Below are 71,400 nucleotides of genomic sequence, written 5' to 3'. Positions count from 1 at the left end.
GGGATGATGCGTTGAATTAATTTTTCATTTTAAAAGGAAAGTACATTTTTAGAGAAGCTTGAAAAGGCAAGCACTAGAAGTTCATACTTGAAAATGCAAATAAGACAGAGGTGAGGTAGTGGTATATTGGGTGTGCTAATCATTATTTTTAACACTTGGTGTTAGCAGCGTGGCAGTAATACACAAAGAGCACAAATGACATACTCACAATAGTAAAATTAATAGAGTCAAAATGCTCCTGTTGCAAAGGCATTAGACAAGCAAACATCTAATTACCATGTTTTAACAGTATGGAAACCCAGTTAATTTACCAGGGGTTGCATAATGTGTTTGCATATTCTGTTTACAAAGGAAGATGCTGCCATTCAAAGGCTGTGGGGTTGACGGTGGGGTTTTTTTACCCTGTTTATCAGGCCAGCCCCACGCTCCTCTGCACTCTGCCACAGACGAAGCTGGCAGCCTGGCACTCCTCCCCTCCTCCAAACAGCGCTGCTGAGACAAAATCTGCCTGCTCCCTACGGGCTGCACAGGGCAGCCCTCCAGGGAGCAAGAAAAGGGGCTGGCAAGGAGGAAACCTGGAGTTTCTTTTTCTGTTGTTGTTGATTCCATGGCTGGCTTGTTATGGCATGTGATGGCCTGCTAGCCCGTCTCTAAAACAGGGAAAATGAGTCATTATCCTGCCAATAACAATGCATATCTTTATTTAATTCTCCTCCCGGCGTGCTGGGTGCCAGCAGGTGATGCAGATGGCCCAGGTCGGGTGACAGGGAGTGACTGCTAAGGAGCTGGGGTGAGCGCCGGGTGCCAGGGGAAGGCGTACGTACACCACGCCGGCTACGTGACAGCACCCGAAAGCCACTTCACCCATGGGCCTTTTGGGGACGTGCTGGGGAGGGGATCACCACCCCAGGGAGCTGGGCACAGTGCGGTGCGCTGGGGAGAGGTGGAAAGCCCAGGGGCAGGGCTCCAGTCAGCAGCCAGATACCTCCCATTGTACTCACTTGCATGAATAAAATACAAAACTGTGGCAAAGTCCAGCCTGCAGCCAGATTTGTGAAGGGAGAGAGAGGAGACGAGACCCTCCTCCTCCCTCAGGGTGCCCCATCTGCATAGGGGCACCCTGAGACTGCACAGGAGGGAAAACCTTGTTGTTACCTTCCAATTAATTTGATAAATTCAGCCTTGAGGTAAGCAAGTCAAATTCCTCCCTTCAGTACCTTTACGCTCAGATCCATCCCACCTTGGTAGTTTATGAGTTTCCCAGTTTATCTGATGCTGGGGGGACGCACAGCACAGCTCCCCCGTGCCAGTGCCAGCCGCCGCTGTGCTGAGCTGAGCTCTGCCGAGGGTACCTGCGCGCTCCCGGCGCTGCCCGTATCTTGGCATCAGATCTCGCTGTGCTGGTGTGCTGCGTACAAACCATTACATGCAATAACAAGTAAAGCGCTGCTTGAACCTTAGCACAAAGAAGCAAAAAACCAAAACAATAAATGCATTTTCCACAAGGGCAGAGACAGCAGCCTTTGAATAGGAATTGCTGGATCGGCTTATGACTCAGCTGGCTGCTTGCAGAGCACTTCAGCACATGCTCAGCTTGGGACGGCAGCTGAGGCTCTGGTGGCTTTGTTGAATTCAAAGCAAAATGCACGCGGAGATGCGTGGTAAAAGGTGTGGGACACAGTCAAGGTCTGTAGCACTGGTAGAGCAGGGGGGATGTGTTGCCCACACACCCTCCCTCCGAGCGATTCGGTCACCTCGTTGCAGGCAGCCCCACAGGAGCAGCTTGGGTGCGAAATGGCGGGCGAAGGGCAGTCCATGCTGCACACGGGGCTTGGCATGGCGTGGGGTGCAACGTGTAGGGCTTGCAGGATGCGTTTCACCGCTCGGGTCAAGCCCTGCTTGTTGGAGTGGGAGGAGGGAAGCAGCCCAGGCGCCAAAATGTCTGTGACTCTGCTTAGATCATACTTATAATGTTTTTCTGCATACGGATCTACGTAAATAAAAAGAAACCATTCATCTCAGCTGGGAGGACTGGCAGCCTTTGGAGTCACTCTGTCCACTGATATCCAGCCACCTTATTTTTTGCCCGCTCTTTGATTGCTGCCCTCCTCCCCCCATCAGCGCTGTTCCCAGGGCATCGTCTTCATGAAACAGCCTTTTGTTCATAGGTGCCCGAAGCCGACCTGCCTCTTTGACTGGCTGCTTCGATTCACGCCGACACCCTTAACTGCTGGTTTCATCTTCCTGGTAGACATTGTCTCAGATGAAGTTTCAGTATCGCTGTTTCTCATCTGCGGCTTGAAAGTCCCATTTTCGCCAGCCACAAGCCAAAACCCTTGCACTTGCCTGACCTCTGCAATTACTGGCGGGACACTTGCTCCGCAGCGCTGCAGCCTCTGGCCATGGGGAAACTTTGGAGCAGGGGCCATACGCATAAGCCACGGAAGACCTAGAAATGGTGCAGAGTTTGTTTAAAATGTCTGGCTCTTGCTGCAGTTTCATTCAAATTCACTGCTGAGACCTCACTCGCTGTGAAGTACGGTTTTGATTGCGGCGTCATTTGTATGCTGCCTGTGATGGCAGAGAACCCATCCTCGCCTCTGGATGGTCTACTTGTTTTCTACTTTTTGGCTGCTTAATCTAAAATTCACTAGCCACGCTAGACTGCAAGTTACCTGTGGATCTTCATGGGCAAGAGGCATAACAGAAATGCAAAGGAAAGCATTAAACACAACTATTGGGGGATTTCTCACCTCCAGTGCATATTTATGCAAGAGCTTATGCAAGTCTCTTGATGCTGCTCAGAATATTCTGCTAGATGCATGTCACCTTTGGTTTTCATTATGCCGTGAACATCCGTCTAACTTCAGCCAGCAGCTTTTAATAGCTCTTCAGCAAACTCCACAAATTTGCCAATACCTTCAGTGGTGTAAGAAGGCTGCAGCATGCATTTCTACCATCCTCTTCAAACAAGAAGAGCAAAGCATGTTAATACTTCCGCAACAGATTGAGTGGAAAAAAAGGCAAGCCCGCCACATGCCTGTAATGCTGTTGCACTGAGTAGGTCCGGTTTTGATTTCAGCTATCATACTTCAGCTGCAGCGCATGGGAGTCTGGTCTGGAAAGCCCCGCCACACCACTGCCGCACTGTGGGTATGTTCAGGTCCAAATGTGAACTTTGCAGATCAATAGAGCACCCAAACGCCGGTATTCCGCTGCAGTGCCCGTGGAAAGCCTGGCATCAGAACAGATCACCTTATCTCCAAGCCCCCTGGAAATTCTGCAGCAATTAGGCAAGACATTTAAGTAATTCAGTGGCCCAGGACCTGCCTGCGTTCCTACGGGCTCTTCTCAAGCAGCTCTTTGTCCTCCTGGGATGGCACAGCAGCACCATGCAACGGGCTGGAGGCCCATGCTGCTGCTCACCAGCTCTGCTCAGGGGCTGGAAGCGGGACACCCATTCAGCCCAGCGCCAGGGAAGCTAACTGGCTCTGCTCAGGGACCAGCTCCAGCACATGACTGTTCTTTGTGTCAGTACAAGCTCTAGGAAACACAAGCTTGGAGGTCTGGGCACCATGCTCCAACGCAGGCTATGGCCATAGTTTATCCAAGGCAAGAAGTATTCGCCTCTTCTGATGACACACCAGCTTTCAGGGATGGGTGCAACCAAGGTGCTGAGGGGGAGGGAAAAATCTGCCACTCAGCTTTTCCCCTGCGCTAACCAGTGGCAGCTAATTAGATGGCTAATGTCCCACCAGGCCTTGTCGCTCTCCTAGGAAACCCTGCCTTGGCTAATCACCTTAGCATGAACTGCAGAAAAGTGTTGATAACAGAAGAAAATGAGATCACACTAAAACTATCACACTGCCTTTCTTGGTGAGAAGAATAACATTTATTTCCGTCCGTCACCCAGATAACTTCAGATACACTATGCATGATCTGTTGAGCTCTTCCCATTGATGCCATTATCAAGAGCTCAGCAGATACATCAGCTTTGTCTTCAGTTTGAGTATCTTCCTGTTCTACTTTCTCTGCAGCTTATCAGTAGACACTGTTCTTTGATAAATCCACAGATAACTGCTCTTTCTGGACTTTTATTTTCACCATTCAGCACCTTGCATGAGTGGATCTCCACGTACTTCAGGAAGCCTTGAAAAAGAGTATCAGGAGTCAGATGGGGTCCGATTCTCCAGTGTCTCATGTTGTCCTTAATAACTACATAAAGCTTTAACACCTCCAAAGCAATTCCAGGTGTGAGAAAGGAGAATCCAGTCTGACAGAATTGCAATTTCTGGCTGCTTTTCATGACAAAGCTGGATGCCGGTGAGCATCGTGTCTCTAGAGAATAATTCTCATGTTACAGAAGACACAAGAAGTCCACGGCAGCCCCAGAAGACAGCAGTCATCTGTCCCAGCTCCCAGCACCTTGTTTTAAGAGTGAGCCTCAGCACACAGAGGCAGTGGAGTCTAGGGCTTGGGTACTGGGCGGCTTGGGAAGGTGAAGGTATTTCTAGTGCTGAGGAGTTTCATTTCTGCCGAAATGCCCACCCAGGACAGCTGCCTCCACAGCAAATGGCCAGCACCCCTTCCCATTTCTTAACAATCTCTCGTGTCCGTCATCCCGATGGGCACAAGGAAAACATGCTGCAGAAAGGACATGCCTTGATTTTTTTTTTAACCGGACACCAGCATTTTTCAGATTAAATGTCAGCTTCTCTGCTTTGGGGCAGATAGCTACAGGTCTGCAAACTTGAAGATGTAGTTATTCACTTGTGCGCCTCTCTCCCGCCCATAGCCAAACAAGTTGGAAATGCTTTAACAACAGCTGCACGTGGTGGCTCAGAACACAACCGATGAAATTACCTGGCATGGTCGCAAGTTGTTCACCACACTGACAAACAGTTACCAGTCACTTTCTTCTGCCTCCCCTAGCTTAGTCATATTACAGATACTGCTTATAAACCACATCCTCCTGTTGCAGTATGACTTGTCCCCACCGCTTATGACACGTTTTCTGATTAAATGCATGCATCCCATGTTTTATCACGGAGAGAAGTCGCTGCGGAGGTTAGGAGGATCCCCAGTTTGCACAGAGGGTACTTCGCCCACCGGCTGCAGGAGCTTGCTCGAGGCACCAGGACCCCCTTTGCATTTAAACAAGCACTGCCCTCATCCCGTGGTGGGCTTCTCGGCACTCTTTCTGCAGCGCTTTTAGCTGACACGTTACTTGCATGTTAGCACATTGCTGCTACTTTACTCAAAGGGAAGCCAACTATCCTGCCAGGGAAGTAAGGGGAGAAATTCACTTTTCATAAACTGACTAAGAAGAGACAAATTCTCTTCCTACCAACAGGGACGTGCCTATGAATAGCCCCTGTGTAAACACAGATTACATATTGCAGAACGACATCAAGCATGGTTACTGCTAGCCATCTCTTCCTGAAATTCAATAGACGTTGATATTTATATCCAGCCTTTGAGGTTTAGCATGCTTCAGCACAAATATACATTTATTAATACTACAATACATCGGGTCTTATTGACTCTTATTGAGTCTCATTTCACTCACAGATACACTTTTTTCTCAGACTGTCATGCTTGAAATAAGTTAAGCCAAGAGTGAATGATCTTTCAACAGAACAAGTAATACGCTTAATGCTACATTCAGCATTATTTTCCTTACTTCAATTCACCGAAGTGATATTTAAAGAGAGGACTACATTCTGCTCAGCAGTACTTTAGTGTTAAAGATATGTGACTCCAGTGATTACAGCAGAGTGGCTCTGAACATGTATTGACAAAAGAGGGAGTGGGAATTTGGCCCAGCGTTCCCAAAATAAGAGTACTAGGACTAGGACTGGAGTTATGCCAGGGAAGCATTGGGCCCATACTGCTTCTGAAATGAGGGAACCAAATAATACAACAATGTAAGCTGATCTGTAGCCTGTTTACAAGAAAATCCATGATTTCCAGTGATTTATAGAACCCAGCTAGAGGAAGGTTAAGTTTCAAGAGCAATACAACATGATTAAAAGAAGTTATTTCTCCCTGTAAAAGGACATTTTAACAGAAATGAGGACGAATAAAATTCTTAAGACTTGACCTTGCTGTGGAAACACAATCCTTTTATGCTTTCCATGTCAGATCATGCTCCTGTGCTGTACAAAGGCATCAATCTGCCTATATACCAGTCATTTCTCTGCTTCTGCTGTCCAGCATTCTCCTGAGTCTTCATCAATATAAACGCTTCAGTGGCGATAATAAATAGTCAGGTCTGTGTGCCTGAGGTTCAGTTATACCAGACAGATCTGGCAGTTAGCAAAGCAAGATGCAATGACCTCCATTATTATTAATTTCTTTGCCCAAACAGGAGTCGCGATCTGCTGTTTCCAGCTCAGGGGCTCCAGCACTGAAGCTGTGACTGCCAGGGCTTCAGCAGCACAGCAAGATGCAGTGCTTACACCCTTTTTTTTCCCTTTCCAGACTGACCATCCCTTTCCCCTCTCCTGACATTATAAATAGAACTTGTGCCTACTGCAAAGCCAGGCTGGAACAGGTCAGAGAGTCTTCAAAGGAAAATCTACATGCAGGAGTCATGTATTTCCATCCGGCAGCAGGCAAACAGGCAGGCTAGAGGAGACGGGAGCAAAAAGGAGTTGACGGATGTTGGTCCAGGGAAGCTGCTGCTCCTTTTCTCTTGCTCTGCAGCACCAGATGGCTGGGCCTGTCCTGCTTGCTGTATTTTGGTACATCACAGTGGGCATCGCCCGGCCGTGCAGGAGGGAGGGAGGCAGAAGTGACAAGGCTAGCGGGTTGCATGGCTCCGTGCAGGCACACTGCGCTGCTGATTCAGTCAGCCGGCTCCCCTGCAGGTGTCTGTCTTTAAGGCTGAATCTCAAAATTTGGTACTTCTCCTGTCCAAGGATGTCCCTGGCATCCGGATGGCAATCAATGAAAGAAGAAACATGCCATGCAAACAAGCCTTCAGTGCTGAGCCTATTTTGCTGGGGAAGATCCCACGTGCTGACTGCCTTCACTCACACATGTAATTGCTTCTAAGTGCGATACCTTCTGAGAAAATCCCGCTTGCACTGACACTGTTTTTTCAGGATCTAACCATCAGAAAAATAATGAAACAGGGTAAAAACATTTTTAAAGCAAAATAAGCCAAGTCCATAACAGATGCAAATCTTTCAGCACTTCAGCTCTTCTTTGTCTAGAAACAAAGAATAAAACTCTGCCATAATTCAGCCTGATTTTCCAACATATTTATGTTTATATCTCGGGGGCTTCAGTGGGAAATGGACCTAAATTATGTGCCATATCCCAAAAGCTGCTGAGTTTTGTATTTGATTTTTGTATTTGTATTTTGTATTTGAAAATAATGAAAGTCATAACATTGCCAGTGAATACAGGAAGCTAATTTCACTGATCAGCTCCATCCTTAATGTGGCATCATGCTGTACCATGTGTTTCATTTGCAAAATACGAACAGACAAGTTCCGCTGCTTGAGAAATTTTAGGTTTTTTCAGCCGAAGACATTGACATTTGCATGCTTCGCACTGGCCGGGCACAGAACTGAGCCAAAGCAGTGGAAGGAAACAGGCAGCAAAACCCCAGGTTCCAGTTCACCTCCCCAGCCAGCAGGTATCTGAGCCAGCTGCCTCCTGCTTGCCCTCTTTTGGCTCCTTGGCTTTTGAACTCTTGGCCTCATGGTGTCCTGGCTGCAAAAGGAGGGCTCGAGGTGCTTTTACCCAGCCTGACCTACAGTGTCATGGTTAGGCTGTACTCTCCAGTGACGCGCAGCGTAGCTGGGAGCCGAGGCAGGAGCTCCCACTCCCCAGCCAATGGCCAGCAGCACTTCTCTGTCTTCTCAAGGAAATCTTGCCACCTGGACCCAGGCCCAAGGCACTGGTGGGCACTTGCATCTCACAGAGATGTCATAACCGCAGCTTTGATGCAGGCACCCATGTTTAGGAGAGGGATAAAACTCTGGGCGCATCCTTTCCAGTGCTGCGGCTGGCGCCTCGCATCGTGGTTGCGCAGCCAGTGCTGAGACCTAGACTTGTCCCTGCTCCGAGTGTACGACCCCAGGCATCCGTGTCCGCCCCATGAACTCCACCTCCAGTCCTGGAGGGGAGAGGCATTTCTGTCACCAAAGACAGTCCTGCTGCTGTCGTTAAACCTGCTCGGTAGGACTGTCTTCAATATTAATATGAATACATTACTTGTAATTCTCCTTTTGCAGGGAGTAAGACCAGGCTACCTTTGTCCTGCCTTTCAGATTTTTTTTCAATTAATGCATTTCCCCGCTGTGTCACTCCCAAAAATTGTACAGGCCAAAATACTTCCAAAGTTAACTCGAAGCATAACCTATTTTTTCCAGATGATCCCTATTTACAGGCTCGCAGCATTGGCCAGTGTGGTCTCAGAAGGCTGAACTGAAGTAAACAACATGTTGAAATATATTTAGCGAATTATCATGCAAACCACAGAAGAACATAAAGAGAGAGAGGAGAAGAGGTTTCTTGGTTGGGTAGTGATTTAATGCTTTTTAGAGTTATTTAACTGTCCAAAAAATTAGATATTAAAAAGGCTTAGTAGGTCAGTGAGCTCAGCTCTCCTGGGCCAGGCTGTAATTGTTTCTTACAATAAACATAATTTCAAGTGCTTTATCTAGTCAGGGTTTAAACGCTGCAAATGAAAAGGCGTGTACCCCCACCCTCGAGGAAGAATTCCACAAACTATCACTTCTTGCTGTCTCGCGTAATTATCTGAACACTCACTTTGCAAATTAGGACGGGAAGTCATTTTGTAGTGTCAAAGTGTGCATAACATCACTCAGGGCACAAACTTTATCTGCTGCCCTTCCTTCCCCTAACGATGTAATATAAATCCTGTGCAAGAGATATTAAAAAGGTGCAACAAAAATTATGATAATGAAGGCAGGACTATCACTCATTTGACATAATGGCAATGGGCTGGATTTTTGGCCTTGAGAAACCACGTCTATTTTCCTATGTATCCATGTTTGGTATGGCTTTATTGAATGATTCCTGGACTCATGAAATGTAAGGCACGTGACGTGTCAATCACCTCGCCTAACCACGCGCATAGCACTTTATTGTGGCAGTCAGACGGGGAAAGTGGGTAAGGCTCCAGAGCTGGGTGCTCAGGCATGCCCTCTTTTCCTGCTCCTGAGCAAAACTTGAGGATCTTTTAATTTCAGGAGGGATTTCTAGCCTTGCAGCAATCCAGCCAGAGCTATTGCGTGGCAGCTGCCCCCTCCCTTCCTCTCTCTCCAAGATGCTGGAGGTCTATGAAGCACTCGTACAGTAGTGCACATCTTGGGGAAGCATCGTGTGGACTCACTGAGCGCTCCTGTAGCACCTGCACAGCACACTGCAGCTAGGCTGACTTTTCCAGGACACGCAGCGCCGTCAATACTGTACAGTCGATCCACAGACGCTTATCGCTCTGTGCTTTCTCACAGGTTGGTTGTGCAGCAGATGGTTGTTGGGTGTGATGCTTTCTGGAAGGCAGTGGAGATGCACTGTGTCCAGCTCTCAACCTTCTCTTCAGGAAATTCCAGGCAGAAATAGCCCAGCCGCAGCAGGAGTTCAAAGCTGGTATCACACTGCTTAACTGTGCTGTAAGTGCTCATTCTGGGGGATGAAAGCATCTTGATGTGTGGATGTGTTATGTCTCTTAGCCGATCCATTTAAACCATGTTAGCTTGAAGTCTGCATAAGGCATTAGGAGAACTTTGACCTTCTAGCAAAGGCCAACACATCTCATCCAATCCTACAGCGAGGGCAGCGGTCCACACCTGGCTGCAACGTGCCTGCCAAAAATGCATCTGGTGATTTCAGGAGGCAGAGAAATCCCTGCTTCCTCTGGAAGTTTGTTCCTGCCTTGTTGTTTCACCATAGTGTTTGTTTTTTAATCTTTGCAAAAGTTACAGTCATTGATGATAAAAATCTGTTTAAACCAGTAACCACTTGCACAACTCTATCTCAGCAGGTCAGTAATCTCTCTGAAAGAGTGAGATGAGGGTCTCAAGTCAGTATGCTCCATATCATCAAGAAAAAAAAATCTCCACCCTTCCCACACATGGCAATAACTTGCAGCCTCTTTAGGTGACTTCAGCAGAGAGGACTGGTTGTGTTTACAGAACTGACGGCCGCCTTAAAATTTCCAGGCAGGTCAAGATGCCAGGCTGCTTGTCACTCAATTACCTCTTAATTTCACGTTTCTGCTTTCCTTGCCCAGTAACTGGGCAAAAACTGAAGGAAACCCACAGCAGCGGATGACAGGTGAGGCAGTTGGATCATAAAAACTGCCAAACAATTGTGAAGGAAGCCCTGAATATTTTTTGCAACACTTCTTTTGAAAAATAAGTTTACAAGGAGAACTTTCAAGAATGTGGATATGGTCACCAAGAAGCCAGCTTGTACAAAGAGAGGCTTTTACTCTGCAGAACTTACGCAAGTATTTAACTCGGAATGGAACAAGCTAAGAGCTTAAAATCAGGCACACATGCACAAGTCTTCGCAGGCAGCAGGACTCCACAGATGGCGTAAGCTGAGCACATACATGGCGTTTTACAGGATTGGTGCCACAGGGATCCCGACAGTTCATTTCCAAACCCTACATCTAGACAGAGCTCAGGTGCTTTGAAAATTCTGATATTGTCTCTAGTCTACACACTAATCTAATACTGATACTGGATAAGCACTGCATCCGGCCCTGTTAGGTACACTTCTGATCTCTATTAGGCATTAAAACTCTTCATAAAAAGAAAATGCAGAGGAAAAAATGAACTTCAGAAAAGATATCCAAGGGAATTTTTGTTGGGTGCAGGAAAGGATTTCAGGCAACTTCCATTTGCTGTACTGTTTCCAAAAGCAATGAAACACTTTCAAAGTTTATGCTTCTCTTGACATTTCTCAGATACTAAAGTGCTGAAAGGCAAGACTGGGAGCCACAAAGGTACTTAAGTGCTTATGGTTTAAGTGAGGGTTAGTCAACCAAATACTTCAAGCATCTGGGCATACATGTCCCGCCCCCTTTCACAAGAAGTATGTGGCAGAACAGAGACTAGATATCAAATTTCCCAAATTTTAAACTTCCGTACAAGCCAGCCTTTCACACTTGGCTAATGGAAAATTTTCCTGTTTTTAATGGGCTTTGCTAAAGGTCTGAAGTTGTCACTCAAGGTGGGAATAATTTCAGTGGAGAGGAATGGGACCCAACCACATTTCTGAGGATGTCCAGTCACGTGTACTTGCCACTGTGGAAAGAAAATAAATGGATGGATGCTATTATTTGAAATGTGAATACTTGCCAATGTTCCAGTGTTAAATATTAAGAGTAACTCAATCGAAATCGTTCTCTTCCCTGTGTTTCAAACTTGCCTGCTACCATCCTTGCCAATGGGTTTGAGTTTTGAACCAGGCACTTCGACAGCAAACGACTCAAAGTGGTCTTGAGCTGTAGAGTCAACTCCCCATCGCTTGTGGCTAGAGTAACTCTGAACCCCTTCTGCTTGCTTTAAAACTTCTCATTTCAGATAACATTATCATGGAGTTCAGCAATAAATAAAAAGCCATTTACCTCATTCATGTTGCTTGCTTACATTTTAGCATTACATTCAGATTAGACAGTGGAACTTAGCTGTTTGGCTTTCCTTTGTCACTTCAGTTGTAATAGCACCATGCTGTAGTATGTGGGATGCCGACACAGCACAGCAAGTACCTGCACTCCAGCAAACTGTTTTCTCACGTTGGGATGTCATTTTACTATACTACTTGGAAAAAAAGCCACTCTTCCATTTATTTCTGTCCAGGCATTTTGTATGGGCTGCCTGCGACTGTAACATTTGGAAGCATTCCACATTGACTTGACTGGCAATAGCAGAGTCCACAGTGTGCCCATCTGCTGAAGGCAGCTCCACCTCAGGAAAAGGTCCCTTTGGAAACGGGTGGAAGGGGAAGGATGGAGGAGGATGTTGCTGTGGATCTGGTTTTACTTACAGTGGTAAAGTCTGACCTGAGAAACTTTTCAGTAGTTCTCAAAGACAGTCAGATCTAAGTTCAATTAGTCTCCTTTAAGAGATGTAAATTACTAATTGCATTGTGCCCTTTTTAGCCAGCCAGTTGACTAAATTACACAACGCTTCATTTTGCAAAAATAGAAAGTATTCCCAGGCAAAGCAGATCACACTTCTCAAGCAGCTGATTTACAATTGTTTTGCCAGGAGAAACCTTGAAAACAATGTATGTAACATCCCAAATTATCTTGGAAATTTCATAGGGTTATAGCATCATGTTTCCATAACAAAATCAAATCTTCCTATGCCATCACCTTTCAAGATAGGAATTCTCTAAGGCTCGACATTTAATAAACAAACTTTTATTGATGTCGGTGGGACTACTCACGTTAAAGCCCATATATGCATATTTAAAATCTAAAGCTAAAGAGCGCACAAACAAGGAAAACTGCAATGATGCTCTGATGTAAAAAAGAGGTTTATACCCCAGCTATCTTAGGCTGCAGATTATAGATTTGTTTCTGTCCTAATTATACACTCCTTCTCTGTGCATTAGCATGGAGCCTAGAAAACCTGACTCATCACTTCTAACAATCCCGGTGACCCGAGGCAAACACACACACACTCGCATGCGTGCTCTAAACGTTCCCAACGTCCCCTAAAGCAAATACCTAATCCTATTCCGCCTGGCAGCATAGCAGTCTCGTCCCCACATGTGCCCGCTGCCACCTCAGAGCGGGCGCTTTTGCAGAAAGCAGTTTGCCCTCCGCACAGGCAGCCCCCCGCCCTGGACGCCTTCGGCCAGCAGCAGCGAGCACCCTCACCACGCTTAACGGACCCGCGGCTGTGGGGAGGGGATACCCCGGGAGGATGGCCTGGGCCTGGGCCTGGGCCTGGGCCTGGGCCTGGGCGGAGGCCTGGCCCCGGGGCCCGCAGACAGGCGGGGCGGGACGCTGAGGCCCGCACCTCACCGCACCGGTGACCCCTCGCCCTGCCCTGCTCCGCGCCCCCAAACTTGGGCCCCTCGGGGACCATGGGGAAGGGGAGCGCCCCCGAGCAGAGCCGGGGGGACCAGCCGGGGCGGCGGGGGGGAGCCGAGGCCCCCGAGGCCCGGCCGCCCCCCTCCCCCCGCCTGCCGCTCCCCCACACGCCCCGCCGGACCGCGGCCCCCCGCTCCGGGGGCGGGGCCTCTCGCGCCTCGTTTGCATAGCGCCCGTTGACCCACCCTATTGGCCAGGGGAAGGCACGCGCCGAAGCGCCGGCCCCGCCTCTCTCCCCAACGCTGCCCAGAGACGCGGCCGGCCACGCCCCTCCACGGCGGTGACCACGCCCCTTCCCCCGCCCCCTCTCGGAGGCTGCCTGGAGATGGGAGCCGGAGAAAGCTCTGCCCATTGGTTGGCGGCGGGCGGCCTCCGGGATTGGCGGGGCTCGGCGGCGGCGGGCGGGGCGGGCCGCGCGGATTGGCGGAGGGCGCAGGGGTGTGCGCATGGGGCAGCGGCCCGGAGCGGGGTGCTGGGGCCGCGGCTGGAGGATGGGGGCGGCCGGTGGCGCGGGCTGCTGAGCGGCGCGGAGCCACCCTGCCGCCTCCCCCCTTCCTCGCCCGGCCAGCGCCGCGCTCCCCGCCAGCATGAACCGGCTCGGCTCCGGCACTGTGGGCAGCGCCACAGCCGCCTCCGCCGCCGGCCAGTACCGGGTGTGCGGCAATTGCCGGAAGGTGCCGAGACAGGTACCGGCGGGGGAGGGGGGGTCTGTGAGGCGGGGGGAGCCGCGGGGGCTGCGGGAGGCGGTGGGGTAGAGACTTGGGGGGGTGGGGGTCGAGGGAGCGGGGCGGTGGGGCAGAGACGTGGGGGGGCAGTGCTGTGAGGAGAAATGGGCGATAGGGCAGCAGTGGGGCGGGGGGCTGAGGCGGGGGGCAGTGGGGGGCACTGGGCCGGTGGGGCGGGCGCTGTGGGGCACCTGAGTCGGTGTGGGGGTGTGGATGGGGCCTGCAGGGGGGAGAGTGCCTGGGGGGTGTTGGGTGGGAGGCAGCGGAGGGTTGCAGGGCGGTGGGGATGTGGCCCCAGGTGTGCCGGGGGTACAGAGGGGTGCCAGGTCCCGCACCCCCCTCGCCTCCCTCCCCCGGGACGGTTGTCACTTGCCCTTGCCCTAGGCTGCCCCCCGCTCCCCGAGGGGTTGGGGGCACCTGGCCTCCCCGATGGCGTGGGGGGATTGACCGGTGGCGCAGCCGTCCTTGGAAAGTTCGTCCACGTATCTCACCGGCAAAATTCATCAGCACGATCTCCATCAAGTCTTTGTGCGGGGGCATCGGAAATCGGAGCTTTAAAAATATAAAAAAAGCACCAAAAAAGCCCCTGCCCCCCCCCCCCCGCCCCAATCCGCTAAACCCCATCCTGCAGTTACCAGCCGCTCCCTTGCGCGGACCCTCTGTGCTTCAGGAGGAGTGTAATCTCTTCACCACCTCCTCTCGACATCTGCTTAACGGGGAGCATTAGTTGAGGTGCTTTTTGTTTGTCCAGTGCAAATGAATTAAAACTGCTGAGCTGTGCAAACGCGCCGAGTCCGAGCGCCCGAGATGAATGCGATGCCGTTTTTGGTTTTATTTTTATTCAGTCTCTCCCAATACACTTTTGCACCAGGTTGGTTCTTGAAAATGCTAAGAAAGCCTGTAAGTCAATGATCTCAAATATTTGCGCTCTTTGTCCAAAAACTGTTTTTCTTCCTCTGTGGGTCAGGCCAAGTGCCAATCAAAGTTGTTTTTCAAGCCTCTCTTCCCTGCAGTAGGACTGCTTTTTTCTTTCCTTTTTTTTTTTTTTCTTTTAAGGGTTTGGTTTTTGGAAAGGAGGTGTGTATTTAGGGGAGGGGGGAGGAGAAACGTTAAAAATCGGTCAGAGAGAGAAGCAGATCTTAAAAATCATGTTTCTTGAATATTTTAATGGAAACAAAATCTTATTAAATGTGCATGCTTGGTATGTGCAGTTATTTTTTCCATAAACTCTTGGATCATATTACAGTTGATACTTGGTGCTCAGCTCTTAGCTCAGCTTGCGAGAAATGTAATGGATCAGAGAAGCGCACATCAGCAGAGTCTGATTTTTAACCATTTCGTTGCAGGATTGAATCCCTTCTTGGCTTTAACTTGCTGCTGTTACTGCTTTAAGAGAAACAAGTACTTAAAAGAGAGAAGTTCTGCGGTGTTAAAGCCTGAAACAGCTTCAAACTTGACATATGTCTGAAGACATACAAATTAACCGGTGCCAAATATGTCTGCGGAGAAAGCAGGGAGGGAGCTTGCTTTGTTCTGCCAAATAATCAAAATGTTTTGTTGACAAATAAAGTGGTGCTTGGCAGCACTTGTAGATCTAAAATTAAATTTAAATTATTGCAATTTTTGAAGCTGTAGACTCATCCTACTGGGTAGGACTTTTTTTGTATACCTCTTTAATATCGGGGGGGGCAGGACTAAACGTTACTTTCCTGGTAACAGGAAACTTGCTGGATTAGACTTATTTTTTATTTTATTTTTATTATTGTTTTTTAAGTAATTTAGGGAGGATGATGGTAAAACATAGGTACCCAGTTGGGTCTGTTGAGGAAGGCAGCTCAGCGCTGTCCTGGTTTGTCTGTGGTCAGTTCAACTACTTTTGTTGCAAAATTGGGGAAAGAGAAAAAGAAACTGAGTGGCAGCCTCTGAAACCCTCTTGAAACATAGGTGTTTTATGCTTTCAGTGGTTGTGCTACGACATCCTTGCATCTGTGTTTTAGGCTAGACAATAAACATAGAAGTGGAAGGCTTCTGACTACATCTGTAATTATTTACAATAAAAATCACTGTAAATTTTAACCTTTTGCACTTCAATGGCACGCATGCAAGTAGAAAACAGGAAAAAAAAAAAAAGGGCTTGGTGGAAGTGAGATGCAAATTTGACCTGAGTCTCAGAGTAATAATCTTCAGATAAGTGCTGCCTCATCTGTTCTTTTGATGGTGTTGGGGTTTTTTTTTAATGCTCATGTGATAATATACTGGAAAAATGATTGGCCTTAAAACATGTTGAATCTCTTCTGCCCTCCTCAGTCTTAAGTCTTTATTTGAAGCCACTTGAACGCTTGCAGTTTAGGTAGTGCTGTTGTTAAGGGCAAAGCAAGCTTTCTACTCAGTGGCATATAATGAAATTTGAAATAGTCTAGCAGGTTTTGGATTCTCATGGGTGAAGGTAAGTTTCTCTTTCAGCAGGGAAACAGGAAAAGCTAGATGCAGCACTTTAGGTTTCAGCTAATTTCAAATTAATCAAAGTTATATTTTATTATGGAAAGTTCTATTAGGATAGCGTTAGAAACTTGCTGAGGATCCATGGGTTAAATTTGCCTATGAGGAAGGTTTTTCATATTAAAAAGGTGCAATTTCCGGTTGGGTTTATTGTTACGGGACACTTTAAATAACCAGATCTACTTGCAGAACAATTGCTGCTAATCAGAAGGGCTTAGACAGCCATAGATATGACAGCTACGTCATTATTTGATTTAGGAAAAAAAAAAGACAACCAGTAATAGGTGATGCTGGTTTGGGTTTGGCGAGTGACCTTGTTGAACAGACAACCGAGGCTAATGCTTTGACTCAGCTTAAAATGAATGGAAGAATGAGCAAAGCGAGATGAGTAGCTCGGGTTCGTGGGATTGATGGTCAGGCTTTGTAACAAAACTGGCATATCAGGAGGGAAAAGTGCTTAAAATGGCATACAAGTGCTGTAGCCAAGTCTTCCTAGAGGTGGCCGAGAGTTGCTGCCATTGCAGTAATCGGGACAGCCTCCAGCTCTCACGTTTGAAAATCCAACATCTGGGGGAGTCCCTGGGCAGGGGAGCTCCAGGGTGTAAATCTGGAGGGGGTCTGGAGCCTGATGGAAACCCGAGGTTCTCCTGCCTAAACAAAACCAATAGCCCAAGCAAGCAAGAAGAGAATACATAGGAAGGGCTCAGTATTTCTTTGGACAAATAACTGCTTCAGGAAGGCTTTTAGGAATAAGCAAAAAGTCTTCAGGGGATGGAAAAATCCCGATATGTCAGGAAATGTAGGACCAGGGAGAGTTTGCCAACTGTTCAAGCTTAGTTGCAAATTGCAGAGCATGTGAAGTAAAAGGTTCTTTTACATGTACGTACAAGTCAGTAGGATAGAAAAGAGAATGAGTATAAATGTGGTGCCAGGTATAAATATTTGTTTTGTGTTAGATTTCAGTGAGGGAGATACAAGGGCAATGGCAAAATGAGTGATGGGGGAGTGCAGTTTATAAGCATTCATCCCTGTTGGCAAGGTAGAAGTGAACCTGGCTTAGCTGACCCTCCTGGCTTGAGCCAGTCTCTGTGCTGGAGTCCTGGATAAAGGTATATGAAAGCCAGGATCTGTTCCTGTTTTTCATAGACCTACCCAATCAGGGTGATCCTGTGAGAGGAAAATGGCCATCAATATGATGGACATAATTTTCAGTGCTCCTCATCCCCTCCATGCCAGTCTCCTTCTTTAGCACGAGTCTCAATACTGTACAAGTTATTAAAGCAAATTTTGACAGAAGAGCATACAGATACATGAAGAAAATATGCATGACATGATACCACCAGAAGTAGGTCATGCTAGACTAATGTAGTAGTCTTTTGTTGATAAGATGTCTGTTAGAGCTTTGCATGGACTAAAACTAGACTTCATTCATTAAATATCTGAAGTAACGTCAAAGGTTGAACTCCTTGCTGCACTAGCAAGTCAGCTCAAGTTAAACTTTGGGATTTACTAAAACAAAATGTTCTAAATACCAAAAAGTTTAAGTGGGTTTGAAAAGTTTTGGGCAAATTCATAACAGAAAAATTCAACGAGACCTGTAAACAGGAAATAGCAACACTTTCCAGTATAGTTTCTGTATGCTTTCCTGGCTGTTACATGTCTGCTGTTGTCCCCAGCAGTGACAGGTTACTGGGCAATAGGAACCTTTGATTTGACACATTTTGTCTATTTTTCTGTTTCTGTTAATTATAGAGGAGTGATTGGGAACTGATGGGAGTGGGGATGGTGGTGGGTCATGCTGGAAGGAGAAGTCCCTGTGCTGAGAGGAGACTACCAGTGGGTTTTCCAAGGATCACTTGAAACTAACCTGATTTAACGCTGTCCCGAATCGCAGTGAGAGCGTGACTGTCTCTGAAAGACATACACACAGCAGAAGTGGTAAATGTTGTTGGTCCAGGGAAAAAGCAGAACATTTCATAGAAACCTGGGAGACCTTGAGCACTGGCATAGTTAGAAGTGGCGTGAAATCCGGTGGTATGAAGTGTAAGTGTTATAGGCTTGGCTATTTGTTGCTCCTAACTTTTAATAAGAGCAGCTCCTTGGAAGGAGCAGGGAGAAGGACGTCAGTGTGCGGGAGGACCAGCAGCTTACTGTCACCCTGCAGGGCAGTGTTGTTGGGGAGGAGGGAAGCCAGGAAGGATGGACCCTGATTAAAGAGGTGCAGAGGTGAGCTGGCTGGGTGCTGGGAGAAACGGAGTACTGATTTTGCAGAAGGAGACTAAAAGAGTTTGCTTTTCTAATCCAGCAGAAACAAAGGCTGAGAGGGGATATGATCCGTGTCTATAAATACATCTGATGGTAAGAGCCAGTGAGGAGAAATGAGCTCAAGAGTAGATGGATGTAAAATGGTTGTAAATACATTTAGGATGGAAAATTGAAGTGTCCAGAGGTATGAGGTTCTGGAAGAGTTTGTTCTAGGTCTGGTGCTGTCAAAAAAAGCACCTACTTTTAAAATAGTAAAATGTGTGAACGTCATTAAATGATGCGGTGCTTACAATAGCACTAGCCTAGGCTCAGGGAGTTGAGGTCATATCCAAAAAAAAAAAAAAAAAGCCAAGACACACTTTCATTCACTTTATTGTTCTGTGTGGGTGAATAAGAAAGTAGCCCAAAAGTGAACCAAAAATAGTCTAATGTCAGGTCTCGTAAGCCCCTGTAAGCTAAAATATGTGTCACCATGTGTCATGAAGGTGCATGGAGATGCTGTTACCTATTCTGTAGAAATCAAGAGGCCTTTCAAGGACGTCTCAACTATTTTGAGGAAAGTCAACTTGGTTCACTCTATTCTGAGCATAGGCAAATGAGAGTTGCTATGCCTTTGCTTGGAAAACACCCTGCGTTTTCCAAAGTGCAGCATTTTTTTTTTTTTTTTTTTTTTTTTGAGCTGCATAGTGTAGCTGGCTTTGGAAATCTGGTCAACAAACTTGGCTGTCACAGAGAATCTTATTTTGTAAAATCAAATTATGTCTTCCGTAGTTTGAGCACTCTTAATAATAGTCTTCTCACACTGTAGTTGTCTTAATTTACGGTTGCCTAGATGACTTTGAATCTCCAACATGCCTCTTCCTAAAGGAGCTCTCAAAGTGATTTGCAAAGTCTGTCATGAAAATCCAACTCTGTTTGTATTGGTTCCAATTTTAGCAACTTTCTGTTGTGTAAAACGTGGTGTCTGCCTTTGGTGTTTGCGTCTTCCAGTCCCCTGGAGCACTGCCGTGGTGAAACCAGCTCAGGTCACTCCTCCACTAATCCTGCGTGCACAGCTAGGGGAGGAAGATGGGTCTTTGAGGGTCCAAAATGTAAAGCTATAAACCAAAAGCAACAGACCCAACCTTTTAGGGCAGTTAAGATTGCCGGCAGCAGGCCCCTCACCCTCATCATTTGTTCTTACTTTTTCTGGAAAGATTTGGTTAAAAAAAAAAAACAACTTAAAGAACTGGATTCTTTCTTGTGAAATAAATGCAGTGAAAATCCAGAGATGACTGTGGTTTCTCTCCTTATCCATCCTCATGAGTCTTGCAGTAATTTGTATCTTTGCAGAGTCTGACCCTTTTAAATAATTGTTCTCCCACCCCCATGTGTAATTATTGGCTTCGTTGCCTGGAGTCAGAGAGCGCTATTGCTCTTAGCTCATGTATGCTGGTCTTGAGGGTTCCTGGGTTCTTCCGCTTTGGCCTTAAAAGCTAGTGTAAAAAATATTCCCTGTATGTTTCTAGTCTTAGGGGCTGCAAATGAGAAGGCAGAACTATTAAATTTTCATTAGACCTGTAATGAGAGTGGCATGACTGAAATGAACCTCTGGTGAAGGACTCTGTTTTGCAATGAAAAGCTGTAAGACATGGCCTCGTAGGAACCATGCTCATTTAGAATAGTCACTTTTATTTAAAAAAACAACAGCAAAAACACAGTCTTCTCTGAATTACAGGGAGGGAGCAGAGGCAAGAAAGGAAAGAAAGTGGGGAGGAGGATTTTCTTCAAAAGAAACTTTGAGGTTTAGTGTTGGGAGCGAGTTTAGCCAAGCGTGGAGGTTGTCCTCTGTTAAGACTTACTGCTGCTGGTAGGAGTGGTGCATTGCATTAGCCAAATCGCAGGCTGTGGTTTGGAGATGTGGACTCTGTGCACATTTGCTTTAAATTTATGCATATTACTTAATTAGTGCTTCAAATTTCACATCTCTTTAAATGGCGGTGTTTTGAAATCTGAAAAAAATAATACGGTTCATTAAGCATCCTTGGTTTTTCCTCTCTCCCACATTGGTGAGGGAGCTGTTAATACTCGTTTGGTTCTTTATTTGAACCTTTTTTCTGGCTAGGGAGATTTGAGCAAGAGAAGATAGTGGTATAATTCTCCCTGGCTTTGCGTAGCTAGGGGAGTTGGTCTGGAGATTTATTATCAGATTTCCATTTCCAGGGCTGGAGAATAAGAAGGGATCGCAAGCAGAGTTTGCTTGGCCAGGCTGAATATTGGCTTTTGTCTAAGTGGGTCAGGATAGACGGGGGGGAAAAGGGGCGTTTTCAGTAGAAAAGAAATTCGAATTGTCAGGAGGGAGACCTCAGTTAATGAGAAACTGCACACCATCAGCTTTGGAAAAACCTGTATGGAAATAATTTATGCTGTTTAATTTCTCTGTTCTTTGCAGGTGTTCCTGTTTGTATGCAGAGGTCCTTCCCATTGTTGTCTCTGCAACGCAGCCTGGTAGTCTGTGCACTTTAAGTAGAAGCTATAGGGAGCGTAATGCAGATGACTCAAATATCTTGTGAAATTCCATTACAGGGAGGTAGGGATATTCTTCGCAAACAATTTTTTTCTTACTCTTTATCTATCAGGCAGTCCATTGAATCCATTAGGGATAGTTCAAGAAATTTGATGGGGTTCTCGGTATGCCACCCTGGGCAAACTAGTGTTACTGATAATAGGGGAGGCTATGATGAAGGGGTGTTAATTTTAAATGTCTCTCTTAACCACTGGTTTCAAATTTTTATTATAGGATGCTTCTTGCATATCAGACATTGGATAAATATCAGTTGGGGCAAAATACCAGTGTAGATGATAGTTGATATTGCATGTTTAGGATGCTGAGAAACTGTTTTGTTCTTGGTATAGACCATATCAACCATTGATTTATTCAAATATCTTCATTCTAGCATCTTATTTAAATTGAAAGTAAGATGTTTTGAAGCACAGGCTTTTTTCTTCTAGGGCATAGTGCTCGTTACAATTGGGGACCTAAGTTAGGGAGGAGCTGAACAGGGTATAAGTAATGGTACTCAGGGTAACAGATGGAAGTTGGTGCTCTTAATCTAGAACGGCATCTTAAATCTTTCCTGAGTGTCCCTGGTTACCTGAATTAGAGTAAGATAAATAAACAGATACAACCTTCTAATTAAACACCTGTTTTTTTTCTTGTTAATGACTCTCTCCTATTTCTCTCAAGGTAAGCATCTTGTTTTGTTAGACCGGCAATGGATTTCTAATGGATTCTGAGCTCAGCACCCAACCTAGTGAACTTGGTAACAGTGTGAGGCTACCTGCAGTCCCCTTCCTCAGGGGATCCAGTGGGAAAAAAAAGGAGAGGGATAGGAAGTATTCCAGGCTTCATGTGTTGTGAGTAGGCTGGAACTGAAGGGATAAGCCTTGCATCACACAAGAAGTAAGTTTCTCATGGACTTGCTCTGTATTGTGTGGTCACTGTGTGCACCACCCTTTGGATTGTGGTTTAAGTCTTCCAATGTACACAAATGTTAGGTTAACATGTATGAATGACAGGAGAAATCGCATTCTTGAGAATTATGTGGAGCCATAGGTCTCTCTTACCTCTTCAAGTGCAGAAGACATTTGGAAGAAAAGTAAAAGGTGACTTTAAAATCAGGTCTTCATCTATTCAAAATGAGCAATAAACTCGTAAATACAACCAGTATGTCTCAATTGCTGCACTTTGGAATCAAAATGCATAATTGTGTGTCTGTTTTAAAGTGTATTAAATTTGAACTTAGTGTTGACATGAAACTAGGGGGAATTGTAAATTCTTCTAGAGTCAACTGATACTTTAAAGGATCAATTAAATTCTTCCTTAGAAGGGAGGAATAGTTGCAAGGATGACTTCTCACTTAACATTTTCACTCAAAAAGGAACATTAAATGTGACTTGTAGGTTACTTGGGAATTAAGAATTTGTGCTTCTGAGCAATTCCACACAACTGAAGTAAAACAGAGTTATGTTGATGATAGCAAAGAAGTACTAGCTGTCTTGGTGTAAGCAATTCTTAGAGCAGTACAGAGCTGCTTACTCAAAATCATCTTTTATCTGTCTCTGGGCTGTTTATTACTGCATTGGATTTGCTCTGGCTGATACCAACAAAACGATTGAAAGCTAGCATATGTTCTCTCCTCTGTATGAATTCTGCAGTTAAAAACTATTTAATAAGACAGTATCTTAACAGCATTGAAGCTAATTTAATAGCATGTGCTTGTAAATATGTTTAATATCTCCTGCTTTAGCATGTGGTGAAGGAATATAGTTACATTACTGGCTAAATGTATCTGGAGGGGTTTTGGCCATATGTTTCTAAATCTGTTTTAATGTAATTATCCCTATTAGCTGAAAAAATAAAAAATATTCCCTCCGAGTTGATTGACGTTCTTCTCAGTAAAGCACCCTCATTGCTGATTAGAGGTGTGGAAATAGCAATTTGTTCTAGCATTTAGAAATTTGATTAGACCTCTAATGAAATGGAGTGCCTACACGCTGTCTAAATATTCTACCTGACACCAGTTGGATCTCATCCAGGGTGGAAGAACACTTGCAATGTTGCTTTACTACAGTATGTTTTGTGTCTTGAAATCAACTGTGCTGCCTGAATGCAAATACCCACTGGCTGTTCAGCGGACAGAGTGAACCTTGACCCTCTCTGGAAATTGGCATAAGGATTTGATTATTCCACTAAGCACTCATTCCCTTACTGCAATAACTAGCTTAGAGTGTAGAAAATTAAGGCAACTGTTTATGTGGAAGCACCCATACTACTAGGTCCTTAAGCTGGACTTCAGCGTGTCTGCGCACATAAGTTATACGTAGTATGAAGTGTATATGAAGTAGAAGCATGCTGTTAAAGCTCATAAGTTGTCACTGTTCTTGTGTAGTAATAAGTTGATAACAGCACACTGTAAATGAAAATTTAAAGTTAAAGCACCACATTTCTCCCTCATTACAAGCTGGCTTGTTCTGTTTCCTCCAAAGGCTGATTGAAACACCCATTGGGTGCCATGGCAGCTGTTCTAGAACCCGTATTTTAAGTCCTCTTTAACTTGGTTACAGCAGTTTTCGCTCAAGAGCACTACTGCCAGAAAACTCTAGATCAGGATTCTTCATTAGCATCCTGCAGTGGAAACTTCCAGTCCCTAGTGATAGGAAATCCATTAGAACAATGCTTTAGGTGCATGATGTCCATTGGTCAACAGTTCATTTTGACTGGATAGCTTCTTCCTCTGAAATACAGAAGGTAAGCTCTAATGCATCTGAACTAGAATCAGATACAGCCTCTTGTCTTCTTCCTTGTAGGTATTTTTTATTCTGTTTCTCCACCATATTTAATAATTTTACACTTTGCAGTCTCCACATTTAAACAAATACAGTGGAAGTGTTGAACCAGAACTCCACTAGTTTATGCTGTATTAATGCTTCAGGAGACTCCAGAAATCTTTTTCACCTTCTGTTCCTTCCAGAAAACCCGAACAAATTGTTCAATTACGTTAATAGTTTAAGTTTTGTGTTACTGGGGACAAGGCAGTAACATCAGGGCTCATGCAGGTAGAACCTGCTTTGAGATAAGTGACTTTTATTCCAGCAATTCAAAACTTGTTGTCTCACTTCAATGCTGCTGCTTCACAAGTAGTTAGAAGAAAAGGTGTGTTGGTTGAAAGGTCAGCTATAGCATACTTGAAGGCTGAAGGAGCCTGCAGCCGGTGTTGTAGTTCTCCAGGGAAGACGGAGCTTGGTGCTTGTTACACCTGAGCAGAGGACGAGTGGAAAGAGAGCAGTCTGCACCAAGGGGGGGTATGCTGGAGCCATCTTTCATATACAGCTTAGAAAAGCAAAATGGCAATGGATGTAGAAGGAAGGTCTCCCTCCATGCCCCTGCTCTTTAGGTCACTTACGCAAAAGGTATTAGATAAAGCTATAGTTACTTGACCTATTTATCCAACAGAAACTTGCAGTACAAGCAAAAGCAGTTTGACTATCCAGCACTGTTGCTGTTTTGTATGGGACACTCCTTTGGGTTAAGCTGTGCCTCATGAATACTTACAGGCAGCATCCAGCCATCCAACATGAGTAATTTGTCTTGTTTGAGAAGCTAGGTCTGTGGCGTTGGTTCTTGTTTCCCAGAAAAGTTGGAATACCCGTTGCACAGTCTAACTTCTGTCTGTACAGAGCTAAGCTGGATGCAAATAAAAGCTGTGAAGGTGTCTCTTAGGAGCTGGGCTTACTCTGATGCAAAGGTCTTCGTTTGGGCTTGGTGACTTCATTCAGAAAAAGGGCAAGTAGACTGGAACTCAATGGAGGGTCTCATTATGCAGTGCGTGTTAATCACTCTTCCATAGCTAGAGAAGATGTTACTCAGGCAGGGTATGAAATAAGTGGGTTTATTATTTCTGTAGTACTTGCTGGTGATTTTTTGTACAGTCATTAAGTCACTAAAATGTAGCCAAAAGTCCTCTTAGTAAAAGCACAGGCAGTAATCTGAGAAGACAGTAACACCTCTTAGCTCTGAAGTTGGAGGTCAATCTGAAGCTCTGCCAATATTCTGGCCTGGACGGCTGAAGAGAGCAGGAATAGCTGATCTGTCTCTGGACATGTCCCTGTATTTATATGCAATAAATCTTCTATAACAGTTACAATTCTTAATTTTTGAAAATCAGCATCTCTTTTTAAGCTCTGTCAGGAAAATACATTTGTACCTTAGGTCTTTGCTGCCACCAACTCAGCCACGTTAAGTCAGTGTGTTTTGGAGATTGTATCTCAGTAATGACTGACTTTGGTAAGACGTAGCTTAAGATGCAAAATGGTCTTTAAAAAAAAGAAAGAAGGAGGAAGATACTGCCTTATTGCAAGTATTGTTACCGTCATTCCAGCAAGTCAGTGGCTTTCGGATGCGCTACTGAGATGAAGCCTTTCCTCTGTTGGTCTCTTGCCTAAACCTCTCCCAGACTAGTCAAACATAAAACAGTTAGCGTGTCAGCTCGTGGCTCATTGTAAAACAGTCTCCAGCCTTTGCAAACTCCTTGGAGAAATAGTTTGCCCTAATTGGTGACTATTTTAGAATTCACTATTGGGGGAAGAATCAAAAGGGCTCACCAGTGGTTTTCCATCTGTGGCCCTAGCACCCATAAGATTTTTCTGGACTTCTTTCAAGGAGACTGTGTAAGAAAACTTATTTCAGTAAACTCATATGCATGTTGTAGATACCGCCTCCTTCTGAAAAATGCTTATGAGTCAACTAATCAAAAAAGGCTTAAACTCCTGGCTTAGACAGCAAGGAGCTTACACTTGGAAATTGTACCTTTAGGCTAGAAGTAAAGCATGTTAGTCAGGGAGATTTTATTTTTCATCTGGCGAGTTCTTTCTGTTTGAGTCATTGACCAAAGAGAGATGGCAAAAAAGGTGCTTCTCCTAAAGCAGGAGGACATTGGTCCTTTTGGATGTCCAGAGGGACTATCCCTTTCCAGGCAGAGCTGTGAGAACAGCATCAGCATTCCTTACGTTATCTGAACTGTAACAAAGATGCTCAGCGGTCATCAATTGTACATGAGCATTCATCTGAGAAACTTGTGCCAAGGGGGCTTCTCATTTTTTTAAAAGCTTTTCAATGGATTAACTTTTAAAATTTTAAGAAACGTCGGCCACAAGTTCTGTTTGCTATGAACTAAAAACCTTATGTCAGCCTCATCTTTTAATATTTTTATGTCGGCTTGAATTTTAATGTGAACAGCTTAGCTAAAGTTCTTCATGGTGAGGTAGCATAGCCAACGTCTGCTTATATTCTTCCAGGTAGATACCATCAATCTAAACAAACATCATCTGCCCATCAAGTGAGTAGGGAGGGTACGTATTTATATTGTCTTCATGTTTTAAGTCTTCAGGGTTTTTTTTGTTAACGTTTTTCAGATCTAAATTGATGTAACTTCTGATGACGTGCATTCAGAAAAGGGGAAAATAACATTCGCTTCCTAAAAACAGTGTTAGTAAATAATTGAAGTGTACTGTACTCAAGATTATGAAGTAAATTACATGGTACCACCTGTGTTGAACAGACAGTGTAGGAATGTGCTCACCCAGGCATGAAGGAGCTCCATAATGTGGGCTGCGTCTTTTAGACTGGATTAGCATAATGCTTGTTTCTACAATGGTCCAGTTTAGTTGAAATGTCTCTTTGTTTGGGTCATGCCAATTCCTATCTAGACTGGAAAATATATTTCATTTTTTAATAGCATTTATAGAATAAATAGTATTCTTGAACCAATCTGCTGCAGATATGTAACAGCATTAGAGAAGGTATAGTGGGTCAGATCAAAACGCAGTGTCCTGTCTCTGACAGTGACCAAGGAGAAGTATCTAAGGAAGAGGATGCGAAATGGAGCAAGTTCATTGTGACACTCCCTCGGGCCTGTCTCCCAGTCTCCAAGTATTTGCAACTTGAAAACTTCCTGAGCTGGCGGTGGTTTCTCCATATTTAATAACTGTTCTTGCATTTCTCTTCCATGAGCTCGAACAATTCACTTTTAAGCACGTGCTGAATTCAGGTGTCCACAGCATCTTACGGCAAGGATTTCCACAGCTTAGTTGCACATTGTGGAAAAGGTTAAGTACCTCTGCTTGAGCTTGTCACCTGCTGGTTGGTTCCTAATCCTTTTATTGGAAGTGGTAAAAGCACACTATGCATGGACTGTGACAGCCAGGAGGCAATCAATTAAAATATCTTGACATGCTCATGACAGCAAGCTCAGCAGTTCAGAGTTGCTTTCCAAGACTCAAGCTACAGTGTTTCACAATCCTGTGTGAAAAATGGCAGAAAGCTAGCTGGGAGGGCTCCAGCACTGAGTTGAGCACATTTCCCTCTTTTATCTGGATGAGATGATTTGTTTCTCTGAATTTTGGCAAGTTACTTCCATGACTCTTAAGATAGTTCCTGCACACAGATTTAAAATAACTGCTATGATCATTTTGTACATAAAATGTGTGGGAAAAGCAGTTTGAAAACCCATGCTTCTGCCATCTGCATGATTTTCCTATGTGTCAGAACAGAATTTGGTTTTATGTAGTACCTGGTAAATGAAAGGTGCTTGGGAGCATGTTTCTGTAGCAGCGTATTCTGGGACACTATTTGCTCAGTAGTAGTTTTTATCAAGCGGAAAACACTACAAGGACACAGACTTATCAAGAGGGAGTGCTGGCAGGGACACGTGGTGAGTTTATTTCTGGAACGTGGGGCTTCTGCCATTTTACCTTTTCCTTGAGATGCAGTGACGAAGCACCCGTGATATACTCCAGATAACAAAAAGCTCCTGTGCAATGGGTGTGCTGCTTTTCTGCTAAAATTCAAACTTTCCACTTAAACATCCTGGTTCAATGGTTTTCACCATTTAGCTGATCAGGGGAGCAAGCAGAGTGCATTGCCTCCTGCGTTTTTAGAGAACACCTACAAGAAGTGAGAGCTGTAACCAGACAGTAACCGCAGGCATATGCTGCAGTTAAAATATTTGGTGAAAAGCAGTGGAAGTGCCTGGTAAGCAGGACTGTATGGTCTGAGATCTCATAGCTACAGGTCAAACAGCTCTCCACTTTGGAAAGATCCTCAACCTTTGCCTTCTTGAGTTAAACTCTCCGGTAGATTTCGACACTTTGCTAGTAAAGATTTTTCACTGTTTGGTATTTAGTAAACATGTAGTGTTTGACAATAATAATGAACATGGCTTGACTAACACCTCAGCCAGCAAAATACCTTGTGTGGTCAGGACACCAGTGCAGCCTTGTTGCTTCTGATAGCCTGTCATGCAAGTGGTTGAAGCTGGGAAGGAAACAATTTTAGCAAGCTGGTGCAGAGGTCAGAGCCCAGCTTCCGCCCCTGCAACTGTGGGGGGATTGAGATGCTAATCAGAGGAGGATATTGTTATTATTTTTTCCATTAAAGTGCGAAGGTAGGGCTCTATACTTGCTGTGAGCAGATCTCTTTATGATGCTATTCAGTCTGAACTGTCTAGCTTCATCATTCCAACTGAAAACTCAGCAGTGGCTAAATTAACGTTTGTCTCGTTTCTCAAGCAGGTTGTGCAGCTGAGCTTCTCGTGCCTGCCTGACTTAGGAACTGTTAATCAAGGACTTCTTTAAAACTACTGTTAGCCAAGGACTTCTTTAAAGCTAGCTTTAAATATTTCTAGAAGAGCTGCACTTGTGCTAGTGATTTGCAATGCAGGCATAACCTTAAGAGTCTCACCCTTAGTAAAAATCTAAATTGCAATGTTTTAAGGCACACTGCACCTGAATTATGTCCCTCTGTGCTCTTTGTCATAATGAATGTGATGGCAGTGCCGAAGAGGACAGGTGAGAGAATGCAGCCTCGATGCCAATCCCTGGTTAATTCTCCCAGACTGCTTTTACAGTAACCTGCAGTGAAGTGCATCTTCCTTCCTGTAACCCTTGGTGAGCATGAGCTCTGCTGGAATACTGTAGCATTTGAGGATGTTCCAGCATGAATTGCAATGGAGTCCGTTAAAGGTTTTCTTTAAAATACATAGTTGGAGTATTTTGCTGTGTACTGCTTGTATATTAATCTAATATTTTGAACATTTAGCATTGTTGGAATACTTTTCTTTAAAAACAACTAAGCCACTTTCTTCACAGGAGAAGGTTGCCATTATGTATTTGCAGTATGGATGAATACCATTCAATTTTGCTTGCTTACAAGGCATGTATTTTCAGACAATACTTCTATTAAAAATTTGGTAGAGCGTTCTTGGGAGGCAGTTCTGCCAGAGATACATGACAGATTTACATAACCCTAGGGGTCTTTCTCTCTTTTTTAATACCAACTAGTTATGCCTCTCTGATTGGCAGTATGCCCAATAAATCAAATGTGTGTGTGTTTATGAATTGAAGTATTTAACCATTCAGTTACTGTATTGTAAAGAGGCTGTGCTATCAGTAGTTAATTTAGTTATTAATTCAAGCCTGTCAAAGCAGCTGCTGTTTTATCTGTACTTTCTATCAAACGTTTGTTCTACCTGTTGGCAGTGGTTTGCTGTGTGGATCGAATGGAGAAGTCGATACGGTCTCTCCGTAGGAGGACGGAGACCACATGTGTGACCACGGCTGCTGCCCTTACCGACGCTGAGCATGCAGCCTCCCAAGCACGTGGGACCCCGCTGGCAGGGCAAAACCAGGCTTGGTTAGATGGGCTGTGCTCGGGCAGGATGAGGCAGCCCTCTGCATGGGAGGCGGCAGATTAAAGGATATGCCTTGCTGCTTCAGAGACTCTTCATTAGCAAGCAGCATTGCTGTCCTGGGTGATGATGAGGCAGATTAACTTGATGCAGTTTTGCCAATTTAGTGGCTGAAGGCTATGTTCCCCAAACTAGATAATACTGGTCTGTCTCAGTGTGTCAGACTTGGACTAAATCTGAAGGTGGAAGTGGGCCAAGGTACAGATAAAACAAGTCCCAGCTTAAACCGCTGAAGTTTTCCACTGTAACTTTTGCCCTTGATATCTGATGCTGGTGAAACATAGAAAATGCTCTTCTGCTGTGCTGGTAGGATTTTGAGTCATCTTGACGATCACAGGATCTTCTGTCCTGAGGGCATTTCTTGGGGAGCATACAAACTCCAGTGTTACCATTGGGTGTGCAGGGAGGGAAGGAGGCGAGGTTCTCCATGGACTGATAAGAGGGAAGCATTGTTTCTCTCTTTTTTTTTTTCTTTTTCTTCTTTTTTTTTTGAAGGCTTAAGTAGACCAGAAGACTATTTGTTGTCTGCTGGTGGTACGTATCTTGCCTGGCTTCAGACCACTAAGTTTGACCTAGTAAGCCATGGGTTCCTGTCAGTCTATGGAGGAAAACTAGGCCTTTGAATGGCACAAGAGATCCCATCCTAAGTTAGACATCCCCTTTCTTTTTTGATTGTAACCAGGGTCCAGCTGGCTAACTCTGATTTGAGTGTCTGTGTTTGGTCAGTTGAGTTTCACCCTCGGTATCTGATAAGGATTGGGGCATGGATAAGAACTCAGATTTTGAGGTTTGGCTTAAATTAGATGGAAGTGAATCTCTAGCAACAAGGAAGTAGAAGAAGTGGATGTTTGTCTCTCATCCTTTGCATGTGTTAATAATCGATGTTTAGGTTTGTCTGTTGGCACATATAATTGAGCAAATCTTCTCATGAAGATCTTTCCATCCTTCTGGTCAGGAGCCTCAGCCTTACTTTCTCATTTAGATGTATTCTGTGCTTCAGTTACATCAACATTAAGTTACAGGTGTGTCTTTTACTTGATATATTCAGGTCTATTCTGATGAAAATGCAAAAGAGAATTTGGGCTTCTTAAATAAAGACGTGTTTTGCAGCACACCCTTTACTCTCATGTTTGACTTGCAGTCCCTGCCTGTCTGCTCCCAATTGCAGTTGAAGATTGGTTTTGGTTAATAGAAATTATCTCCAGGATAGGGAGAACGATGCAACAGAAGTAGGACTAAAATAGGATGTAGATGTCGGCTTTCTTTATGAAAACGGGGATAGGCTTTTCTGCCAGTAACTACATGTTCACTTCTGAGATTTTCTCCCATAGGTTGAGTGTACCAGATATCTTTCAAAGATTGAGGGCAGTTTGGACTTCTGCTGCCTGGCCATCCATCTTGGGTTGGGTAGAAATTCCTGCCCTTTGGTTTCTAATTAGTGTGGATTGTGTTCTTAATAGCTGGTGGAGGCATGGGAATTTGGGATAGGCTTCCTTTTATTGTGTGAAATCCAAAAGGGCTGTAACCTGTTACCAAAGCAAAAGCTCCCCATCAATTGTACTGTGCTGGCTGTCTTCCCAGCTCCTTGCACCACTTCATCAGCTGGTAGGCGCAAAGATGCCAAATTCTTAATATTAAAAGTGACTGGTTTAAGTATTTTGAAATGCTGTTTCATAAAAAAGATATCCTACTGTTTGACTTCCTCCACTAATTTTCATCTTTATCGCTTAGTTTGCATTTTCAGAGTTGTACAGTCTGTTAAGAGGAAGCAGCCATTGCAAAATCACTTGAAATACCCTTAACAAATGACTCTAGGCTAGGACTTTTACTTCGTGAACTCTTAACATTTTGACATTGTTAGTTCTGAACATCTCTTTTATTGCTTCTGGAGATATGTCCTGGGTTTAATTATAGGAATGGGTCAGTCATAAAGAGGAGTTCTGCACTGTCAGCAAATAAAGTGTTGTGCATCATTCAGATTACTCCTCTTCACATTTTCTCTTTTGTCTTTCGGCTTTTCTTTCTCTGTGGAAATTGTTTTGAAAAACAGGACACCAAAGTTTATCCTTGTAATGTGTATCCAAATTTTTGAAGTTGCAACACAAACTTAATTTGAGATGAATTGCAGATATATTCTGAAGCTATAAAGCTCACGATTTTATTACCTTAGATGCCATAAACAGATTTTTTTCTTTGAAAAATGATGCATCAATAAATGTTTATCAATAGATTTCAAAATTTCACAGCTTTGATGAATATACTTTTTTGTTCTTGTCAATCAGAACCTCCCAGGAGTACTATCATGTGAAGGCAAGTAAACTGTCTATTGGTTTTCCTTTTAGTCAGCAAGACTATGTGTAGCTTTAAATACTATATTAATCCTCTGTGAATTTATGAAAAGTATTAAAGTTTCCACCTAAAATGAATTGGATGCGTCCTAAACTTCTGCCGCATTTCTAAACTGCTCTTCCTCTGACAAAGTTAGGTGGATAAATTAAAATGCAACTTGCCATATGCAGAAATAAACAAAATCCCTCTCACATTCTAAGGAAGGGTTTGAATAATAGTAGAAACTAAGATACAATCAGTGTTCAGATAATTTTTTTTTTTATGCTTTCTTCTGTCTTCGGCAAGGGTAGAATGAGCAGACGGTCCAGTATAATTGTAAAATTGTGTTAGGCATTAATGAAGCCCAGAGTATTTGGCTGTGATCAGAGCAAATGGAGGTGGACACTGCCCCGGGATCTAAGAACCAAGAGTGGAAATGTGTTCATTAAGCAATAACGGGGGTAGGAGAAGCCCGTTTGTAGGTAGGAGCAGCAAATAAAACTGCCTGGGCCATGTGAACTAAAATACAAGGCATTTGTGTGTGCCAGACTGAAAACCAAAAATGGGCTCTGTAGCATCAAGTCCATGAGATTGAACTGGCGTATTTTGAAGAACTCTAAGATAAATCTGAGACTGGGACAAAATCGATCCCTTTGGGGAAATTCAGCCCCAGAGAGGGAGTCCTAAACCCAGTTCTCCACTCCCACCCTCAGTGTCCAAACACCTGGTACAGCCAGCAAAGCCCAGCAGGTAACCTGGCTCACCAGTCACTAGGTTTGAGGGTAACCCAAACCACACTCCAGGTGCTGTGACCAGTGCCACAGTGCCCAACACCTGCTTTAAGTACCATTTAAGATGCTTAAGGGTATCCAGGCCATCCATAGGGGCTGGCAGATGCTATACGTACCTATGAGAAGCCCATTCCCCTCTGGGGCGGTAGTCGGATGCCAAACAGGAGACTCCAATGAGGCTTGAATGGCGCTTAACTCCTGGTTCTAATGGCAATGCACCTTGCTCTCACTTTCTGCTGGAGGAGTTTAGGCACCTCATAGAAATGGAGACGTCTCCAGGTAGGTGTCCCAATGATGTACTTGACTCCAGATTATTGCCACAGATGATAATGTGTGTTGTAAAGAGATAGACTACTGAATTTAATAACAAAGATCATTAGAAATGCTAGATAGTAGCAAAATTGTTTGTAGGTTATAATGTAAGACAAGATCTAATAAATAAGAAATACATACGCATCCCCTTCCCCTCTAAAAAAATTCCTGTTTCTTTAGGAAAAAGAGTTTGTTCCTCAAGAGAAGCTAATTTTGGGCTGCCCTTAGGATTTATATTTGATCTAGTGCTGTTTATTATCCTGATGTCTTTATAGTGGTGGCCATTTTTGTCAGAGTGGAGGCTCAGAGGCCCTTCATGGGTGTTTCGTGGCTGCATGTAGTGCTCTGGGAGTTCACAGGGACACAAGTGGCAGCATTGCCATGGCTTGCAGAATTCCCTCTTGAGGTGCAAAATGTTTCTTCCTGGTGATTTTTTTTTTTTTCCCCCAGTCACAGCATGACCACCTTGATGTCAAGTTCAGAATGAATTAGCTTTTATGTGCCACGTGCGTGAGAAGCCCCCGTACACCCGCATCAGTGCGACCACTTGCTTCTCGCCTGTGCTTTCTGCGTTCGTGGGTATTCAAAAGTACTTCCCAAACCACCTGTTCCATCAGCCCTGCCAGCTAGCGGCTTCATTCTCAAATAAAACCACCTCCTTTTTGCAGCTTGCTAAAAATAGTAGTTTCTTTAAAGCCTGAGGGCACGGTGACTCATGTGATAGCAAAGAGGAAGAAGGGTTATTTCTTTTGCTTTAGGCTTTGGGAGGAAAGCCGATGTGCTGCTTCAGCACCAGCCGGGCTTCTGCTTGCTCCCGCTTGGGCTTCACGGCCGCGTTGCCAGCCGAGTGGCTCTGGCATCCCTTCCTTTGCCACGGCAACCCAGCAGCTATTTGAGATGCAGGTGCCATGTCCCAGTGCCCGCAGCCTCTTGGCTCTGGAGGGAAGGTGCACGATCACTGCCACGACTAAAAATAAACCCGTGAGACAGCAAGTCGCAGCTTTTGGCTCTGGGGCGTTTGGGCAGATCATGCCCAAGGATGAAGGTGTTTCTTGCAAATTATAGACATGCAAATGGGAAATGGTTCCACTTCTTCACTGTTAAAATTCCTGATACTTAGCTCTCGACACCATTCCAAGTGCAGCTTAAGGAGGGAAAGCGAGACACAGATAAAGCTTGCTCAGGCCTGTTTTTTCATTAATTCCTGCAGCAGCTCTCCTGTGGTCTGCAGAGGTCTCGTTCTGCTGTCTGACGTCGCAGCGTGCTACTGCAAAACCCGTTTTAGGCACTCACTTGCAATGGCCCCTCTCCCAGTAACCTGCCCAGGCTCAGGTTTCTCTGTTTATCTTTGAAGCTCTTCATAACCTTTCTCCTTCTGAAGAAGCACCCCAAAAAAAGGCTCTAGTTTTAACATGTGGAATTGGTTGGAAACCTTTTAAGATAACTTAGTCATACTCCAGCAATGCGTTTCTGGAGGAACATGAAGCAGAATATGGCTGGTATATGTGCGTATGGCATTTTGGTTGCTGAGCAACCTGTTTCTTGCTCAGCCATTTAGCATAAGAATCCAGGTTCAAATAAGATGTTAGGGACCCCATCTGACTTAGCTATAGCTAGCGTAACCTGCAGAGACTAGTTGGACAGGAAAACAAACCCGCTTTCTTGGGAAACAAGAAGCTTTGCAAGGACTTTCACCGTAAAGGACGATACATATGCAATGTTGCTTTGTAATTCCCGTACATAGTTTTTCATATTTGGAACCTTGTGTAGACCTTAAATCACTGCTCTAGATAAAGTGCGCTCAGAAACAGTGGTTCTTACTAACAGTTTGACAAAGCCAACGTTATCTTTATTAATGCTTGTAAACTTCCCATCTTTTTATTAATAGCATCCTGAGAATTTGTGCAACCAGATGATGTTTGCTCCTTTTCTTCCGACAAGCTTGTTTTAACCAGTTTTAATAAAATAAAAGCTTTGGCGTGAAAGCAAAATAATCTTTCATCTTGATGGAAGGGAAGAGTATACACTTCTAATATAGAAAAAACCCAGGTCCCTGAAAGTGTGCTGTGATTAGACTCACCAACTTGAATTACCATGTTTGGGGTTTTGGTTTTTTGTTCTTTTTTTGGCTGTTTGTCTGTTTTTTTCCAGGCTTCTGTTTTTTAGAACTACCGCCACCCAAAAGGAGCTGGGTTTTGTCCTTTTTGTAGTATATTTAATGCACCTCCTTTTTCATGTCTGACCATCTCCTTGGCTTTCTGTCATCATTCACAGGAATTAATTGGAGCTACTTGCCTATGTTCATCCACCCAAGTACCGTTTCCTCCTTTCCTTCTCAGCAGTAGCTTATCTGCAGGGTCAAAGGAGTAATAGCAGTCACACTGAATGGGGAAACAGGGGAAAAGAGCCCAGATCCTGCTAGAAGAAGCATATGCAGTTTTTTGCCCTGGTCTGGCCTTGAGGACCAGCTTTGCAGAGCCTGAAGAAGCAGGGTATAGGTCAGAGAGCAAGACGGAGAAGGCAGGGGTTCAGCTCTGGTTTATACCCACGCTCCAGCCAGAGCTGACAGTTTGCAGCTGTCCAAGTCATCTCTCTCACACAAGCTGTTTCCTCCAGAATTGTTCAGTATGAAATGAAGGTTTTAAACTCTAATATCCAGATAACCTTCACAAAATAAATAAAATGCAACCTTATCATAATCTTGGAAAGCATTTCTTTTTTTAATGTTGGCAGAAATGACTGGCTGCTAGCAAGATTGTGTATTTAAAGCTTGAAGACATCTTCCTGTGCCTTGTGTAGCTGTGCAAGTAAGGGGTTGCATGTGCAGATATCCTGTCTGTCTACAGCCTTTTTTCTTAGTTTAGACTGAGTACATTTAATTCATAAGAAGTATTTTACGGAGTTTTGGGGCTGTGACAGCAGGCAGCGGTTGCAGTAAGTTGTCTCCTGGCTGCTGGGCTTCACACAGTACATCCAACTTACTCTGCATCTTGTAACAGCTAATTGTTCCAAAGTCACAAATCTAATTGTCCTGCGAGAGTTTGCTTTGGAACATCTTTCCTGAATAATCACTGCTGATTTTTGCGTGTTTTTTCATAATCTAATTTAGAAAGGACAGGATGTTTTTAAGGAGCAGGACAATAGTTACGCAGCTCCAGTGGCTTCGTTTTCCTGTGTGGAAATCGGTGACACGCTCCTTCTGGGACCGGCGCTGCTGTTTGTGCACGTGGCGGTTAAGCTTAAGCCCCCCCGGTAGAGTTATTTAAGGGTCATTTGTTATGGAAAACCTCGGACTTTTATGTTAGGGGCACAAAATATTTAGTATGCAAATCCTGTACTGCTGTTGATGGATAACTTATTAAGAGTCACCAACGCTGCGATGCAATTAGGGACTTGCGAAAGTGTGCAGCCATAGTTTCCAGACAGGTGGAATATAACCATAAAGAGGAAAAGAAGAAAAGACAAGAAGCAACGACTTTAAATTACTGCAAGGGAAATTCAGGTTAGACATTAGGAAATCTTTCTAGCAGTCTGAGGCGTTAGTCCCTGAAATAAACGGCCCAGGGAGACAGAGGAACCTCCAGGAGGTTCTTTAAGAGGAGGTTGGACCAACGTTGGTTGGGAATGATGTGGACAGTGCTGGTCCTGCCCCTGGTGAACCAGAGGAGCAGGCAGCCTCCCCAGGTCCCCTTCACCCCTCTGGCTATCAGTGGCCTCGCTGTGAGAGCCTCCGCAGTTTATCTTAGTTCAATTTCTCATCCCTAATAAATCAAAAAAGTCCTCTGGCTCTTGTTACGCTATCAGCCTGTTCTGGACTAAATATATCATCCTCAAAGGGCGTTTCGTGACTTCTAGCTGGGGTTTGCACACCAAGGCTTGTACCGTGTGTGGTGTTCTTCTCCAGGCTTGGCAGCTGAGCGAGGCGGCCGTTTCATCAGGTTTCTAGAATGAGTCTTTAATTGGGTCTTGCTGGTTTGCGTGGAGGGGGTGACGGCGCTTTTCATGCAAGTATTTGGCGCACAAAGCGCTTAGACTCTTCTCAACACTGAGAATCTCATTAGATGCTGATATTGAAGAAAACAGCTTCTTGCTTATAATTTCCCGAGTGTGGCCTTTGTGCGTATAGTGAGAGATTTTTTCCCCTCCACTTCCTGAACTTCCAGTAAATGGCTAATTTTAGCATCATGGCAAATGTTTTATTGCTGTTGTCTCTGTATCTTCAAGCTGGTCAATAAAACAATCAGGATTAGATTGGGGGGAGTTTCTGTCTTGTCCCTTGCCAAAATTGGTGCCGTTCATTCGCACAGAGTACAGGGGATGCAAAGCTGATCTAACCGATGTGGTGTGATGGCTTCACCTTCTCAGTGGGGCTGTAAAACACCCAGGTGGCCTTGGGAGGAGAACTGAATCCAAGCCTTGAAGATCTCATCTTGCAAGATAAAGCAAGTTAATATGTTATTCCTGACGCTGATCGAATTACGTGACTGTTTTGCAGGAAAAAAGAGTACAAGTCTCCCCGCCGTTGACAAGAGGACCAAGTGCCTTTATACCAGAGAACGAAGTAAGTTTGCAGTTAGCTGGGCTGGGCGGGCGGTAGCTTTTAAAATGGAAATACTGAAGGATGGTTTTATGATCCTGCTTGCCAAGTGGTACCCGGATGAGCCCCTTTGCGAGGAAAAGCGATGATACCTCCAGAGCAGGCCCCAGTGGGTAAGAACCACCCTGCCTTTTCACACCAGTGCTGCCGTTTGACATCTTTTTGGTCACCAGCACTCCCGGAGTGCTCTGCTCTTCTCATGGGGGATGACCACTTACTGCTCTTAGTGCCAGGCCTAAGGGGAGGACTATCCAGTGTTGCAGCAGTATGACTATGTAACTCTCAGGGCAATGTCTGGCCTTCAGTTTGAGAGAACCTGAAAATATGACTAACTCCCTAGACTGTAACTGTGGCTCTTGAGAGAATTTATGGTTGAAAGATATGGTTTGACTTCAAACTCAAGATTTCTGCCCATGATTTAATGTTCAACTTAAACCTTGATTTGCAGTTTGCTGCAGTAAGTAGAAATTTTGCTGTGGTGGTGTTCTCTGTGATCTCAATCTTCACAGAGTATTATGTATTGATTAGTTAATTATTTAGATGGCCGACTATAACACCAGGACTTTTTTTTGTTTTGTTTTAAGCAGTTGCTGAAGGCAGATAATTCACATTCTAGAAGGGCCAAAAAGACATTTTGAAAGACGAGATAGCTGCTCTTCTTTGAGTCTTTCTCCATTTATACACCATCAAGGTTTGAATCCAAAAACAGAGAGAGTGTAAAGGCTGGCAACAAGAAAACATAATGAAGCAAAAAGGAGGAGAGGTCAAAAAGCCTTTTAGCCTTTGGAAGAGGGGAGAGAATGAGTTCCAGCCAGCCAAACTTGTGAAGAGGACCTCCCTTTCATACGAAATACGAGATGAAATTGAGATGCCAAACTTTGTAATGACTTAATTTTTCTCAGAAAGTCAATAATTGTATAAAAAGTAGAAAAATAGATATATTTAAAATGGTAACATATTTTGAGAGAATTGTTAATGAATTTATTTCACAGTTGATACGCTTGGTAAAGATGCTAGCCAAGGGTGCAGGAGAAATCACTGAGTAGCTCTCAGGAAGGAGTAACCCCAGCGGTTACCCAGTACAAGCAGGGAACCTCCACCTGTACGGATAAAGCAGCTATTCAGTATCACAAAGAAGTGTTGAATATTGTTTGTTAAGCAAATGGCTACCTTTTCCCCATTACTTGGCATGAAGTAATACAGTGGATAGGAAGGATGTAGTTAGAGATTAGTAACACATTGAATGTCTCACAAATCTTGATAATAACACTGCTCGCGTTAATGCCTGCTTTATTGTCGTAATGGAAGGAATATGGACAGAGCAATAACAACTTAATTGTAAAGGTTCCTGTTAAAGTGCCGTAAGGCTTTACAAGCAGAATAAAAAAACATGTTTGTGAATCCATGGATGGTAATAAATCAGGAGAAAGTACATATACAGTATGAAGACAATAGTAATATACATAGAGAGAAAGCTCAGAAGCAATAATGCAGCATATTGCTATGCCTAACATGGCAACAGTGCAGTCCTACAGGACTTTATTTCAATTTTGTCAGCAGAATTTCTTCTCCATAACTTGTACAGTTACAAGGAAAACTCCTGACAAGCTGGAGAAGATTAGAAACCTTACCAGAGACACGAAAAGTACGATTTCCCCAAGAAACTACTAAATGAGGCAAAGGTTTCTTATATACGTGGGAGAGACACTTGCTGAAGAATAAGGGGAACTCCTTGGAGTGGAGTGAGGGTTATACTGTAATAAGTGAGATAAAATGATCTCTAATGTGTGTATAAACTTCCGATGGTAAGGAAAACTGAGGAGGCATCATTTTGGGTACAAAACCCAGAAAAACTGTCATAGTGAAGAGCTACACATGTAAAAATGATGGAGCTGCCTAACTGCGTAGCTGCTGCTTCTCTTTCTTTCTGGGCCCACAAATGAAAACAGAGAAGTACAGTGGTGAGAACTGAAAATGTAGTATGTTGTTCCTGTTTCTTTTTATGTAACTTCTATATAAGATGTGATGGAAAAATATTTGAGACATGGTCCATTCACCAGCCCATTATAAAGAAGGAAAACGTATTTTAAATAGAATATTTCAGCAAAAGCATTGTGTCTTCTTGGTTTTAGGCACTTTCTATCTTCATGTGCAGTAAACCAGCTAAAATGCTTTCTCATTTCATAGTGTTTTCAATAGTAAGCTGGGTGGTTTAATGCTGTGCAGTCTCAGAATAAATACTGGGTATTCTACTCTTGTGCTTGTAACTTCAGTGGTGAACATGTTGAGAATGGCTGGTCTTGGTGATAAACACTGAGTAATAGCACTAATACTGTGTCAGGGCTTGCAATGCAAGAGGTACTTACTCTTTTTGTTGTTTCATTTCATCTTATGCCCAAGGTTTGGATTGGTTGGAATAATTAAAGAACAGCTTTTGTTTAAAGAAAGCATTAAATTTCTATTCTAAATAATACTTGAATGTTACGGACAAATTAGCATTTGATCTCCTCTTCAATTATACAAGCACAGAAGGGGTAGATTGCCAGGCTGTTTCTATAATTTGGTTACATAACCCAGTTCCTCTCCATTAATTTTGAAATTGGTTTTAGGGCTGAATGCTCGAGTGGTGTGTGTCTATACAGGCTGACTTCCATAAAGACTTTACTTTCCATTTAGCTCTTGCTTACTTCCAGCTCTCTGCACAGATTTGACTTCAAGCATTTGTGAGTTTAGCTGATTTGGAAAGATCTACAGAAAAATGTTTTTGGTTTTTGTAGAAACATATTAAAATAACAAAAGTACAGTGTAAAGTGCTTTTCAGTTCTCAGTATACAAATAGCATCTGAGCGTGTGTATTTGCACACATGCAAGTATGTATATTTACAAATACACATCCGGATCTCCAGCATTGCCTTTAAGTTTATGCTCAATCAAACCTTTCATACTGCAATATGTTTCTCTCCAGGGCTAAAGCTGGAGAAAATCTCGTTCTCTGTTAAGTTTGTCCATCTTATTTTTAAGGTTATGCAAGCAAATGGTTTGGATGAACGTACTAATCTTCTTGTGGAAGAATACTCTACGTCTGGTCGCCTGGACAACATCACACAGGTCATGAGTATTCATACTCAGTACCTGGAGTCTTTCCTCCGCAGCCAGTTCTATATGTTGCGCATGGATGGGCCCCTTCCTTTGCCCTATAGGCACTACATTGCTATAATGGTATGTAACAACAGACTATATATTTTCTCCTGCAACCTTGGCTTTTGTGTTAAAAAAAAAAAAAAAAGGGCTTTAGAAAGGAGAGACTAGTGTGATATTTTCGCAGGGGGTGAATTTTTGTAGTTATTTTTCATCAGAATAAAGCATGCCTACAGAACAAAGCATGCCTAGTTAGAAGGTTTACAATGAGAAGGGAGAATTGGCAACGTACGTGTTTCCCTGTTTCCCACAGCGATACTCTTCTCACATGCCCACGAGAGTGAGGTTTTACAGAGAGCAGTTAAAACTGTGTAACCTTATTTCTGGACATTTAACCATCAATGTGGAGTGAGATGAAGTGGACTGAAGTCACAACAAATTCCAGGTGGACACTAGGAAAACAATTTTTACCATGAGGATGTTGAGATATTGCAACAGGAGCCAAGAGAGGTTGTGTGATCTCCAAGGATGGAGATCTTGTCTGAGCAAGGCTCCAAGCAACCTGATCTAAGTCAGCCCTACTGTGAGCAGGGAGTTGGACCAGATCTCCTCTAGAGATCTTTTCCAACCTAAATTAGATTCTACGATTCAGAGTAAAGTAATCAAATGTATTTTTATTGGAGAATCCTCCATACTGTATAGAAATGCACGACCCTTTGGAATGAAACTGTATTTTTGTTTTGTGTTAGTAACCTGTCTTCCACCTGTAGCAAAATCAGATTGCATGCTAATGTGCTGCCCTTTTCACTCTGTTTAATTATTCCAGGCTGCAGCCAGACATCAGTGTTCCTACCTAATAAATATGCACGTTGATGAGTTTTTGAAGACCGGCGGGATTGCAGAGTGGTTGAACGGTTTAGAATACATTCCTCAAAGACTGAAAAATCTGAATGAAATAAACAAACTCCTTGCACACAGGCCCTGGCTAATCACGAAAGAGCACATTCAGGTACCTGTTAAGTCGTGCCCTGTAATAGCAGTAAATGTCCGGTAGTAAGAACTGCTAAGAACTATGCAAGTGTCTGGTTAGGCTTCATTACCTTGAGTTAAAAAATTCAGGGAAGTACTAGAGCATTGAATAAGCCAATAAATTCTTCTGTGTGACAAAGCCAACAAGATTTACTTTTCAGGAATAGCAATGGCTAAAATAACCCCAAAAGAAAAGAGGTAATATATTAGATGTCTCTTTTTTTAATCCAGTGGGAGTTTGTGTGCTCTTTGTTCTTCCAATAATGGTATTATTGGAAGAAAAGAATTGATCCCTTTTTAAAATACACAGTGTTTTATAGAAAAGCTGGGAGCCAAAAGAAATTTTATATTTACGCTTCTTTCATTCTCATTTCAGAAACTTGTCAAGACTGGGGAAAATAATTGGTCTCTTCCTGAACTGGTGCATGCTGTTGTCCTGTTGGCACATTATCATGCCTTGGCAAGTTTTGTATTTGGTAGTGGCATTAATCCAGAGAGAGATCCGGATACATCTAATGGAGTCAGACTTATAGCAGTCAACAACTTCTGTGTCTGTGATCTTGCCAATGACAACAACATAGAAAATGCATCCCTCACAAGTAGCAACTTTGGGGTTAGTGTCACAAGAAGATTCTTTTGCTTGCCTCTGTTTTGCATTAGAAAACTTTCTTCCATTCTTTCCTGTTTAAATTTCAGGGTAGTTTGAAAGTTTTTGTCTACTTTACTGGAATGCTTGAGGCTGGTAACTCTTACGTTAGGTCTAGCAGTTTGCAGTGTAATCTATTGAAAGCCACATTGTAATGGTGGATGGTAGTCAGAGCAATGTGATTTTGATAGTTAATCTCACAGCCCATTGGGCAAGACTGAAAGCTTAAAGTCCCAGTTTCTTCAGATAGTGTGTTGCTGACTGGAGCGTTGTGTCATCCATGTTCCTAACATGTGGAATGAAAAAAGAAGTGGAAAAAAAAGAGGTCATAGTAATAATAATTTTGTCTTCAAGGCCGACAATCACAAAACAGGTCAATTCTGAAACACTTCCATGTGTAGATGGGAGGAAATGTCTGAAATAAAATTGCATAATTCTTCACGCTGTTGTTCCAGTCGTGAATCAACCAACAGAGAACTTTGATGACTAGTTAATTAACTTAAAAGTGGAAATTTTTTTCTGAAACTGGCTCTATAATGCTTTGAAGACATGTCCTTGAGTTAATGCCAATTGATGAATTAGCCTCATCGCCTTTGATGGAAGATAGGGATTATGAGCAGAGTCAGTAGATGTATTTTTAAAAATCAGCAGTACAATGTGAACATGTGATCAGTCAGTTCAATTGCTGTATCTGAAATTTCTGGGCTATAAGACATGCTAGCTCAAATCACTGGGGTGTCTTATTCCTCATTTGTAGTGAGCAAAGGGCTGCTGCTGACTGTGCTGCTTGTTAAGCTGTGAGTAGCATACTAGAAAACAATCATAGCTATGGGCAGAAGAACAGAATCAAAAGGAAAAGATGGAAAAGAAAAAACAATTTATCTTTTGAAAGATCTGAATAATAAGTACAGCTCACAGAACCCCAAACCTTGAGGTATTTCTAGTAAAGAGGCCTGAGTTCCTCACAAAAGCAAGAAAAAGGGTCAACATAATGGTTATTTTGATCACATGTAATGAAAAGAAAAAGAAAACACTGATTTGCTGTCTCAGGTTGTGTTCCTGCATTGCTGTGTTGCACTGTATCTCTTCAGAAACATATTTTGCATTATTAATAGACTGAAAAAAGTTACCTTAATATTAAAAATTGTTTTCTGATACACATAGGGTACAAGATGGCTTTTCCTGAGCCATCTGCATGGTGGAATATCTATTATAAGCGACTATGGTTTCCACATTCAAACACCACCTCTTCCGCTGTTAATCCCACTGCAGTAGATGACTGCGATAGGTTAGAGTAACACTTCCCAGCTCCCTTCTTCTCACTGTCTGAAAGGTGTTTGTCTATGCTGTATGTGACAAGATGCATTCTGGCATGAGTTTTCGTGTTTGCTGCTGCTATCTGTTTTTGAGAACGTTTATTGTTGAGCATGAAATCTGAAGATGACACACGTTGTCTATCTTCTAATTTTGCAGAATGTCATGGTGTTTTTGCAGATTGCAGATTCTTTAAGTGAGCTGGAGGCCTTAATGGAAAGGATGAAGAGGCTACAAGAAGATAAAGAGGACGACGAAGCCTCTCAGGAAGAAATGGCAACTCGCTTTGAAAAGGAGAAGAAGGAGAGTCTGCTAGTAATTAGTGGAGGTATTTGTGCTTTTCCAGGTCACATTTGTTTGTGCTTTGTAAGAACGAAACACTTGAGGCCAGTTCAGTGACTACAACTTTTTCTGTCCATTTCTTTATTCTGTCTCTTGGTCTAGTAGGAATGTCGTGGGGGTGGTCCTGTCACTTGATTAATCTGCTTAAAATTTCTTGATTGGCAAATAACCATCCTTTTTGCTGCTTGAAATTTAGATTTGTATATTAAAAAAAAAGCCTGTAGGCTTCTTTAAAAAGTTGGGTATAAATTTCTCTTTCTTTATATGCTCTATATCTTCAAATCAATTCATTCATATAAATATTCAGTAGTGTTTCACAGGTTTAGTTTCTACAGTGCTTAGAACTTCAGTGACACTCATAAGTAGCCTTCAGATACGACATTTAGTTCAGGAAATAGATTGGGATGAGACTCAACTTCTTTACCATTTACTGCCCTCCTGGAAAGGACATTTCTAACGTACCATTCTGAGTGATCATACTGCTGTGCTTTTCCACTGCTTGTGTTGTGATAGAGATTCTTAGCATTTTTTTTTTATTCTTAAATAATGTTCAAAATTCTGAGGTGAAAGCTTATTTTCCAGTATTCTTCATATGCTCTGGAGGCCTTCATCTCTAACGAACCATACCATGAAATCTATTTCCTATGGACAGGAAGGTGGGGGTTTTTTCCAAATAAAGTGTTCAAAGAAAGAATACTATTAAGACAATCAGAATCTCCAACCATTTCCTCATAGTAGAGGCTACTTGAAGATGATAGCTTGTGTCTTTTTAAGAAGTGACCCATACAGTGCCTCCCACTTTACTGACACTGTTCTTTGTGAATTTAGATCTCGGTAGTTTCAGACTAAACATGTTTGAAGGTTTTAGTGCACTGAGCCCAAAAGGGAGGAAGAATGTATTGTGCATCAGCAGAGAGATTGTTTGTGGCTTTCTAGGAACATGCAAAATCTCTGAAAGAAGATACATCCAGCAACATCATGGCTGGATTTTAAGAAACAGACATAGTCCATTCTTGCTCTATTTTTCTTTGGTCAGACACTATCAACAGTGCAGATAAACTGACACCCATTGCAGTTTCAGTATCAAATCAGGACTTCCATGAGTCACTGCAACTTCAGGCATATAAGGAAGAGGTGTTGTTTGGGACAGAAGGGTGTTTTTGATATGGTTGCTGATAGTTTTGTTGACTTTCCTCCCTCTTTGCCTTTTGCTGGTTTGAGTTGAGGAGTTTGTATGTGTTGGGCCTTTACCCTTTCATGAAATTCTCAGGGGAGAGGAGTGTATGTGTGCCGGTTTTTATTCTTTGCTGAGGATTTGCTGTAGCAGATGCTGTGCGAGCTTCTTCCTACGCAGTTATGTTTTGATTGTTTAGTGAGGCAAAGAGGAGATAAAGCACTTCTGCAATTCTTAGATTAACTGACTTTTCAAGGTGCTAACAGTGGACATATGGCAACTGTTCTGTCAATGCATGTGGAAGTGAGCCAGGATTTTAACATCAGGGTCAAATGCAGTCAGCTATGCAGTAGTCAACTTCTGCAGAGGTAGTTACACAATCAAACCACCTGTTTATTCAGGAGGGAAAGATTGATTCCTGATAGAGAACCTGCGCTTGCTTAGTGACACGTTTTGGACCTCTTTGAAGATGCTTAGTTACTAGAGCTTCTGGCAGAATTTCAGCCTGATGTATAAGCTCTTTGCTTTCATATAATCTTCAACTGATATTTACAAGTGGAGTGTTGCATTGCTTTCTGGTTGCTTATACTCCAGGTTACAGAACAGAGCTGGTGTAATACCTGACATCATACCTGTTCAGCATAGCAATCCTCTTGTCAAGGGTACATTTTTCTGTTTCTTACCCTAGCATAATGACTTTACTAACAGGATTCATCTTCCTGATATAAGATACCTAGCCTCCCTCAGAAGTCAACAGAGAGAAAAGCACACCTCCAGACAGAAGTTTAGCCCATACCTTCCCATTTTGTAGAAGTACATTAGATGTCTGGTGTAGGCTGACATTTAGTTGGCTCAATGAAAGGGATGGAGCCCATAGAAGCATATTGGGATTTAAATGTTTCTTTCCTTCATACCGCAATCTTCCTTTTCACAACTTCTAAAATTGTTCTCTAGTCCTATAGTAGAGTGGTAGTTGGAAGTCAGCGCTAACTCATGTGCTTGCCTAAAGCAAAGCATTTTGCTGTTTTATTCACAGCATTTGATGATGAAATAGTTTCTACAGATGTTTCCCGCTATATTGAAGATCCTGGGTTTGGGTACAAAGACTTTGCAAGGCGAGGAGAAGACCATCTCCCAACATTCAGAGCTCAGGTACCATCTCTTTAAAGTACATTCACTCAAAGAATGTTTGTTTATGTCATTACAGAGCAAATAGCGTAAAGCAGTTCTAGTGGGGCACATTTGTTGCATGCTCCTTTTATTCTCCTGGTCCATTAAATAACTCGCAAGCTTCCATAAATCTACCTGAGATGAGTCTTTTAGTATTTGTAAATCTTAGACAAGGGAATATTTAGCTTTCAGTTTTATTCCAATTATAACCAGAATTAATGTTTGAAAACTGTAAAGCATATCACTAAATCTGGAATAAAAGTGAAAGGTAGAAGAGAAAGAATTTATTTTTCTGTCCCTCCAGATGTCGTAGAAAAAAATCCACTGGAAGAACTCTTTATTTCTGTCATTTTATCAGGTATTCTCTGTCCAGTGGTTTTCAATACATAGATGTATGTATGTCTGTGAGAGCGATTTGGTGAGTATCATTCTCATATATGCACCAAATCACTGGATTTTGAATGTCAGAAAAGAAAATGAATTCTTAAATATTATTACCGAAGTTTTTGGCTATATTTGAGTAATATTTATTTATTGCTGTTGAAAGAACAGCATGTACATTTTACCTGTACATTGTCTTACATATTGGCATCTTTTTCCATGACCAGACTCACAAACTTCTTCGTGTAACAGGAGGGACATTCTAGGTGGTTCGTTCCAGCTTATAGAGTAGATTAATCAGCAGTCTGGTAATAAATTGTAAGCAATAGAAAAAATCTTAAACCAAATCGGAGAACTTCAATTAAAAAAACAGTGGGTGCAGGAAAACTTCATGATCAGAAGATGTATCTAAGAGTGTAAAGTGAAGAATCCGTGATCACTCTCAGGAAATGTATTTAGCTATATAGCAGTCTGCTGATCTGGATAATTTACTCTGTGGTCTTTATATGAACCTAAAGTAGGTAGATATTGCCAAAAAGAATAAGGCAGAGTCAGTGCCTATAAATCAAACATTCTGCTTAACTACTTTAGGAGCAGCAGGCTCCCATGGAAAAAAGTTCTACAGAAGTTGAAACTGGAACTAAAACATCTCTGCTCTTAAATAAACAGGACAACTTCTGGCCTACATTCAAAGGAGTCACCTTGATAATTTAACTTCATTAGTATGTCCTACTCTTAAGCAGTTAGATGTATATACCCACAGCCTCCCAAATGCTCTGCTATTAATGCTATTTAAATTGCAGTAGCATCCCAAAACCTGCAATAAATCCAATCCTTACTCTGATAAAACAAGACTGCCTTTATCTCTCTGGGTTTAAATTTACTAATAGAAAAAGGTATTCCATACACAGCAGAATGTCTTTAATATTTTTTTCCCTTTTTCATTGTTAGTATAGATTAACTGCTGTTAGCAAACAGTGCTTTCTCCCTCCTGAGGCTTATGGTTTTCAGAGGCTTTTGAGATGCCCCAGGTGTCCTGGACACCTTTACAGGGCTGGTAGGTACGGCGTATTTCTCACAAGCCTTACAGTCTTTTGGACTGGCAGCTGGAGGCCAGACGTGATGTTGTGGTGCATTTCAGATGTCACTGAATGCCTCTGTTAGGCAGTTGAATATTGTCCTACATACTCTTCCCCACTATCCTAATCAGGGGGCCAATCCAGTAGACGTGCTCTAAAGCGCCTGGGTGAGGACCCTTGCCCAGCAGTACCTTTTGAAAACAGCCAGACACAGAAAGGACGTGGAGATGATGCCCTCAATTGTAAAGATGGCATCAGTGATTGAATGATTGAACACTTGCCAAGGATGTGGGCAAACTAACATGTTCTGTATAACCGCAGCGTGGAGAGTGGTTGCACACTGCTCTGAAGCAGGGTTGTTCTCTGCTGCTGATGCTGTGCCACCCCTCTGCAAAGATTTCCCATTCCTGATATGACAGGCGAGCTTTTATCTTTGCAATCCAGGTGCTTGTCTGAGACCAAAGCAGCCTGGATTTTATTAGTTTGTTCAAGGACGGTTCAGCACTTTACCCAATGAGTGTATGTCCTGGGTGGAAGTAAATACTCCATCTCTGCTCAGAGCTAAGCAATCAAAGCCGCCAAGAGGAACACATTTTTAAACTTACAGGCCCATCCCACATAGAATGATACTGGTCGGAGCGGCACAGCAGACAGTGGAAAATTGCCTCAATGCTTCAAGAGAAGCTTGGGTTTTTTCTCCTGTAGGCTAATGATATCCAGCTGGAGGTGGGGTGTTGCAACATGATATTCATTGCCAGGAAGTCTGGAGGAATGGAGCAGGTGATATGGATGAAGGATTCAAAATGCAAATTTTTTAAAGAGCATAAAGTTATAACTAGCAGACAACAAAAACTATTGAGCTATAGAGAGGATCAGATAGGGACTTCACTTCTTTTGTACATTTATATATTTCCTTCTCTTCCTGCAGGACTACACGTGGGAAAATCATGGCTTTTCCCTTGTAAACAGGCTTTATTCTGATATTGGGCATCTCCTCGATGAGAAGTTTAGGATGGTGTATAACCTCACGTATAACACTATGGCAACACATGAAGATGTTGATACAACTACGCTAAGAAGAGCTTTATTTAACTATGTCCACTGTATGTATGGAATCAGGTATGGATGAAAATCCCCTGGCTTAGGGAGTGCATTTTAAACTGTGTAAAGAGAATGAAAAATGAAGCATGTGAAAAGCATGGTTTTAGACTCCGGGTGTTGAAGTGGAGGTGATGCCTCAGTCTGGAATTTAGAGTGGTTTTGCTGGCATATCAGTATAACTTTTGCTTCCAGTGGAGAAAATGATCATGAATCAGGATGGAAATTATTACAGAATTGTCTTCTCTGAAGCCAGCCTGTATCCTTTGTTCAGAACAGACAACATTGAAGTACTAAGCCTTTCAGATCCTCTTGTTAGCAGGTGGTTTTCTAGCATGTATAATAAATGCTCCAATTCCCAAACTTAAGAACATAATGCTGCAAAAGACCATGCTTTTAAAAACTTATATCCAACAGAGTGATTGCCTGTGTTATTTAGGTATGATGACTATGATTATGGAGAAGTTAATCAGTTACTTGAACGCAGCCTGAAGGTTTACATAAAGACAGTGACCTGCTACCCAGAGAGAACTACCAAGCGCATGTACGATAGTTACTGGCGTCAGTTCAAGCACTCGGAGAAGGTACGTATTTCAAAGCCAAGCTGGCTTCACAGAGACCCCCATGCTGTTTAAAAATGAAAATATGGCGACACCCAAGAATGGCAGTATCTGTCAAATGAACTGTTTTTAACCAGAGAAAAACAAATGAGATTAATTCATTGAGTGTTAGAGATCAATTTTACAAAACAATTTCTTAGACTACTGGAAATACTGATTCTTTTTTTGTTACTATTTTGAGTGACTTCTCCATAAAATTGAACTGACAACTGTAAAAGAAAAGTGAATAAACTTGGGAACGCAGAAGCTGTCAACTATGCCAATACTTGGGATATGGGGATCAAAAAAGACCCTAACTCATATATATATATATATATGAAAAAAAAAATATATATAAAAAAATATAAAAATCTTCATGGTGCATGGTGTTTTTCATCAATAAAAATGTCAACATGTCTTCAGATATCCAAGTTAAACGCTTCCTGACAAGGGTTCAGCGCCTGTTAGCCTATCTGGCATGTAAACTATTCCTTATTCTGTGCTCCTACATAGCAGTCACAGGTTGTAGTAAAGAAAACAAAATATAATTCATAAAGAACTAATACCATTAGGATACAAAAACAGTTTTATTGGGACTTCTCAGATGGAAGATTGCTTAAAGCAGCAGTTGAGACTAGTTCCTTGCAGTCCTAGGATGTTGTCTAGTATTGGCATAGTACAGAGCTGTCTCAAGTGGAACTGGAGTCCTGCAGCAGGGTACAGGGAGAAAGGACATAGTTTCTTGCAGTGATACTTTACTAAAGGTTAGAAATTTCAGCCTAAATGAATAAACAATGTTGCATTCAGAGGTGAACTAAATGGCTGATTTAATTTTTAACAGGTTCATGTCAATCTACTTCTAATGGAAGCTCGTATGCAAGCCGAACTTCTGTATGCCCTTCGTGCCATAACTCGTCACTTAACCTGAAGCATTCGCTGGGCAGGAGTAAAGGAGTTTTTACTGAGTATGTAAAGACCTTTTGAAATAGATACACGCCAGAAGCTGTTTGTGATGTAGCATCAGGTTATTCAATTCTCTAGTGTCAAAGTTTAGCCGTGCTTCTTGACGGCTGTAATGTGCAATGACGTGTTTTATTTTCTTGATGCTTAACATTACTAATGATAACAAAAGTAACACTGAGGAGCACTACTCTGCATAGTTTCCGGCTGGCTTTCTGTGCAGTGGTCAGGATCCTGAAACTGTTTTTGTTATATCCAATCCTAGCGCTTTGTTCTTTAAGCACTGGAGTGAAGTGCTTAGAGACTTCTTTTTCCAAGCAATCATTTTTCAGATTAGTGGAGTCCAGCAGAAGATCGTTTCTGCCTGTCCTGAGAACGTACCACCATGTCATGACTCGTGACAGAGACGCGCAGGCTGCGTTGCATTGAATTGCCCACTGGATTCTTCTGTGTCTCCTGGAGACTGCTTGCCAGTCACTGTCTTACTACAGCAATTGAAGGCGATGCGAGATGTGGATAAAAACATTGCGCACACTTTAATGTGAAATTAATCGTGATAAATCCTACAGCATGCTACTGAAGTGTGAAGTTCATCTGCTTTGTCGTGCCCCTTCCCAAGAGAAGAGGCCTCATGATTTGCCATTTCAGCCCCACTTACTGTGTTTCAATCGTGCATAATCTTGTTTTACTGACAGTCACCCTCAGTTGTCCTTAGCAGTACCCATGCTCATCACATGTTGCAGTTTGTTTAGTTGGCACCTATAAAGTTAATACACAGGCTGACCAAAAATAGGGTTGTGGGTTTTTTTGCACTCTCTTCTTTCTCAATGTTTTAACTAAGGAAAGTAAAGGAAGGCTAGCGTATCTGTTCTTTCATATTGGATGTATAGAAATTTATTTCCCATAACTTTTTCATAGCATGAAATTTTAATAGTCAAAGTTTTAAAAGTTTCTATGCATTAGTGTGAGTGAACAAAAGAAAAGTGCAATATTTAAAAAGAAAGCAAGCTTTTTTCCCTATCATGCCACTGCTAAAGTGTCCTTCTTATATAGCCATAAAGAAATTTTAAAACCAAATTTCTTTATTGTCTAAGGCCTAGCAGTTCTGTTTTAGCTTTTATGGCTTAAGACAACCTGATACTGAGATGCCAAAGCATCCCCAAATCAAAGCATTCTTGGACAACAGGTAATATTGGGGAAGGGAAGAAATAAGCTGCCAAAAATGTCACACTTTTGTGCTGTTTTCTGTTGCTTTTGACTAATTTTTAAGAGCACAAAATGTTGATATTTATAGCTTTATTTTGTATTGCATTTAATGAACCAGTGAAGTGCCTAAAGAGATGCTTAAACTTACCCGGTAGGATGCAAGTTGTCACTGCTTCAACTTTTGCCTGTTGGTTTGGACTTCCCGTATTTCTTTGAGGAGGGTGACCTTTGTTTCTGTTGCATACATTCAAAACTAACTGGATAGGTTTATTTGTAATGTTCCATTGGATTGTAGAAGTTAATACAGGATTTTTTTCCACTGGTGATTGCAGAATAGTTTAGAAAAATACTATCATCATTCATATTTTAACACTTTTCATTGACAAAATCATGGACCAGTATGCTACTAGTTTTTTCTTCCCTTTTCCTGATACCTTGCTGTGACTTCGTATGTTGGTTTTTTCGCTTTATCTATCTGTTCCAGATTGGAAAGCTAAATGATTGTACACTTTTCTGCACTTTCAGACTGCAGACTCTGCATGTGAAAACCTTTTGAGGAAGAAATCAGTAATTAATTTTTTTTAATGTAACGTTGGCTCTTTAGAAAACTACCCGATAGACAGCATTGGACTCTCTTCTAGAGAGAGCATTGGGTAAAACATCAGATTTATTTATCTTGTATAGCTAACTGCAAAGATTTCTCAGAAGTGTTGAGATGCTCATGTGTATGAACTTAGATTAACTTTCTAAGTTGTTATGATCCTTTTTCCTCCCTCTTGTGACTGTAGTGGCCATAACTAATGGCTTTTGTGCATAAAACAGTTCTGCTGAGAGAAGTTTTCATGCAATAGTTTTGCTTTTTTCAAGTGATGGGAACTGTACTGTACTTTAAATTCCTCTGCTTTGAAAAGTCAAGTAGTTCTCAAGAAGCACAGCTGAGCTCTGGAAAGGAGGTGAAACTAGATTTGTGTAACTAATATGACGGCTTAGTTTCCCTTCAGAAACACAAAGACTCTTAGAGCAGGTTGACTTTTACGTTTGGAAACATGAGTGCCTTTACTTCTTTCCTTATGAAATATACTTGCCAGCTCAAATGCCTTCTGAGCAAAGTACATGAGCAGATTTGAAATACAGAAACTGTAAATGGATTGCTTCATAAAATTCGTAGTAAACCAGTGAGGTTGTTTTTTTTTTTAAGGTGCCATATCAAGTCATATATGGCCTGCAAGACATTCCACCGTAGGAAATGTCATTGTACAACTAGTTTGCTATTTTTCTTTTTTTTTTAATATTAAATGCAAACTTGAAACTTCTGGAAATGTTTTCCACGTGGCATTTTTTTTTTTTCAAAGTATTGCATTTACAGTGTAACAATTTATAGCCTAGTTTTTATACTCGAATTTATGATTTTTAATAGATGTTTGTTCAGAATAGGTGTTTTAAAGTCAGACAACTCTACCATATATTTTATGCACGCTTTAGGCTCACACTGTGCCAAATCTTAATGTGCAAGTGTTCTTGGGTTTTTTGCATTTTTAAAGCACTCATGAATGTGAATCGTCACACTTTGTTCATTAATATTATTCTTAAGAGTACCATAATCGTTGGAAGTGTAGATACTCTCCCTCTGTATTCCTTTATTGGAATTTATATTTACCAGCATTAATGTTAGTCCACAAAATCCCAGCTGTGACCAACATAACAACAAAGTGTACAGTCTCCTGTCTACTGAAGAGAAAGCTTGGTAGGTACAAATTAACCAGCTAGCACAGGGAATGCTGTAAGTAGGGAACAGAGCTTTTGAGCATGGACAGCTTCTTATCGTTGCAGAATTGCTTCAAAATGTGTGTTGCAATAGAGTACGTTCTTGCTGAAATTGCTCCATTTTTTTTGGTAATGAAGAGAAATTAAAAAGGTGCCGATTGGAGAAAGCATTTCCATTTCCCAGAACACTCTGCCTGCAGCCGAACATCACAAGAGTGCCATCATACAGGAAGAGAAACCATTTTAAACTAGGGTACAGTTTGTGCAGATAGCTACTAAAGCTAGTGTTGTGGTATCCTGTGAGAATTTTGGTAAGCTGTAGATGGATTTATTTTCATCAAGACTGAACTGAAACATATATTCTTTGTCCTAATGCCTTCATTAAAATGAAAAGGGTGTACTTTCAGCTTTAAGAGTTAAAGAATTGCCACTATCAGCTCTTCCTATGTCTTAAAAAACCTTTGAGGACAGGAAAATCAGTGTTTGTAAACAATTATAAATGTAGGTCTCTATAAATTTCGAACAGATCAGAACAGAACAAAAAGGAAAACATTTTGCTTCTCTGTTACTTGAGTGCAGAAGGTCAAAGCACCAGATTCTTCAAAAGTGTTTTTGTTTGTAGTGATGCTGATAGATGTTTTCATGGGATTTGGAAAAAGCAGCTAGTTGCCTAAATTTCAATGGGAATTTAAGCACCTAGGCACTTAGCAAAATCCTACAAGGTGCCCACTTGCATTTTTGAGTCAGATTTTTAAAGATACTTAGTCACCTAGATTCAATAGAATAAAATCAGTTTCCATAGAGATTTAAGGAATAATGTGTAGCAGATCCATCTGATTTGCAGCGATTGTTAATGAAATGGGTTGTTTTGGGGACTTAATATAGGCTTAGAGAAATCTTTCCCAAAGCAGTTAAACTGTAAGCTGCTGCTCTTGCAGAACAGGTTCTTGATGTTTCTCATGCATGTGTGTTTTCCATGAACATAGGCATGCATTTCAGGCTCATGATCCAGAGTTTGGACTCTCTTTTAGAAGAGCTGGATTATTTAGCCTCTGCTTGCAGAAAAGATTTATTGGCGGTAGCAAGTGGATAGCTTGTGCCCAGACTAAAAAGTTTTGGCCAGAAAGAAATACTCCAAATCTTCTTGATTTCAAGTGATGTTCTTTCAGTTACTTTCCTTAGAGGTTTGGATCCTTCTCCCATAATAAGGAGTGATGTTGCACAAAATGGAGGGAGAGGGGAGTGGATTCATTGTAAATTAACTTTCCCAGAGCTGATCTGAATATAAAGCTGTGAGAATTGGTTTGCTGTTAGCGATCATTCCAAGAGCTGGACAAAAATGTCAGTTTTCACTATCTGAACTTCAGATTTATTTTCCCTAATGTCCCCCAGCGTTATGTTTGTCTGAAGACATGCATCCACCAGCTTTCCCACATTTGGGAATTGTAAATGAAAATATTTATCTCCAAATGAAAATTTTTATCTCCATTCAGCGTATCATACCTACTGCATAGATCACAAGTGTGGGAGATGGAGATAGCACAGTAGTATGAGGAAACTTTAGGAGCATCTTGATCAGTGTTAATTTATCCCTTAGAGCACATTTCCTGGCGTGCAGTCATGCTGCTGCTCCCCCAACACACATCAGGTCTCTCTTGCAGACATTTAATCCTTCTGCTGCTCACCAGGGGCAAAAATGGTCATTTTCCACCCTGCCGCCACCACCACCCCCCTGCATCAAGTGCTTCCTATCTTCCCAACTCACAACCCCTAGCAGTCATGCAGGGCCAACCTCCTAGCCTTAACCTTGTAAAACAATGCTAGGTTCCTATATCACCGTTTGCTATTGAGTTCAGAGGGTCTTTCTCATGTTCAGAAACATTTAATTGCCGTATTAGGTTATTTCTGTACAGGAAAATTCTAAATCTAGTTCTGAAGGATGACACTCAGTACTTGCTTACAACATTTAGGTAGCATTTGCCGGTAGCGTGTCAGTCCCATCTCTGGAGTTACAGTAATAATCCAGTGGATCCACTAAGGAAACGCTTTCTATGGCAAAACTCCCCATGCTTGAGCTGTTCAGCCACGCAGGTTTCTTTGAGGGACATCTAATGGGGGATTTGAGGTCCTCTTGTGCCAGGCAAGCTCACAGGGCCGTTGGGTCGGCAGCTCCTCGGGTGTCTTGCAGCTGGGCAGACCGCAGCCGGCCTCTGGAACAAGTGGATTTGGGGTTTTTTTGCTTATCTATGGGATAAACCCAAATGCACGCCGTGGAGTGGCCGCTGGAGACATAGGCAGGGTTGGGTGTTCCTGTGGGTACTAAGTATCGTCAGGGCTCGTGGAAAATAGAAATCTGAATTCTGTTCTTGTTCCTGACAGTAGTTAGAGGTGGTATTAAAGATGCCAATTAATGTACTAATTGTGGGGATCGAGCCACGCTGTCAGCATTGGAAGGTATAGACCACAGGCGCTCTCAAGGGGACACAACCAGTGCAGGAGGAGTCAACATGTTGGTCAGTTGAAGAAACTTCACCGATGTGTCTGAGAGGTTCCCGTGTATGTCTGCGCGTAGGGGAGGTGGTGGGAGATGTCTCCTTCCGAGGTGTCCAGAGGGCTTCTGTAGGACAAGAGCTGGGACCCTCTCCTTACTCCACAGATGGAGCAGGGGAAGGGACCGTTCACTTCTGCCCAAGAAAAAAATGTGCTGCTGTTGAATTACCTTTTCTTGCCCCCATCAGCCCTTTGAAGGGAGTTTTCAGACAAAATGGGTGAATGACCAAGCATTGTGTCTCCAGCTGAAGGGTCTGGCGGGTAGTGACAGCAGCAGGTCCAAACATGCACGGTCCAAAACTGTTTCTCATTCCCCACTTCACGGTCATGTCATGCCACCGGACCCAAACCTCTTCCCTCCAGCCCGGCTGCCACGTGCCCGGGTGACTGCGGGAGCAGCCCGCTCAGGTTGGTGGGAGATGCAGCCACTTTTAGGGGGAAAATAATAATAAGCAGGCTACAGCCCTTGGACTCTGCGAGGCGACGCAGTCAGAAATCTTTTCACGACTGTGACCGGAACTGGATATAAACTGTAGCTTAAAAAAATAGGAATTTTGTAAACTTGAAATCTCTCGGTTTTACCCTTTTCTCCTTTTGCTGGAAAGCCACACGATGAATGTATATGCTTTATCTTTCTATCCAACATAACTGAAAATCAGACTGCCAACTCCTTGTTTTGTATTAGCCTTTTTTTTTAAAAAAAAAAAAGTTTGTGAGCAATATATGTAGCATGCTGTGAACGTCTGTTTTGATCTTTATAGTTACTCTTTAATCCATCAGTATTAACACCAGTTCTTTTTTGTGTTCCCCTTGGTACTTTGTATGCAGTGTAAGCAGAAGCTGTGATCGGCTTTGCAGTCCTGTGCCGTGTTACTGTAACTCCTTGATTTTTTAGGAAGCACCTGACTGTGGGCCACCCTGGGGCAGGCAGCGTGTCCATACACGGCTGCCACTTTTCGGTCTCTTGTACTATGTATAGTTTTAAGTAGAATAAGCTTTTTAACAGAATATTGATGCAGTTTATGAGTCACGCAGGCTGCAAGTGTCTGGTGTGTGAGAGTCTTTGTATTTATAGTTGTTGGGGTTTGGTTTTTTGTTTTGTTGTTGTTTTTTTTTTAATTCATAAAGTAGCAAACTTGATAAACATAGCCACTTTAAACTGCTCTTGCTAAACAGTCCCTGCTGTAGATAAAATACCACTGTAGATACAGGGAGGCGTGCCGGCAGACCTCTCTCGACCGTGGCTGAGCTGAGCCCCTCTCCGCAAAAACCACGGTTTGAGCCGCCTGGCCACCCTGCGTTTGGCCGCATTTGGACCCAAACCCCAGGAAGGCCGGGGTCTGGCACGTGTTTCAGCCCCCCGTGCCCGTAAGCCTGCCGCTGGCTGCCCCTCGCGGTCTGCTCTCCGGTGCACGGGGGGAAACGTGAGCCTTGCCGGGGTGGGCGGGATGGACGGACCAGCCGCTGGACCGAAAACATGGGTACGGTGTTTCTGCAGCCGAAAAGCTTCCAAGCCTCTCTCGAATGCAAACATTAGCCCTTGATTTGCTGTCTGCAGAGCCCGGCGTGTTGGGGTAAGAAGCGGCCCTGGCTCCCCGTTGGCGGCTGTGGGTCTGAGCCCCCTTGCCCGCAGGCTGGGGCGGCAGGCAGGGCAGGGCAGTGCTGTGCCGGGGGCTGTGGCGTTTCATGGCATCTCCCACCTCTCGCCCTCTGGACAGGGGGTGAATTTTACCCAGCCCCAGCCCAGCAGCTGCCAGCTTCTTGCCTCCTCCTGCCGCGGCCACGCAGATGTTTCGGGACGGAGGATTAAGGACAAAGCTCTGATCCTGCTGCTCCCTCCCACCACCACGAAGCGGGGAAGTGTGGTAGCTCTGTGGGTCCCACAGTCCCTATGGCGTCCCACGGGTGGGTGGCATGTCACCTGTCCTGTCTCCTGGGCCACCACCTGCCCGGAGCTCCGGAGGTATGCCACGGGCTCCATGCTTTTGTAGGAGGTTTGCCTGCAAGGTGAGGCAGCTGCTGGGAGCTCACTGTGGGTTTCCACAGCAGCTTTTATCATTTATTTTTTTTTCTGTTGTTGCTGGTTGGGGGGTTTTTTGTTGGGTTTTTTTTTTTTTTTTTGCAGAGGACAGACTGACCTAGTGGGATTGATTTTTTTATTTGTGTGTGACTTTTGTTAGTTTTTAAGTTACCCGACTTGAATTTATCTGAACAGATGCAGAAGGAACTTCTTTTTTTTTTTGTGAGTTAAGAGACAAAAACGCATTTTTAAACAAAGGAATCATGTATTAACATTTTAACAGCAATTCATAAATCTGCACTTTTTATGAGGTTTTGAAAAATCTATTTATAGGTACGGAACAATGGGGTTTGTTTAAAACTGTATCGCATTTATACTTGCTGAAATTACTTTCATTGTTATCAGTAGGAATTTCATTGGTTAAATAAAATGGCTAAAACCTGTCTCCTGTTCGGGCCATCATTTGCCACGTGCTGGGGAACACGTCTCTGGAGCAGAACTTCCGGTGAAGTTGGGATGAGATCCAGTCCTGGAAATGTCCTTCCCCTCCACGCCCTTGACCTGGTTTTTAATCTATGTATTATTTAATATATGTATTATTTAATCTATACATAGGTATAGATAATAATTCTATTTAATCTATGTGAACATAGGTCCTGAAAAATGTATAGCGCTTGCCAAAGTGGATGTCTTTTAAACAGGCAGTTGTCAGTGATGAGGGATGGGATGATGGGCATCATGATGTTCGCTTTTGATGCGGGGGCTAGTCACCTTCCCCTTAGAAACCTGTTTTGTGAAAGCCACGGGCAGTGGGATGCCCCAGGAGCTGCTCCCTCTGCCAGGGAGCCCTGACCGAGCTCCAGAGCAGAAGTGGGTGAGAGCCATAAAACCCTGAAGGAAATGCGAGGGAGAGGTAATGTGTGCCGAGGGTGCTGGCTTGGGGCAATGCCAAGCTTATCTAGCAGCCGAATTGCCCCCAAGCCCCCCACCCCGTCCTGCCATCTGCCCCATCCAGCTCCCAAGGCAGGGTGGCATAGTGCTGAGGGATCACCAAGGGGGTTTGTCCAAAGAGACAAAACTGGTTAACACAAGCCGCGGACCTGGGGTGTTTCGGGTGTATCTTATCCTCCAGCTGCTGGATGCTCAGCTGGCCTCTCCTCACCTCACCCCGCAATGGAACTAACCCCCAAAAAAACCCTAAAAGCCCATTTCCAGTTCTGATAGAGGTAGTGTGTGTCCCAAGGAGGGCCGTGTCCGAGGGTTGTCACAGCATGGCTGTTGCCTACTGGCATCTTCGGCTGGTTCAGCTTCATCCTGCCCTGAAAAATACACAATAAAAAAAGTAGATCTGTAAATATAGAAAGTGCATATTTATTTGCTTTCAGTGGGAGTTTCAAAATACTGAAAATATCTATCATCTTGGGTCTGAGCAGAGCTTTCCATCCCCTTGCAGGCGCTGTGGCTGTCACCTCCAGGCACCTGTGCAGCTCCGGACTGGAGGGAGGGTGACCATGGCGCCGGCACCGTCGTGAAAAAGATAAACTTGCAATATTCCTCAAAGCCAGGGGTTGCTGTGGAGTTCCTGCTTTCCTTCCTAAAGGTCCCACAGAACGGGCGAGCAGGAGGGCGGGACGGTGCCCTCCTCAAGCGAGCCCAACCCTGATTTTGGTCCCTGCACCTTCACCCAGCATGCGGTGTGAGTGCTCAGGCGGAGGACACAGCACGGGCGGAGGACAGCCCCGCTCCCCAGGGACCCCTGGCTTGCCCTGCAGCCCATCCTCACCTCTCCAGCCAGTTCTCCCCAGGAAAGCCAAAGCCAGAAACAATTGTGCGCGTTGGTGATTCCCCAGACCTTCGTCTTGACCATCCTCCCCGGGGCCGCTACGGCTCTGCTGCCGCATGCCCACTGCCTTCTGCTCCCGCACCAGCTCACCCTGAAACCCAGCCCCTGGCCGGAGAGACCCAGAGACCAAAGGGCGGTGGCAGACCAGGGACCGTGTCACAGGGATGCTCATGTGCCCACACCCGGTGGCCACAGGACAGTCTCTCTCCACCCCATAGGTGACCCCCGTGGGATGCCCCCCCGGGATCCAGGAAAGGGCCATGCCCGGGGTAAGGTTGGGCAGCCCCGCACAGGCGGCACGTCCTTGGGGAGACCCAGCTGGGCTCCCCCAGGTCCCTCCCCAGCCTCATGGAGCATGGGGAGACACCCCGGTGTGCCCCGTGGCCAGCATCAGCCGGGAGCATGGCCACCCCCAGCCTCCGGGACGGAGCCGAAAAGCCACGAGCAGCAGCAGGGTGGCCGGCAGCGGCCGTGTGCCACCGCAAGCGGAGACTGGATACCCACTCACGGCTCGAGCAAGCCCACATCCGCAGGGTTGGATTTCAGCTTGTACTGGGGTCTCCCTGGCCTCTTCCCAGTGCTGCCTCAGGCTCCTCATGCCATGGCGCTGGGAAGAAATGGTGACCAGCCCCGGACCCCCGTATAGGGCAACCAGTGGATCCTCTCTACCGAGCGTTTGCATTAATTGCTGCTGAAGTGCCCCCACCATCACATGACTTGATTTCAATGCCGCACGCTAAATTAGCCCAAATTATATGCCACACAGGAGCATGCAAACCCCCCCCAAATAAAAAACTTTTAATTTGATCATGACAGAGCAATCTGGTGAGGCACCCGGACAGCAGAGCAGAGGCTCTACAAATCCAAGCTGGTATTACAGATGTTATAAATATCATCACTCATCATGCTAATGAGCTTATGTAAATATCATTGATTTTTTTGTAAGCTTTTCAATATATCAAAGAAGATCATCACTGGATTTGTATTTCCTCCTAAATTAAAACCCACCCTCTGTATCCTCTGCATGTGCTTTTTGTCCTCGGGCTTTCTTCAGGCCCTCGCAGCAAACCTTGAACGTTTCCGACCTGCAGGAAAGTGCTTTTGCAGAAGGGAAGCCCTCCTTCTCCCGCTGCCTGGGGCTGGTGTTTAGAGTATCAACATGTCCAAGGAATAAAATGTTGCCGAAAACTGGATACAGAAAATACAACAAAATGTGATTTCAGCCAAAATCAAAGTGTTTTAGCAGTCATGACCTGCAACACTCAGTGTTTACTTGCCCGGGAATGAGTTCCCCAGCAGTTTGCTGCTGCAGCGTGCAACCCTGCAGAAGAGGGTTCAGCTTCAGCCCGGACTACCTCTCCCGTGTTGTCCTCATGGCCTGCTGTCTCTCGTGAGGCAGTGAGCGCACCAGGAGAAGAGCTGGGCTGGGGAGATGCTGCTGCCTAGCTAAATTACCCGGCTAACCTCTCTTGGCTTCCTCTGCCACCGGCGGAGAGATGGAGAGGCTCCACCGGAGGGTGACATCTGCCCTGAATCCTCTCCCGGGGACTGACCCACCGCCACCCTCCACCTCAGCAGAAACACCCTTGGGTTGCAGCTCACGGAAGAGTAAACTCCAGCTCACATCTGCAATACAGCGCGGTGACACTGAAAAGATCAGCTGAAAACATTTTATTAGATTTGGGCTAACCCCTAGCTTTTTCTTTCAGTTTTCCTGCTGAAAAAGAAAAACAGAACAAGAAAAATGCAATTTTTGCAAAAAACAGGAACAGAGCAGCTCAGCTGGAGGCATCCTTACCAGCTCTAATTAGCAGACCTAAGCGTAAATTCCCACCACCGCAGAGATCCGGAACCTCAGTGCTGTGTCCCCGGGAGTCCCAGCAGGGCACGTTGTGGGAATGTGCTCGGTGCCGAGCCCCTGCATCTGCTCACAGCTGGGAGCGGGTGATGGAGAAAGAGTGAGACTTTCAATATGCTCCTGAGAGAAATAAAGGACAGATACCAGGTTCCCAGATACATCCCACTCCACCAAACCTCCCTCTGGTTGGGCTTGGGGGGATGATCTGTGGCATTACAGGATCTGGGGATGGACAAAACTATCCTCCATCACTGGAGCCCGAGCGTCTGTGCCCTAGTCCTTGGTGACACCCTTTCTCCTTAACTGTCTGCTGGTGGGATGATGAGCCTCAGATCGTTTGCACCTCTCTGACACCAGGACGCAAATTGTTACCATTCAAACCTCAACCTGCAGCCACTGGGCTCCCTGGGCTCACGGATCCTTGAGAAGGCAACCCCTTTGCTCCGCATCAAATAACTCATCTCAATTTTGCAGAGTGCAGTGTTTTTTTCAAGTGCAGGCTATCACCTGCAGTGCAAAGGTGTACAGTTACATCCCGCAGATGCCTGAGGGTGAAGGATGCACTCAGCCACCCCACAAATATGCATGTTTTCCGTGAACTCAAAAAATTGTGGGCCAAGTTCTTTGGGGGATGGGATCACTCCACACAGGCCAGACCAACTCGTAGGGTTCGAGGCACACACAGTGGTTAATCCCATCTGTTGCAGTGGGACCATACACAAACCCCACCACCGCTGAAATGTGGCTGTGAGCGCTGGGGGTCGTTTCCAGCAGCACGCAGGAGGCATCATCCCTTGGTATCACTCCTACCTGCATGGAAGGACTTAGCGATCCAAGACCCTTGCAAGGGGCTGTGGGAAAGACCATCCCATCTGTACAAGCATCTGGGTGACCCATGGCAATGGACACCTCAAAGCCCCATCAGCCACCAACCCCAACTAAGCTTCATTGGACCCAGCTTCAGGCATCCAGCTGAGATGCCCAAGTGAAAGCCTAGTGAGATATCTGTACTGAATGGAGGGAGTCCAATGCCTGCAGAGAAGAGATTTTAAATGCCCACATTTGGGCATAAATCTAGATAGCAATGTCTCCCCGAGTCATCACATCATCCTTGTATCATCATTGTATCATCCTTCTGGAGCTGCTCCACTCATCTCAGCAGCTTGTTGGTGTCAGGACCAAGCAGAGACCTCTTCTCAGCCATTACTGTTCACTATTTAGCTACCAGCCACCTGGTTTCATGGAATCATAGAACAGTTTAGGTTGGAAGGGACCTCTAAAGGTCATCTAGTCCAACCCCCATGCCATGGGCAGGGATATCTTCAACTAGATCAGGTTGCTGATCAAGGTCAACCTGACCTTGAATGTTTCCAGAGATGGGGCATCTACCACCTCTCTAGGCAATCTGTTCCAGTGTTTCACCACTCTCACTGTAAAGAATTTCTTCCTTAAATCTAGTCTGAAACATCCCATCCATCTGCTGCTCTTCTCCCACCAGTGAGGAGCTCCCATGGTTCTTCCCCAGCCCACTAGCATCGTCCTGCCCACCTGCTGCAGCTCCTGGCTTTGGTCCATAACCCATCTTCTACCAGCAGACACTGGGAGGTTTGGCAAAATCCACAATATCACAGCGGTAAACACGCAGTGACATCTGCTCCAAATGTCCCTTCTCCACCATGTAAAATCAGTTTAAAACATCAAGTTATTAATAAAGATGATACTGCGGAGGATTTTGAAGCCCCTGCTTCAGCTTTGCAGGTGACTCTGCTGCTGCTGCTGGCTCAGTGGAAAATGACTTCTACCTCCCAGGAAAATGGTCACAATTTCAGTATTTTTGGGAAGGAAATGGTTTTTTTCACCCTTACAAATGGGAGAAAATGAGGCATAAGCTAAGATGAGCCATGGCTGTAAGGGCACTCCTCTGAGATGGAGAGCCGCATTCACGTGCCAGGCCTGGCTTCAGGCAGGAGCAGGTGCTGAATGTCCACGTCCAAACCTCTAATCCAGACTTCGGGCTGCTCTTGGATGATTCTGGTCCTTGTTCCAGCCTGGACCTGGAAAATCTTTTCCACTAGAAATGGCAAATTGCCGTGAAAAGGACCCTGTTTGATGAATCAGCCCGTTCTGACAGGATATATTTCCTTGGAGATTTTCCAACCAGCCGTAACACTAACACCGCTGGAAAGCCTGTAGGCCTTTTTGCTTGGCTGGAAACACCAGTTCTGTGGAAATCAATGGCAGATGTTACCCAGTGTGAGATCCATTCCCAAATCGAAGTAAGTCCAACAGCCTGGGAGACTGTGCAGCGAAGAGAAATCGTCCTGTGCCGAACCCACGGGATCGCAACCTCCTTAACATGCACACCCCAGACACACCTCATGCTCCTTGCTCCCGGGCCATCCTTCCTGGCCAAACAAGTTACACTGGTATTTATTTTCCAATACTTCTTCCACTTTCTGGCACTGACTAGGCTGGAGAGATAATCTGTGAACAAGCCGAACCGGAGCAGCTCCCTGGCTGGAGGGAGGTACCGAGCCCGTGACGGAGCCCCATGCAGAGGTGAGCAGCTCCGAAACGTGCAATGGCAGCAGAGGTGTGACCCAGAGGAGCTGAGCCCGGGGCTGTGACCGAGCGGCCGTGCTGCCGGGTTTGCTGAGTCCCTCTGCCATTATCGGTGCCCAGCCCAGGGTGGATGCAACAGAGACAAGGATCATCTCGAGGTGCACAGGGACCCCTGTGTCAAAGCGCTGGGTGATGTGGATGAGGCAGGGACATCTTCCACTAGACCAGGTTGCTCAAAGCCCCATCCAACCTGACGTCGACCACTTCCAACGGTGGGGCATCCACAAATTCTCTGGGCAACCTGTGCCAGTGTCTCACCAATTCCTGCAGAGCTGAGAGGCACACAGACTCTGCTGAAGGGGTTCATCTGCCCAAAAAGAGGTACCTGCAAAACGCAGGTGCCAATGTCTGATTTACTCATCCCAGGATCTCTATGCTGTCAGTGAAGGAAAAAGGCCACATTTAGGGAGTGCTTGTTCTCCTTCTAAAGAAAATGTGATAAAACCAGTCAAGGAAACGGCATCACACAAGAGGGAGTTTCTCCCCATCAGCTGCAAAGAATCATCCTGCCCTGATGTGATTTTTCTGTATCCAAACTGACCATCGTGCTGCACCCCAGGTGTAACTGCATCTCAGAAGAAAAAAACATCCCCTCTCCCTCTCTTCTGACACACAGAGCTAAATTCACCGCCTGCAAACCCCCCAGCTTTTACCTACATATCCTGCAGCTTAATGAATTGACTCTTTTAAAGCGCTTTAAGAGAGGAAAGGTGTTTTAAAGGCACAAAAGGGCCATTAATATCAGATGTCAAGCTGTAACAAAGAACAACTGTGCTGCTGGTGCTTTCTTGATTAGTCAGGGCACCCTGGGTTGCATTATCTCATTTGCAACTGCGACAGAAACGCGATACCAGCCCCTCTTTGGAAAAGTAACTTTCATTTTGTTGAAGCCATACGTTTCCAAGGATAGAGTAAAGCTCAGAAGCAATAAATCATGCCCAGATAAGAATAACCTCAAACAATAGTTAGTCTGTAACAGGATGTTGCTGGTTCTGTAATAATTGCTCAGCATTCGAGGCAGATTTCCCATCGCCTGCTCAGACATGCAGCACAGAAGACAAATGCCCCGTGCCGGTTGCGGTTCTTAGCGTTTGAGATCTGAGCATGTTAAGACAACTTTAATAATACTGTTCCACATTCCACATCTGCCCAAATCCTACAGTGCTGCAGCCCCTTAGATTTAAAGGACTGTACACCTGCGGTCAGAAGACACGGCTGCAGCACAGGGACCTGCTGGCCTGGCCCGAGCTAGGCTGGGTAGCGATGGTGATGGAGATGTGGCGACGCAGACCTCCCGAGGTGCCTCAGCTTTGCTGCCTCTCAGCACATGAGCTCCCACCTCACTGCAACCGGGGGGTGCGCTGAGATGCTGGTGGAGCTGGGATGTGGGCTGCTGGGCTAAGGTGTGGGGAAGCTGCTCTGGGTGCAGGACCCCCGAGAAGTGCATCACTGGCCGCTGCGCAGCGCCACACAGCTAAGACGGGTCGGAGATAAAGCCGCACAGAGGGCACGAGACAGGCAGCTGCGGGGGGCAGCTGCCTCCTCCCCACTGCTTGGGCTGCGCTGGAGAGCTGCTGTCACCACAGGTGCCTTCAGAGGCTGCCGGGGACCCTGGGTTCGCCAGGCTGGGGACCCTGTCACCACACCCTGGCAGCTCCTGGGACCTGAGCTGGCTGCTCTCCTGCCTCAACGGCTGCCACGTAGCCCAGGAGGAGCACTGGGGTAGGGACAGGATCCCACGAAGGAGTGGGAAACGAGCTCCACATCTGCAAACCCCTCCACAGCAGGGAAGGCATGTTTGAGTAGGAAAAGATGCAAAGTTTGGTTTGGAGACCATCCGCGGACTGCTGTCTGCCTGCTGGGAGCAGCGACCTGGACCTTGCCCCTTGCACCTGAAATCCCCATACCAACAGCTCCAAGGCGAAGGAGGGGTCTGTAAAACACTGCTGACTTCACCCAGTTAGACTCGTATTGGCACAGAAAAGCTGCCTTTCCTCTGAACAAAGCCAGCGCTGCTTGCTGGGTGGCCTCTCTTTCTCCACAAACCAGCCGTGGCCCATGAAGGGTGAGACGAGGAGTTGTCCTCTGTCCCTGCTCAGCCCATCACCTCGCCACTTCATCCCCATTGTTGGCATCCCCAGTGATGCCATTAGCATCATTGCTGAACGGGGTGCCGCCTGGTCAGGGTGTGCTGCTCTGGGGTGTGCATGCACAGCTGGTTGCATTGAACATAGCCCCTGAGCTAAGGAAACAATGCTCCGTCACTGCCGTGAACCAGCCGAATCTCCTTTACCCCCCCAAATCCACCCCCCCAGCTCAGCCCCACCGTGAGCAGCATGAGGCAACAAAAGCTGCTGCACCGCGTAATTGAGCTTTCTTCAACCGAGGACTGGCCACCAGCAACACAGCACCACTGGGTCCTCCACAGGGACGGCAGCACCGGCTTGGACACCCTTGGGACTCCTTATGGGCGGCTACAGCAGATCAGGGGTCCACAACCAACCCAGAGCTGAAGGGAGGGACAGACGTGGGGATGAAGGGCAAGATCCAGCCATGTAGGACCCCCAAATGCCTCTGGGAGTCCAGCCAGATCAAACGCTGCTGAGACTGAGAGCCTCCCTCCTGCAGGCAGCTGCAGCAAGAGATCCAAACCCCCTTGCTGAGCCAAGCCCTGGGGAAGGGCAGCACCCCTGTGCCCTCCTCCAGCAGCAGCGGGTGTCCCTGCACCCCTTGCCCAGCTGCAAATCCCTGATGGTCCCCTGCAAATCCCCCGCACGTGCCCTGGCTCCAGTGTCCCAGATGTGGGGGGTCCTGGCTCACACCGGTGAGGAGAAGGGGTGAAGAAGAGTAAGCAGGGAGGATGAGCGGTGCAGAAGAGGGGTTGGGTCCCCCTCTCACATAAACGTGTCTGCTTGTGCATGGGCTCACCAGGTGGGTATTTGTCGTGGTTTAACCCCAGCCGGCAACTAAGCACCACACAGCCACTCACTCACTCCCCCCCCCAGGTGGGGTGGGGGAGAGAATCAGAAGAGTAAAAGTGAGAAAACTCAGGGGTTGAGACAAGGACAGTTTAATAGGTAGAGCAAAAAAAAAACGCGTGGAGAAGCAAAGCAAAAGAAGGAATTCATTCACCACCTCCCATCGGCAGGCAGGTGTTCAGCCATCCCCAGGAAAGCAGGGATCCATCATGCGTAATGGTTACTTGGGAAGACAAACGCCGTTACTCCAAATGTCCCCCCTTCCTTCTTCCTCCCCCAGCTTTATATGCTGAGCATGACATCATATGGTACGGGATATCCCTTTGGTCAGTTGGGGTCAGCTGTCCCGGCTGTGTCCCCTCCCAACCCCTTGTGCACCCCCAGCCCACTCGCTGGTGGGGTGGTGTGAGGAGCAGAAAAGGCCTTGACTCTGTGTGAGCACTGCTCAGCAGTAACTAAAACATCCCTGTGTAATCAACACTGTTTCCAGCACAAATCCAAAACACAGCCCCATACTAGCTGCTATGAAGAAAGTTAACTCTATCCCAGCCAAAACCAGCACATTCTCCACCCCTTATTCCATACCATTTACGTCATGCTCAGGTCTCACACTATCCAAACCGTTCTCATTTCCTACCATCACCGTTCCCATCCTTTGATATAGTACACAGATATCATTTCCTTAGTCTATGGACCACCCCTGTGAAATGTCTGTAAAATGTCCACAAAATGTCCACTGAGTTCATTTAGTCCATGACTTTGGGCTCCATCTGTTATGGTGGTCACTCAGGAGAGAAGAGGTGTTGTATTGCATGGAGTTATTGGGCACCACAGCCGGCACAGGTCAGGTCACTGCTGCACTTGCACTGCTTCTTGTAAGGCTTGTCCTGCATTGGTTCAGGTGGTTCCTGCTATAGTAATTCCTGTAACATGGAACTCAAATTATGGATTAGTTTCACCCAGAATTAAATCACCTTGAGGTACACACTGGACTCCCCCATCCTTCTGCATTACCCACCAAGTGCACCCAGGTCCTTGAGCAAAAACAACCCCGCGAATAGGTTTACCTTTTCCTGAGGAAGGAATAACCCAGACTGTTTTTCCCAGCAAGTTCTTTATATGTACTACGGGGATCTCATCTCCTTCCACAGTGCGCAGGGGTTTTGATTGGGCAGGGCCAGGTCGACTGGCAGAGCCTCTAGTGTTAACTAGCCAAGTGGCTTCTGCTAAATGTGTATCCCAATGCTTGAATGTCCCAGCACCCGTTGCTTTCAGTGTAGTTTTTAACAGTGCGTTGTATCGTTCAATTTTCCCGGAGGCTGGTGCATGGTAGGGGATGTGATACACCCAGTCAATGCCATGCTCCTTGGCCCAGGTGTTAATGCGGTTGTTTCAGAAATGAGTCCTGTTGTCGGATTCAATTCTTTCAGGGGTGCCGTGTCGCCATAAAACTTGCTTTTCAAGGCCCAAGATAGTGTTCCGGGCAGTGGCATGGGTCACGGGGTATGTTTCCAACCATCCGGTAGTTGCTTCCACCATTGTAAGCACATGCTGCTTCCCGTGGCGGGTTCGTGGTGGTGTGATATAATCAACCTGCCAGGCTTCCCCGTATTGATATTTCAGCCATCGTCCTCTATACTAAAAAGGCTTCAGCCGCTTAGCTGGTTTGATTATGGCACATGTTTCACATTCATGGATAACCTGTGCAATGGCATCAATGGTCAAGTCCACCCCTCCATCACGAGCCCATTTGTATGTTGTATCCCTTCCTAAACGAGCTGATTTCCGCTTCCACTGTTTCTTTTCAGTTATAGGGGCGACTGATACAGTGCCTCGTTTGTTTCCCCTCTCTTCTCCCTGAGGGTGCTGCATAGTACCGAGCAGTGTTTGGTAGATGCTGGCCAGGGCCCAGCACAGTGCGGTAAGTTGTGTGTCTCTGGAGTAGCCACGGCATTTTTTTTTCAAACATTCTACCACTTCATCCGGATCCTGTAGTTTGGGAGTGAAGTTCCAGACTATTGGAGGTGAGAAGTTCTCTAGATACCTGCCCATATTCTCCCATATGCCATGCCACCCATGACCATACTCTCGCGGAGCCTGGGTCATATTCCTAAATTGCTTGTTGACCTTAGACAAAACTGAAGCAATATGTCTAAGAAATACCAATAAAAGTATTTTAGCTGCCCAAGGATGTTCAAGGTACTGAGAAGTCATTGTCACGAGGGAGACAACATCACAGAAGAAGGTAGAAAGGGTGCCGTTCTGTATTTCCTCCACAAAAAAACTCTCAGAGGAAGGAGCGTAATTGTTAAGTATCTCCATGAGATGGTACCCGAAGTACAGTAATGGCTTCAGCGCAGACACCAAACACCAGAGTACCCAGCTCAAGGTCAGTGTTTTAATAATGAATCTCCCAGGCAAAACATCACTAATTACTGCAGAGCACAGCATACTGAAAAAGCGCACATCAATCTTTAACAGGTACAGCAAAAAAAAGATCATGGTGCAGATTAAATAAACTAATGTTGATCTGTAACTTTTAACAGATAGAAGTTCTGTTTAATCTGTTATTATCTCAAACCCTTCGAGCCCCACGTTGGGCACCAAAAAGGACTGTCGTGGTTTAGTCCCAGCTGGCAACTAAGTACCACACAGCCGCTCACTCACTCCCCCCCAGGTGGGATGGGGGAGAGAATCAGAAGAGTAAAAGTGAGAAAACTCGTGGGCTGAGATAAAGACAGTTTAATAGGTAGAGCAAAAAAAAACGCACGGAGAAGCAAAGCAAAAGAAGGAATTCATTCACTACTTCCCGTCAGCAGGCAGGTGTTCAGCCATCCCCAGGAAAGCAGGGATCCATCACGCGTAACGGTTACTTGGGGAGACAAACGCCATCACTCTGAACATCCCCCACTTCCTTCTTCTTCCCCCAGCTTTATATACTGAGCATGATGTTATATGGTACGGGATATCCCTTTGGTCAGTTGGGGTCAGCTGTCCCGGCTGTGTCCCCTCCCAACTCCTTGTGCACCCCCAGCCCACTCGCTGGGGGGTGGTGTGAGGAGCAGAAAAGGCCTTGACTCTGTGTGAGCACTGCTCAGCAGTCACTAAAACATCCCTGTGTCATCAACACTGTTTTCAGCACAAATCCAAAACACAGCCCCATACTAGCTGCTATGAAGAAAGTTAACTCTATCCCAGCCAAAACCAGCACAGTACTCACACAGCAAAACAAGTGCTGCACCCCAGATTCCCCTCCTGCGTCTCCCCCCAGACAGTCCATAGTCCCCATGGGAGACAGAGGCAACGCAACCACTTTTTCCTCCTCCAGGTTTCCAAAATCAGCTAAGGAGGGGAAATGCTCAGCAAAAGCCTTTGCTGTTAGGGCTCAGGTTGAGTTTGGCCATGCTGGTTCCTGCAGCTGCAACAGCCACGCGGACCTCTTTTCCTCTTGCGGGTGGCAGAGGCCTCTTCCATGAGTGCTGCCAGGACCTCCAAGCGCAAGTAATTTGCCACGAGTATCCTATTCCCTCTGCTTTTTCCCTGCCGATTGCAGGACTCCCTGCCTCGATGTCCCTCCAGCCAGCTTCACTCCCAGCACAGCACCGAGGGGACCCACCTGCCCTGCCCGGGGCCGGCTCCAGCCACGCTCCAACCCCACCTCCGGGTAGGGACTATGAAAACGCAAAATCACCCAGCACGAAAGCAGCAAAATCCTCCTGTGCTCCCCATGCATC

The 71,400-nt window shown here is 44.7% G+C and overlaps 1 protein-coding gene across 2 annotated transcripts; it reads left to right on the top strand.

Moving 5' to 3' along the window:
- Positions 1–13,710: 13,710 nt before the first annotated feature.
- Positions 13,711–51,680, top strand: SESN3 (sestrin 3). 2 transcript variants are annotated; one of them, XM_059825824.1, is made up of 11 exons: positions 13,711–13,779; positions 37,794–37,859; positions 40,917–41,114; positions 41,860–42,042; positions 42,439–42,675; positions 44,203–44,350; positions 46,575–46,690; positions 49,097–49,287; positions 49,706–49,850; positions 50,707–50,830; positions 51,158–51,172. In XM_059825824.1, exons 3-10 carry the CDS (start codon positions 40,920–40,922, stop codon positions 50,791–50,793), a joined length of 1,302 nt encoding a protein of 433 aa, XP_059681807.1. In that variant the 5' UTR covers positions 13,711–13,779; positions 37,794–37,859; positions 40,917–40,919; the 3' UTR covers positions 50,794–50,830; positions 51,158–51,172. The 2 variants fall into 2 exon arrangements, with proteins under 2 accessions (XP_059681807.1, XP_059681736.1); XM_059825753.1 differs by having other exon boundaries at positions 50,707–51,680.
- The last annotated feature ends 19,720 nt before the right edge of the window (positions 51,681–71,400 follow it).

This window comes from Gavia stellata, chromosome 1 (genome assembly GCF_030936135.1).
Source record: "Gavia stellata isolate bGavSte3 chromosome 1, bGavSte3.hap2, whole genome shotgun sequence".
NCBI classification, from domain to species: domain Eukaryota; kingdom Metazoa; phylum Chordata; class Aves; order Gaviiformes; family Gaviidae; genus Gavia; species Gavia stellata.
Note: the sequence above shows the minus strand (reverse complement) of the source record. Positions and strands in the feature narration are given on the sequence as shown.

Excerpts from the sequence above, each read along its gene's own strand:
- SESN3 (XM_059825753.1), top strand. The coding sequence starts at position 40,920 with ATGCAAGCAAATGGTTTGGATGAACGTACTAATCTTCTTGTGGAAGAA. Across the intron at positions 41,115-41,859 it reads GGCACTACATTGCTATAATG|GCTGCAGCCAGACATCAGTG; the intron begins GTATGTAACAAC and ends TAATTATTCCAG. Across the intron at positions 42,043-42,438 it reads TCACGAAAGAGCACATTCAG|AAACTTGTCAAGACTGGGGA; the intron begins GTACCTGTTAAG and ends TTCTCATTTCAG.